This window comes from Lytechinus pictus, chromosome 1, assembly GCF_037042905.1.
Source record: "Lytechinus pictus isolate F3 Inbred chromosome 1, Lp3.0, whole genome shotgun sequence".
Classification (NCBI taxonomy): Eukaryota; Metazoa; Echinodermata; class Echinoidea; order Temnopleuroida; family Toxopneustidae; genus Lytechinus; species Lytechinus pictus.
The window spans coordinates 14,006,589-14,078,677 of record NC_087245.1 but is presented as its reverse complement, the minus strand read 5'-3'; the positions used below and the strand labels follow the sequence as shown (position 1 = coordinate 14,078,677).

General features: G+C 35.4%; 1 protein-coding gene across 1 annotated transcript; it reads right to left on the bottom strand.

Moving 5' to 3' along the window:
• Positions 1-11,798: 11,798 nt before the first annotated feature.
• LOC129263548 (kalirin-like) lies at positions 11,799-50,154 on the bottom strand. The gene is made up of 13 exons (XM_064097625.1): positions 50,136-50,154; positions 48,438-48,515; positions 39,895-40,009; positions 29,841-29,931; positions 29,197-29,298; positions 26,915-27,028; positions 25,446-25,645; positions 22,841-23,078; positions 21,559-21,681; positions 19,960-20,151; positions 18,704-18,838; positions 17,752-17,982; positions 11,799-13,599 (listed from the first exon to the last, which is right to left on the bottom strand). Exons 1-13 carry the CDS (start codon positions 50,152-50,154, stop codon positions 13,450-13,452), a joined length of 1,788 nt encoding a protein of 595 aa, XP_063953695.1. The 3' UTR covers positions 11,799-13,449.
• Positions 50,155-72,089: the final 21,935 nt, after the last annotated feature.

Genomic DNA, 72,089 nt, shown 5'->3' with positions numbered 1-72,089 from the left:
TTTTTTACTGGTCCAAACCTAAAATTTACGGGTCCAAAAAATAAAGGAAAACATGAAAAAAATTTATTGTCAGTACACACACAACATAATAATGAGAGCAATTTCTCCGTTTTGTAGAGCCATTTTTTTAGATGTAGAGCCATTTTTCTAGTTCACAAAAGAGAAGAAATATCATTTGTATCAGTTTGATATATTGTTACCTGGCCATGTGGGACTAGTCTACAAATGTAGACCCACATCTGCAGTGTGTGTATCACAGCTGATTCAACGAGTCTGCATAGCAGACTAGGTCTACTTGACTTGACTTGCACAAAATGACTTGCTAGTCCATGGGATGAAGATAAACATCAGTTCAAGGGAACCCTCATCCAAACAGACACACAAAAATCTTCTTCCATCTCTGAGGATAATCCTTTCCTAGAAATCCTATTTGACCTTGTCACGAGGTAGAAATCTATGCGCTTGGTATAGATTTAAAACCACATCCTTGTTTGTAAATGTTTCCCAGTTATCCAATATTATAACAGGCTTTGTGTAGATTCATCAATGAAAACTTGCTGTCCACTGACAGACAAGTATGCATTTTTTAAGAGGAAGGGTTTAATGAAAAAAAAATCAGTTACAGACCAAATGGAAGTTTCAACTGTCAAAAAAATATTTTAAACAGTAATTGAGATTTGCTGTAGGCTACAACGTTCACAAGAGTGCCCAAATGTGAAGGCATATAGCCAGCACAGTAAACCTGCGACACACAGAAGCTATGCCTAGCAGAAGAGGACACTTAAAATTATGTGTGATGTATGAATATTCACTTGGAATGAAGGAACTAAAGCTCAATGGATTCCTATTTGAATTAAAAATGATAACTATCATTATTTCAGCTTGACAAGTGATTTTAATTGTGAAACCTGGACAAAGTTACTATCAGCTTGAACATTTGGTATACTGAGTGACTATATTTGTACATGTAGTAAAATTCTGATTTGGCAATTAAAGGGGAAGTTCATCTTGACAAAAAGTTTATTATAAAAATAGCAGAAAAAATAATAAAAATATTGCTGAAAGTTTGAAAAAAATCTATGGAAGAATAAAAAAGTTATTAGATTTCTAATTATTTGATTCGTGGCATCATATGTGAGCAGCTTTTCTACATATCTTATGGTAAAAAATCAATTTAATGTAATTTTCTCAGAAAATTGAAAATGGTTTTTACTGTACCTTTTGTAAATCAATAGACAAATCATTTCACACCAGTTTATAAAAAGTAAGCAAAAATAAGTCATCACCATTAAAAAATTGATTTTATATTACGTAACATATGGGACAGATTTTCATTTATGACATCACAGATCCAAAACTTTAAATTCTAAAAACCGTCTTGAACTTTAATGGATTTTCCTCAAACCTTCATTATAATTTTCATTATTTTTTCTGCTATTTCTAAAACAAACTTTTCTTCAAGGTGAACTTCCCCTCTGATAATACATTCTAGTTTTTTCTTGTTGATATTTGCTGTCTAGGCTATATTTACATTATGAACATTCATTTATCAATAGTAATACTGAAATACATGAAAATGCAACAATATTCGCCTTAATACGAAATAGGTTCACTATTGCGGAATGAAATAATCGCTAGAGGGTATTCATTTGTCTCGCAATCTACTATGGTCAACAAGGTAAGAGTTGCAGCGGCACTCGAAAGCTCGTGAACTTGTAAGCTAGTGAACACTTTTTGCGAGAGTAATCACAAATTTCCTAGAAAGCTAGTGAACACTTTTTGCGAGAGTGATCACGAATTTCCTTGTTGACCATAGTAGATTGCGAGACAAATGAATACCCTCTAGCGATTAATATTTGCCTTGTTACCAAGAAAGCCATGACCCACTCTCCATAAATGGGGTCAAACTTTCAGCTTTGATGATCCCCATTTTCTTCAAGGCATAGCTGGTAAGAAAAACAAAGCTATGACTCATATTGTTTTCTGTGAAAGTGCTCATCATACAGTTTCGGACCCTACATAAAAAAATTGTTATTGAAGTCTTTGTGTAGACCATACATCTGGGGCCCTGTAACACAAAGCTTAGCAATGATCGTAAATACTTTTCTACGATTGATTTCATTGACTACAATGTACAATCAATCGTGAAAACCAAGCGTACGATCAATCGCTAACCTTTGTATTACAGGACCCAGATGTCATAGTAATGAAAAAGACAATGGCTGCATCCATTGCAATCAACACTATTTACAGTAGAAACATGGTTTTGAAGACATTTAGCTCAAGCCTCATGACTAAAAATAAATCGTCTTTCAACTATGAAATGCTGAAAAGGCCTACAATACTAGAGCCAAATTCATTTGTTTGTAATGCATAGTGGGTGGGTTTGGAACAAGGGATAAATAGGGAAGGTGAGTGCTGTCCCAATTAAATCGGTGTTTCGTGCCCACGTTTTGATTTATGATGGTATACATGTTCATGATTCTGGCAGAATGCACCCTAGGCCTCATATGTAGAAAGACATTTTGTAATTTTCATTATAAACAAGAAACAAATATATCAAGATGAACTTTAAAGCATTCTTGTTTTGCAAACCTATTCGAATGACAGGGTCAGGCCTATACCCACCTTTCACTGTTGACTCTTTACAAATTAATCATCGCATTCAGATGAACTGTTTGAAAAAACATTTGTGATGGGAGGAAAAACCATTTGTAATGGGAGAAAAAACTGTTTGATCAATTTTCAATGTCAATATTTGAGCATGTGCAATGTATGAATAATTCCCAAGCTAAGTGTAGGACATGTGTGTGATAATCCAATATAACCTTACTGTCAACAAAAGTGGCCTATTTCTCAAGTATCATTCCGTGTAGAATGTAAACATAGCGATGTTACCTTTTCTCTGCTCGGCTCACCCGCCAGCCAGCCCGTCGTCCACACACGGTGTAAAGTAGGGTAGTGTCAAGTGTGAATCTCGCCAACCGGGGTAAATATTCCAATTATATGCAATCCAAGAGAGAGAGAGGTAGGCTGGCACTAGGCCTAGGTAGCACCCAGCAGAAGGTATACACTCACTCCACTTGTCAACTGAACGTCTTCGTCTTAACCACCGAAAATCAGCAACGCCATCTACCACCGACTATTGGCGGGAGATGTCACCACACCAGGGAGACGAGAGCCAATGTATCAGGGGGGAAGCGGAGCGTGCAATAATGCGCGAAGCGGCTTGAGCCTTGAAGAATACTTATGAATAATGGATGTATGGTTTATTTATTTTTGCCCTAAATCGCAGTCTTTTTCCAATTCCTCTCAGCGCCGGCGTGATTAGCGACTCCTCCTTTGTTCTTTTATCTCCACTCAATCAGATATGAGCATTCCACCGATCCGTTACCATCCTTCGGAAGAATATAGCATGAAGGATCCATTCATACAGTTTTTAAAAAAATGAAAAATAGGGGTATGCCTTAAACTTAAAGTGGATTGTGCCAAACAATCTCCTTTTCATCACACTTCAACCCAACACCCCTCTTCAATATTTGATTGGCTGGTGTGATGAATATCAGGAGAATTCCACCGGGAGTGTTATGATTGATGAAATCATCCTACTTCTGCATCCTCTCAAAAAATCAGAATATTCATCGAAATTCAGTGAAAAATCAGGAGTTATTGGTTGCGTGACATGTCTAGACTACAATCAAAAGAATTTAGAAGCTCCCGATATACAGCGAGGTCAAAGCGCAATGGGATTAGCCATTTCAAACAACAATGTGAATCTGTAATGTAAAGAAGATCATCAACAAATTACATATTCAACAAAGTATCACCGCTCACGATTGAACCACAAAATGACATCTTTGCACATTGGTGTTTTTAATTTGATACAGACCCATAGATCACTATGACAAATAAAACTCCAGCTCCATCAGCTTTAAACACAATGCATCTGCGAGTTGTGTTTGATGAATTCTACAATAGTTTACAGCCAGTAATGATTTGTAAAGAATATAATAATAGGTGTTAATTCAACAGAAGGCAGAGTGTGGATATCAATGAGCCATGTCATAGGACCCATTTCCATTCTTTTGAAGATTTCTGTAGGCTATAATGCAGGAAGGTTTCCATTCAAACTTTTCCCCAACCTCCATGAATAAAAGGTAAATGTAATCGGGTGGCACAACACATTGTAAAAAAACAGCACCTCATTCCTTTCATGGAGCCATTCTCCTGTGAAATGTATGTTCCCACGTCTTCTGGCAAAATGTGCAACAGTCCTTGAAATTTGTTCCTAAATCAGTAAATGTGCCTACAAATGTTCCATTTATCAAGCTCTCCGGGTACACCTTTCTTTTCAGATTTTACTCATGCGGTATAACACTTGGGTATAATACATCCAAAAACCTTCAAAATAATTCCACAACACAAGTCACGTAGGAGTATAAGTGCATTTATTTCAGCTCTTTTACAGCGAATTCTACTTATAGAGAAGGAATCCCTTGTGTCAATAGTGGTCAAATAAATCCTAGTACTGACCGAAATTATAAAGAAAATCACAGTGACTAGGGTCAAATATTCTTGAGCCAATGTCAAAGCTGGAATGACCTGGTCGATATGTAGGTTAGGACAGTGTCAAACACGAGCTGAACTAAAAAAGTCCCAGGCATGGTCAGAACAGAGACAGACAAGGGTGGTGAGAGATGGGGTAAATCCCCAATATTTCAATTTGATTGATTGGATGTCACTAGGAACCCAGAGAGCCCAAGGATGCTAGTAATGCCCTGAAACAAGCAGGAGTTAGCAGTTAGTAATCCAGAATATACTGTAAGTTCTGTGTGGAAGAGATGCATCAAAGCAGCTTGGAGACAACTGACCACCCTGTTAAATCATCCATCTGACAAAACAAATCCCATATTGGCATCTAAAGAAGAGATAATAATCACACATCATTCCCTTGTAAAATAAAAATCAAGAATGATGGGGCCCTCCGTTTTGCAAGAGTCTGCCCAAAACACCAACTAATGTCCAACTGACGTCCACTTCAAAAGGCTAGGCTTGATTGCGTATATTGGTGCTTATCCACTGACCAGTACATGTGACCATAGCGGGTGAAGCTTTGCTAGTGCACTTTTGAAGGTAAATGAGAGCACTAAATGATTGTTGACATACAACATGGGACAAGAGTGGGCCAGAGTGTGAGGATAAAATGACATATCATTAGTCTAACCCGCAAACTCTATTCATTATATACTTCCAATTGATATTTCAAACTGATCTTAGTATAGGCTATCTGAAAAATAAATACTTCAGGAAAGTGAGGAAATCCAATATTTTTAAGCTTATGACCTTATAAATATCTAAATTTGAAATTATTGCAAATCCTTTAATTTATATTTCAGTTCTATTTGAATATCATTATACACAATGTTTTTTTTCTTCAATATCTTGCATCAGATGATGCATCATCTGATGCAAGATATTGAAAAAAATGGATATCCCCTCAAAAACAAAACAAAGATACTTTATCTTTTTTTTTACAAGTAGATAAAAAGAATTTTTCATCTCCATGTTTGGAAGTAATAAATAGCAGGTGTGTAAACATTAATAAAAGCCATTTCATCATAAAATTTTGATAAATGTATTGTAAATCATGTTCGAATGAATCCCTTCCAATTATCATAGTTAAAAAAAAACACTAAATAAACAATTAATTTAATGGAGGTTGTAACAATCACAGTCTGATTTATAGACTATAAAGTTACAGCCAAGAGCAGTGGATTAGTACATTGGGGTGGAAGGGGAGCAAGAAGACCAAAAAAAGCAGAGGGACAAGCAAAGGGTGGTAAATAGAGAGACACATTGTTTGCACTGTCTGGTTAGGATATCACTAGTAAAGGACTATAGGTGGTTTCAAACCGCCTCGATCACAAGAATCCCCGTTAAATTACGAGAACTTTTTTAGGCTGAAAAATACCCAGTAATTATTCCTGCATTCACACCGCCCTGAAACATACCCTTCGGGATAAGTTCCTGAAGTTACGAGCATGCGCAGTATGGTCTGATAAGCAGCAAGGCGCGAAATTCAAAATCACTAGCCCAGCAGCAACCCATGCACGGCGCCGCACCCAACGACACGCTGGGCTAAAAGTTCCCGTAATTTGCTTTCAGACCGCCAAAATACCCACGACCTTGGAAAAATCCCCGCGAAAGTTCTCGTAATTTCGCCAAGTACCTACTATTTATCGGGTATTTTCTTTCGGGGATATTACGCGTAGTTTGCTTTCACACCGCCAAAATACCTGGTATTTTCTGATCGGGGTAAATTTCCCGATCAGAGAATACCTGGAACTGGCGAACTTTGAGGCGGTCTGAAACCACCTAATGATGTAGTTAAATCATCATGGCAGAGACAACACGCTAAACTATTGGGGTAGGGGATAGGAGAACCCCCCCCCCTTAACTCACACATACACAAGGTTTAGATGTGGGGTAGGGAAATATTATTCCCCCTTCTTTGCACCTGCAAAATATTTGCACAGACAACAACACACTTCAGTCGATCCAAAATTCCAAATTGTAAGTGCTTCAGGAATTCCTTCTCGAAACTACTTAATACACAAAAGCTACAATAAGTATTATTCTTAATTGAATAATTGCATTTTTAATGCAATGTGTATAGAGGTATTGAAGAGAATCACATTAAAAGGGGTACTCTGGTCTGAAAATATATATATCTAAATAAATAGAGAAAAATTCACAGAGCAAAATGCTGAAAATTTCATCAAAATCGGATAACAAATAACAAAGTTATTGAATATTAAAGTTTAGCAATATTTTGTGAAAATAGTTGTATGCACAAAATGCATGTCATCATGAATATTCATTGGGTGGGTTGATGATGTCACATTCCCACTTTCCCTTTTCTTATGTTATAATATGATATTATAATTGTTTTATTTTTTTCATACATGTGTGAATAATGTGTCTCCTTTATAATGAAATAGGCTGCAGCAATGAATATCTAATGCACTTAATCAGTTGTCAATCCATTTTTTCAGTTCTTGGTAGAAAAAATTTGGATAAACCTAATTTCATATAATAAAATACAAGAGAACAAGCGTGGGATATGACATCATCAATTTGCTCATTGAATATTCATGAAGACATGCCTAGAACTGTTTCACAGGAATAATGCAAATCTTTAAAATACTATAACTTTGTTATTCCTTGTGCGATTCGGATCAAATTTTCAGTGTTTTCTGTTTTGTTTGTCTGATTTTTCTTTATCTGTTTAAATCATATTATTTTCAGCCTGGAGCATCCCTTAAACAAATGGGAAAGCTGATGAATGATAGGTTTCACTATTTGATCTACATTACAACACTGCACATTGTGAAGTTCTGGTACAGCATAAGATCTTGCATTCTATTTGCATTAATCTATTCAATGATTTGTATATTATTTCTTTTTTTTTTCATTCACTTATTCATTCATTTTCCATCTATAGTTCTATCCATCCATTCATTCATTTACTAATCTTTTCATCCACTATTGGGTATACTTCTATGATAGGATTACTTCATCATTTTTAAGACCTTGCAAATGAATAAAGAGGTGAAACATGGTATTAAAATGTGAATGGAAGATGCTGCATAGGTACAATTTACGTAAATCAAGGATATGGTGACATAATTGTCTTCATTTGAATGAATAGACAAAGACCCGTGGGTTGATATTTGCCTTGGCCAATTTTGCATGGCCCATTGAAGGTTTCAAAAGGGGGATTCACTTTTTTTTTACATTTTGATAAACCCAATCAAAAGTTTTCAGATTTAATAACTTTTATAATCCTCGAGTAAAAATGCACTATAAATTACATGAATTTTGAAAGCAATCCAGATTACATGTAGCTGTGGCTAGTGACTAATTCAACAATGGATTTATGTAATTCAAATTATTCATTCCTAATGATGTGAGCTCTAATATCCAAGCTCTGAAGTGAAATCTTTAGGTTTAAAGGTTTGGTTGATTCCTATCCACATAGTCATTTTGATTTAGACTGCGATTGCATACAAGCTCTATTTGGAAAGAAAGAATGGGTAATATTCTTTTACATATTCTTTGTTCTTCTTCAATCCATCAAAAATCGAATTTTAGGCCACATACAGGCTGCACCAGGGGGGGGGTGGGGGTGGGGGCACTTCCATTGACGAGTGGATACCATGCGCGACCCAAAAAACATGTAAAAAGGATGTCTTTTTCAAGATAGGGCATGTTACGTACGTAACGTAATAAGGGTGTCAAAAACACTAAAATAATGAAAAATGGGTATCTATTTCGGTAGGAAAGCTATACGTGTTTAGGGTCAAATTTGCGGGGGTATAAAAATTAAGACTAAAAGTTTCATAAAGGATGTAATTTTTGCCCCAACACTACGTGTTTATAGAGTCCGATTTGTGACATGTGGGGCCGTAATAAACCCAATGTAGATAAAGGTAAAACCGACGTCTGTGATATAACAATTAAAATATCACTGAACTTGTTTAGGGGGTCAATTCAGGGAACACTTGCCAAGGGTACTGCTTTGTTTCCAATACTTGTTAAGGGTAGGGTTTCACACTCCAGTACTTGCTAAGAGGTGCATTTTCAGAATGTAGAAATACTTGTTTAGGGTGCTTTTCGAGACCCCATGGTCGCGCATTGTATCCACTCGTCAATGGAAGTGCCCCCCCCCCCCCCCCCCGGGAGGCTGCATATTGGAATTTATACCACAATCCACAAATCTTAAAAAATTATCATTACCAGAAAAAACTAGCTTTGAAAGCAGAATTCTTTTCCCACACTTAACGTCCCAATGACCATTCCTTCCAGATGGACAATAAGATTAAGAAATAATCCATAGCCACCTATTATACTTTTCCAAAGCACCAGTTAAGACTAATCTTTTCAACAATGGAAGAATCTGGATAGTACAATACTATTGCCCAGTGCTGAATTATGTTCATTCATCCAATAAAAGTAAAGTAGATTGGTTTGAAGGGTTAGCCCTCTTAGTTTAATAATGAGAGGTAAGCTCTATTTACACCTGATTAACTTATAGATTGGGATGACAGCAAAAGGGGCAGATCAGTACACCTTTTTTAACGTGCGTAATCATTGTCAGGGGGATTAGTGGAAGAGAGTTCTGTTTAATGATGCACAGAACATGTATGCTGTCTTTGATACAGAAAGATAGTGAAGTGATGAATTATTTAGTCATTTGCTCATTTCAATATGTGAGTATGAATGTGAATGATAATCTCCTTTATATAAAAGTTCATGCATCCAGGCCCCTAAGGCTTATACACTCTAAAACATGCAACTCTTCAAATGAAAGATCCATTGTGACAATACCTTTGGAGGTAGTACTTTCAACATCTTTCGATAACTTTTTTACTTTCACTCTTCATGCATGACAACACATAAAGTACATGTTGTATGACGTCAGTAAGCCAATCACCATCACATGGTTTTCACATTTCTCCTCCATGTAGAATAGGTCTGCACTCTGCACACTTCACAAAGCTATTCCTTCAACCAGTCTAGCCAACAAAAGCTTATGTCACTCCAAATTTGTAAGGACACTTTTTCAGGAGTAATAAAGACAAGACTTTGAGAAAGTGTGTCATTCATCTTGCAGTCAGCCCCATTATCACATTATGCCTGAGGTCAATATGCTCTTTTCTTATCTAAAATGTAGCACTTAAACAGGAAGGCATATGTACTGCCCTGGTATAAAAACTAGGTCTGGGATATTAAGACATGTTTTCATACCTGCCGATCAGAAACTTGTTCAAGCCTCAAAATATCTGAAAACATTCACGTTCGTCTGAATATAAAGTTATCATAGTTATGCCCCAGCAACAAGATTCTTGTCTTCTATTCCTGTTCTTCCTATTTCACATCTAAAATATTTTGCTTTCACATCTAAAATTCTCACGTTTCACACCGAAAATAATTGTGTGACCTCCATACAAAACATTCTTGTACTTTTGAAAAATTACCAACTATCTTGGAGGTATTTCTTTCAAGGATAATCTGAGTATTTTGCTTTCTTTACACTGGTAAAACACAATGTACAGTGTATTTTCGAATTATTTATTAGAATTACCAATCAGAAAATACCAAGTATTTTCCCCTAACCAGGTAGGTATGAAAGCACCTAAGGAGATTGTATGTTGAACCAAAAGTGATACCTCCTTGGTTTACCTTATTAGGGATGTTGTTATAGCTTGAAACCACTAGCAGTAGCAATATATAATGCACTATTTGAGACAGCTTCCATTTTAATCATACCAGTCAATGATAAACAGAAAAATATCTATGCATTTTGTAAAACATTTCTTTGAAGTTGTGGATCATCATGATGATTATTGATAACTATAACACTAGCAATGAAATATTTCCATGAAGCGCTTATCACCTAAAACTACTCTTATCGCATTACAGGTCGGCCTATAAACGTTGACCGTGGACATTAGATTCTCTCTTGGGTGCAAATACATACAGTGTAGACCTATCAACAATCTCCACTTCTTGGGGAGTATTCACACAATGAGAAGTAAAGATAAAAAGCTAATTCTACTCCCACCACATCTGTACATGTAGTGTAGAACAGTTAGTCCAGGTTACAATGCACAAAGGAAAAGGAATGTAAATGGAAAACTATGAGGCCGTTCTCATGACGCTTTCTTAAACAGTTTACTGGAAACCAGTTTGGAAGATCGCTTTGGTAGCGTTCCCACTTGATCACACGAAAGTAGTTTTCAAAATCACTTCACGTACAGCGATCTTGTTGCTATGGAAACGCTTTTAGTGGGGTGACACGTTTCACGCGAAATTTAAAACCGCAGCGTAGGCATTCTACACCTGTCGTGTGTAGTAGCGCGCTCAAAATGTGCGAAGATTGCTTCCCAAAGGACGGTTGTGTCCTCACTTACGCTTTAACCAGTTTAACGAGGCAAAGCTATCTTGAAAACTACATCGCAAGGTGGTTTTCTGAACCGGTTTGGAAGATTGCTCCCAAGATCACTTCGACCGTTCTCACTACACATTAAACTAGTTTCCTGTAAACTAGTTTTAGGAAGGTAGTGAGAACGGTGTCCTAGTTTACTTTATTGTCCTGTAATAGACCACCAACCTTGATACATTGTCACAAAAATACATTAATCCTTACAGAGAAGAACTGGAAATGCATGAAATGGGGAAATCATCGCCAATCATTACAAAATCATCATGTTTGAAGGGCAAATTAACAGAACTAAATGTTAACTTTTTCAAGCATTTTGGGCATAATATCTAAGCTGGAAGGCTAATTTAGTATAGGTATCTAAGATAACATGTGCAGCCAAGGACTTGCCATTTTAGATTTATCATTGAGGAACATAGCAATTACCCGAGGACACTAACTAATAAGCTCAATACAAGTCATCATCATTCTAGTGTATCCAACAAGATCAATTGAAAGAAAAAAGTTAGGCCTACATTTCCTTTTTGCAAGTTTCATTCATAAACAATCTCTTCCTTGGATATATCCTTCAGGAAGTTTCTTTCAGATGTAAAATTGCTTTTTAATACTTGAGTGATCTCCTTTTCCATACTGGAACCCCCCTCCCCCATTTACATTCAGCATTTAGCACTTGTTTTTGCATCTGTTTCTGTTGTGTATTTTGCATTACACTGTCAACACTGTTCACTCTGCTTTTCTTGATGTGTTTCTGTTAAAATTGTAATTTTCTGTCATTTTGATTCTATTTTTTTTTAAAGGTTGTTTTCATTTTTTCCCTTTCTCTCTCAAATCTTTCATCAACCCCGTAATTCTCTTTCTCCCTCTCTGAAATATTTTTCATCACATATTGACATTAAGAAAGACAGGTGAAGGCAACTATTCACATGGCAGACTTCTTCATGATGGACCTTCTGCAATGCTCATCTTGAAGAATGCAAAGGGTAAACAGCTGACCAACAAATGCATAAGATGGAAATGTTCTTTTCAAATATCAAAGGGTTAACAAAGTAGATTTTGTTAAAAGTCATCAATAAGGTTTATATCAGGTGGTACCAACGATATATAACAACGGGTATAGGTTCATTGGACTAAATAAATATCACAAATCAACACACATAATAATTAATGTCTTTTAACTTTTTAAAAAGAAATACAGGATTATTGGTAATGTTATTTTCTCTCTCATATTTCTTATTGTTTTATAGCCCCTATCTATATGAATCCATGCTCACTGATGCAAATATCATTGATTATTACAAACTCGTTGCATTCATAATCACAGCAACACCATCACATCACAGCTATATTTCTGAACATATCACCTCTATCATATTGTCATCTCAATACGTTTTTATCTTCTAAGTAAGTTCCTTTTGGGTATCATCATTCATCATCATCATTATCATCATAATAATCCTCATACATCTTATAAATATTGCTTCTTCTGCTATCTGGAGGATAGAGAATAGCCCAATATTGAATACTAGATAAGGTCAAGCATAATAAAATGTTCTTCGCAAGGACTTCCTCTTGTATGATATTCTTTAAAAGGGCAGCTATGAAAAATTATTATCAACATAAATCTATTTAGATCATCAATGCATGCAAAACCTAATAAAAATAAGGGTACATCACATCTCATTATCTATATAGATCTATAAATAATTTTTAAAGTGATTTGAGTAATGAATTGAATGTCAATATGTTGATAATAGTTTACAAACAGGTGCCTCAAATAGCATCTCGTTGATATGTTGGTTAGTCCTTGCAAAGATTCTCTAATGACACTGGGCTCAGAATTCAGTTAAAGGGTATATCTTCAACAGCGCCATGGTCCATTGGAGGAATACACACAGGTTCAAAGAAAAACCTCAATGAATTCTCTTTTCATCCGTCCCTTTTTTTAAATGTATACCATCTTTTTTCATGATTTGGGGGATTTTTACTCAATAATATGCTAAATAAGCTGTCACAACCAGTAAAAGCTCGACACGACCCACAATTCCATGCTGGTTGACTCCAAAAGGAGAACCTGCATCAGGTCAGAAAAAGGGGAGGAAGATTCGCGGGGCACTGATACAAAGATAATTTTTTCCATATCCAGGCAGCTTGACCGGTTGCATTGCTATCAGATTTTTAATAACTTTTATTCATGTTTAAATAGTATTTTAGTGTGATGAATGACAATAATAATTTTAAAAATTACAAAAGGCCCACTCAGGAACTTGGAGATGATGGGGTTAGTAAAACAGATCACCCTTATTGTCAAATTATATGGATAGTCTGTAAGTGAGTCTGAGTTTTAAAAAAATATCACTTCTTATCAGACTAAAATGTTTGCAAAAGAAAATGTTACAAATCTGCCTGCTCTTAGTGATAAGATTAGAAAAAATAGCTCTTGAGTTTTAGAAAACTGTTCCATTTAAACTTACCTGGGCAATGGCTTCAAATTCCTCATGTTTCTTCTGCAACGCCCTGGCTTTGTGCAGTGACTTTCCAATACTGGTGTGTTTGTTTAAAAATTCCTCTCCATAGTTCTGCAGCCAAAACAACACCTGAAACAAAAACACAAAACGATACATCATTCATGTGTATCAGATATGACTCTCCGGACACTCCGAAACAATCTCAAAACAAGGCATGATGGCTGGATGGCATAACAGTGATCTTTTCAAAGGAAGAGCCCAGCATTCATACTACATGGAAATGTATTAATCCTCAATATCAGATCCACTGGAGAAGATGGTGAGCCATATGTCCCCTTGTCATTAGCTATTAAACTGTACAACATTATTGTGATACATTCTTCCAATACTGCAACAAAACAACTACAAAATATTCACTTCCTGAGAAACACATTGCATTGCTATTATAAAAAAAGTTGCATTGCTATTATATATCTTCAAGCAAACATCATGCAATATCACGTTTCTAACACGTCCAACATAGATTTCCTTCAATGGATGAGAACCATGGATATAATCCTAACCGACTGTGGATAATGGCAAATGTGTGAAACATATGATGTACACAGTATACAAACCATGAACAACAATCAATCATTTAAATTTTCTTTTAAAAATAAATGAAGTAAATTGGGAAAAATTACAACAAGAATCCTTGATTAAATCGGATAACACTTTACCTTTTCTATGGAATTACAATCCATTGCAAAGCAATCACACACAAGCACAGAATGATGATCCACAGAGTAGGAAGTATATAGGCAGATTGTATAATTGATGCAGTATATTTACAATCTATACAATGGAGGTTTGATTCCTATATAAGACTATTGGTGACACAATGTTATATCTCCACTTGAAACCAGTTTAGAGAGTTTGCATTGAATTCAATTTACACTTCAGGAAATATGGTGAAAACATACACAAACAAATATCACAGGAAGTTCCTTGTCTACTAACATATGCAAGTATTTCCTGTACTTGAAGTAATGTGCATTCGTGCTAGAACTATTCTTGGAAACCTATCTGGAAATAGCTGAAGCCTGTATGATTTCTTCTAGATAATGCATTCTGGTCCTTACTTTAGGGTAAGCCAAGAATATAGACATGGGCCCTTTTATACTGCAGGAGACAGAACAAAATTAAAATCACTCTAATATTTAAGCCCCATTTACAATAAAAGATGAAACAATAAATGATATATGTAATTTTTCTAATTATGGTGTTTGGAAATATATGCACATGAGCCACTAAACATTTTCAGAATGTGTTTAGAGTGGAAAATTTTTAAGGACTGGAAAGGCAAAGAAACTAAGAAGGACTCTTGCTAAAAGAAGTGGCTTTATGTCATTCACACTTTGTTATTACCTTACACTTCAATTTCATGCTCAAGATTAAGACATATTGGATATGGCTTTTATGACCTTATGCTTGTCTAATCTTCACATGGTCTCTAACATACCTTGGCAATAATTAATTCAAATAGATCACTTTTGGTTTCATTCTGCAATAGACGTTCAGTGCACCTATCTGAGGTTTCAGCAATCAACCGATCGCATGCGTTACACAGCCCGTTAACAGGAAGATACACTCTTATCACAAATTAACTCAAAATAATTAGTCCAACATATGTGTTAAAAGGTCATACTGATCTTTAAGTAGTCTGTATTTATGAAGTACAGTTTCTTCTCATTTTGTTTAAGTTGTTATATGCTTGGATTTTAAGTTTTGAAAAAAATTGCTTTCCAGATATCATTGAAGGTAATTTTTAACCTGTTTTGCAATTACAGTAATGAACCTTATTTTCACAATTTTTCAATAAAATACTCAGTAAAAAAAAAGATATATGAAAATTTTGAAAATGATAGTCTAAAATGTAACAAAAAAACACCTTGGAGATAATTCCTTGGTAAAATATTAAGAATATTCATGCAAGTTTTAAACTCGAAAACCTAACAAAAAAATTCATATATTTTTTTCAAAACTGTCTTGTTATATGTATAGCTAAGGGTTATTTGACCATATTGAGTATGTAGCCAGAAAACCTACAGCTACAGAACCCTCTGCCAGAATCTAGTTTTGGACCTGAGAGTTGAATGACGTGGCCATTGTAATACCAAGTGCTAGATCACTGCTTTACAAACTGAGCCATTTTAGTTTACTGCCCCAGGGGGCAGTTTCGTAAAGCTGTGACTTTAAAGGTAAATGCTAGTTTTGGTAACGATATCAAAATGAGTTCGTACAGAATCCAATGAAATGACCACCAAAGTGTCTGTTTGTATAAATAAAACGCATGTGACAAAGGATTCTGGAAGAAATTGTGTAATTGCTGAGAAATCAGCAAATAAGCACAGGATTCGGGTAGAGCGTCGGGTCCGACGCTCAAAGCAATAATTATACACTGTCCCACGTGCGCTTATCTGTGTTGGGGAAGTTCAGTCTGAACATTTTTCAGCGTAGATTTCAAGATTTCACAAAGTTCAGTTTATGTAACTGTACCAGATCTAGATCCTCGATGATATACTGACAATTAAGCCTGGTTTTACAGACTTTCTCATGAAATCAGTGTTTACTGCAACTACTGGAATTTCTCTTTAAGAACGACTGGTTATCCTTTCTTGTTGTAAATGATATTCACCATTTAATGTTCAATGGTGAATATTTAGCGTGTAAGAAAGGATTACCAGTCGTTCTTAAATTTAAAAGAGCTTTATGAAACACCCGCCCGGTGTATGAATATAGAGCATTCACTAATGAAGGCTTTCAATGAATTATGAACATTATTTCCATATATTGTTCAATCAACTGACGAAACTATGTTGAAAGTATTATAATAGTGATTCACAGATAAAGCCTGATGCCCTAAATCTGTTTTAAACAACCCAAATGGGCAACATAAGACAGTCAATGAAAGGGCTACAACAGTATTTGACTGATCATTATCATAACCATGGAAATCATGGAGTACTGATTCACATTCTAACTTTTCATCATCTATAGCATGCTGCATTCTATCCAGGAATCTATCCTTTAAACGGCACAGCTAGTTGCAAGTTGTACAGTCTATGTGCATTCATGAGCATTGATGATTCAGTTTTCATCTTTTTACCATAATCTGGCTCTGGTTTAGCTACAAAACTGATACACGACCATTACATTGAACACACCCGACACAATATCATCCAAGATTATCTGTGTTTGGAAATCACTAGAGGATAGATGACCGGTCAGTTACACAAACATCCAATATACACTGGGTGATTTCAAGTTCAGAGTTATCCTGTTGGTTTTGGTGTTGGGCCCATTCTAACATCAGCACAACATCATATGAAGTTGGTCCTAGGATGAGCTGGCCACACTAATGTGATTTGAATAATTTTTGTACATTCAGGTTAGGTGTTGGGGCGAGGATAGGCGATCTTAATTTAGTCTGCTGTGCAGACCCTTCACTTGAGTTAAGGGTCTGAATGTGCAGCCTATAATGCCTTGTGTACTGAAGGCTCTCTCCCCAGCAAGTTTTATATGCTAGTCTTTGTGTATAGACCCACTTGTTGATCAAAGTTTCAAGCAGGGTCTGTGCCTGCAGACTAATCTCATTTAGGACTCCAATCCTAACACCAACACTAAAACCAAACCTTAAATCATGCACTTTTACCTTCCATCCTAGTGATAGTAATAGATTATAAAAGACCATGCGTGGTTACTAATTCGTAGAGCACCCACCTCATGAACAGGTTCAATCTCCAGTCAAGGCATACAAAAGACTTATAAAGACGTGGGGGCGTCATGGTCTAGTGGTTAAGACTCTCGTCTTTCAATCTGAAGGACATGGGTTCGTTTCCCAGCCACGGCGTGTTTTCCTACAGCAAGAAATTTACCCACATTGTGCTACACTCAACCCAGGTGAGGTAAATGAGTACCAGCAAGAAGTATTTCCTCAAAAAGCTGTGCGCACCGGAATTGGTAGACTAGCTTAGCCGGGGTAATATAGGAGCGCCTTGAGCACCTAGCAAGGTGGATACGTGCGCTATACAAATCCTATATTATTTTTAATTTATTTCATTTTTATAAAAATGGAACTATCTGTCTTCTTTCAAGCTACTCAACATTTAGATCTGAGAAGGGTAAATATTAATCTACTATGTTATGCAGGGCCCGCTGGCAGATCAGTTTCAAAACTGACATGGTTACCCTGGGTAAATGAAACATGAATGTTACTGAGGAAGAGTCCCTCAGACCCACCTGTGCCGTATCGTGCTGGAAGACGCAGAGCTGAACCCTCTGATTAATGACAGTCCTTTTCCTCTGCCACCTCTCATCTAACTCCCTGTGCTGCTGCAGCACCTCATGGATCAGATCCAAGAAGTGACCGGCCGACTGGGAGTAGTTGGTCTGGGCAGTAACAGAGTTCTCGCTCTCCGGACTTAACGGTTGCTGCAACGCCGCCAGAAGGGCTTTGCCATCGGAAAGAACCTGGTTAGGGGCAGGATATGAGAGTAAGTTTACAAGCTAGATACATTTTCAAAAAATCTCCTTTCCTTTTTTTTTCATAATTTATTTTTGAATTTTGTCTTCCAAAGGCATTATATTGTGCCATAAGTACAGGGTAAGTTGTGAATTGTTCATAGCAGTGAATTTTACTGAAAAATGTCAGTTGTAAACATGTTTACATTTTTAAGAATAAATATCTTTATCATTATCATTATAACCACCATCATCACCATCATCATCATCATCGTCATCATCAACATCATCACTATCATCATCGTCATCATCACCATCATCATCATCATCATCATCATCATCATCATCATCATCATCATCATCATCATCATCATCATCATCATCATCATCATCACCATCACCATCATCATCATCATCATCATCACCATCATCATCATCAGCAGCGTCATCATAATCATCATCAACAACGTTATCATCACCTTCATCATCACCATCATCATCATCATCATAACCACCATCATCATCATCATCATCATCATCATCATCACCATCATCATCACCATCATCATAATCATCATAACCATCATCATCATCATCATCATCGTCATCATCGTCATCATCATCACCATCATCATCGTCATCAGCATCATCAGCATCATCATCAGCATCATCATCATCAATACCAACTCCTACAACCCCACCACCTCCAAAGCCACTGATATAATCTTACTTGGGTATATTTCTGGTTGATGTCATCGGACAAGGCATGGTGCTGTTGCAGCATGGACTCCAATTCACCAACATCGTGAGGGAGCTCTCCATCCAAATGGCATCTGGTGCTCCAGTCATGAAAATTGTGTTCGTACTGCAATAACAAGGGTATGCAAACCACAAATATGAATGAGTCAATAATAATTCATAATCAAATACCATTATACAGCACTTGAAACATTAGAATGACATCACCTAGCACTTCACAGACTTATAATAACCCTGATTGTGGCTTGTTAGAACACAATACATTTATTTCTCTAAATACCTGGTAGCTTTTGAACAAGCTTCCAAGAGATGCCGATTCATTTTTAATTGAATAAGTTTCCAATGAAATATGCAGAAGAATGAGATACTCAAATAACATTTTTCAAAAGGACAGTATTACAGGGTGCAAGACCAAACCTTGTTTAAAGAATATCAACATCCAATTTGCCCTCCATATTCAACAAAGTTTAATAATTTATAATAATACTCTATGTTTATATAGCTTAATTGGTATTAATCATTTAAGCCTTCATAGAATTTACAAGTATGTCATTAAAGCCATCATTAAATTCTGGCATGCACACACACATAATGTAAACACTTTCTCCACTCCCTGAGTAGCATTCTAGTAAGAACTACCAAGCTTGTATTGCTATTTTGTTGCACAATGTTGTATGCTCAGCAATTTGAGAAACTGTGTAGCCATGGATAAATTTTTACAAGCAGATTGATGACATACCCCATCAACCAAATACTGATTGTTAATTAGGAAGCCGTAAGTGCTAGACTGCATTTGTTTAATGACCCAATAGCACATCATTTCCTGATAACAGGTTAACAGATAACATCTCATATCAAAACATTAACAGATATCTAAAAACTCAGAGTAGTGTGTTAGGGTGAAATGTTGCAGAGATAGAAAGGTATGATCACAAGATGGCGCTCTTCCACATAAGTTTTCAGGGGCATTTACTATTATCAGAGTTTGGCCAACAAGACTTGTTTTACAAACTTGGTTACAACTTTCCATATCAAGGATTGGCAAATAGATGACCTTGAATGCAAAACAGTGCTTTGAGAAAAGCGTTTAATAATCATTACTATTCAACTTAATTAACAATGGGTGAATTCAAGTATGGTATTGACCTTCCATTGTTGGTATTGGGCAGATTTTTACATCAGCACAGCACAAAATACAATAAAAGTGAAATACTAGCTTATACTGACCTCATAAACTTTCTTATGAAACGTAACTGACATGGCAAGAAGCGTGCTACGTTCATCCAGGGCCACAGCAAATGCCCTCCACTCGCGGTCGATTCGTAGCATGTGTGACCTTATGACCTCCGACGCATAATGACCATTATCAATCAGTTGCGAGGCTGCAGAAAGTACTCTATTGATGTGAACATACATGTTCTGTGTTGACAAAAAAAGAGATTTATTTATTCAAAATTTTCTGGCACTGGAGATAATATAAATAAAGCCATAGTCGTATTCAACACCATCATCCTTAATCATAATCATCACCATCATAAATATCATCATTATTACTATCATCATTATCACTATCATTATTATCACCATCATCGTAATCATTATCATCATGAGCACCAATTACATTCAATATTATCTTAAGGAAAATTGATAAAGTCAAATTTATGGAGAGCCATTTGCCAACTCATTAATCGTTCATAGGCTATTTCAAACCTGCGAAATAAAAAATGTGTTGACATACAGTTGTAAATCATAATTTTGCCATGTAATTAGAAGATTGAATGAGCAGATAATGACTTTCGCTTAATTCTTTGGTAAAAATAATGATGATAAGGTAAAATCCAACATTCTGTAGGAGTATCAATCTTATTATCATTATTTTTTCTTTAATTTCCTTAAAAGGGATTGATGTGTACCATAAATAATACCAATCCATGGTTGTAATTTTTTCTATTATAATAGATGATATTGAGGCAAGGAGATGAGATGCAAACTTGTTGGTTTATGATTGTTTTAAAGATTCTTTAAACTATATTATATAAAAGGGGGGGGGGAATACTTCACCCAAACACCATTTAATGAAAGTTGCCACCACTAACAAGTCACCATTCTCTAACATATGACATGTACCATAGTAAAAACAAGTGACCTGGGCGCCGTAACACTAAGGTTAGCGATTAATCGCTAAATGAAATGACCAATCAAGATCCTCGTTGCATGCGCATTTTCCTAAGTAGACTGACTATGAACCAATCAGAATTGTTCTTTGAAATTAGTGATCAATCACTAACCTTTGTGTTATGGTACCCTGGAGCCTGTTGCATAAAACTTTTGCCAGAAAAAAAACCTCTTTTGCAAACAAAAGTATGCCATTGATATTTTAACAAATTAAAAAACTGGCAAAATGAATTACCAGAGTTCTTCTTTTATGCAACAGGCCCCAGGAGTTCCCAGCCATTCAAAACCAAGGATTTTTACTAAAACATACGATTAAGCAAATGACAACTTGTCAGAGCAAACAACTTACCATTCTGTAACATGATCCAGATTAAAAGTCAATTACCAGTGCTCCTTAGTCAATGGGCAATTCCATTGAGCCCTATATATAAGAACTTCCCAAAATGATTTATCTCCATTTTGTGCTTCATATGAAAAGGTCTAGTGCTCTCAAATTATATGGCTCAAGTAGTTCATGAAGTGACATAATGGAAGGAAAAGATAGGGGTCAGACATTAAAAAAGATTGACTTTTCAAGGAATTGCCCTTAAACCAAATTTTACTGAAAACGTTAAAAAGAAATGTCTCAATATGTAATGGATATGTCCTCACCATAGACTGTGAAGCAAAATGATTGTGTTCATCTGAAAGCTCAGCTGCCATGTCTACAGAATGACCCAGGTCAGTATGATTGATCAGGAATAAATCTATGTGATGCTCTAACCAATCAAAGAGCTGTAACAAGATTAATAATAAAACAAAGATAAAGGGATGAATACTTAAAATCATAATTTTTTCATAAAATACATATCTAAAGAACAACTTGTTATTATTATTGTAGAAGAAACAAGAAACATTTCCCTAAGAATCAAACAGATAACATTAAAGATCATTGGTCATTTTTTCAACTTTTTTTGTATGATTTCAAATGGACCATAGAATAATACAAAAATGTGTTTCTACCTCAAAAATCTGATCTTAGTGGTAACTACCAACAACTGTCTAATTTCTTCTAAAAATGAATTTTGGATACACACAGTAATGCTTTTGTTGGGATCTATCATCTACTCCTCTATACAGGGGATTTAACACAAATACTACGTTTCCGACTGGAACAATGGAATCTCTGGACAAAGCCAGTGAAAAATATTAAATTCTGTGGTCAATGGGTTCATCTTTACATTTCAGGCTATTCACTTTTCCATCTTATTCACTGCAGTGTCAAATACAAAAACCGTTAACAATTTATTAAGCCAAGCATTTACATAATTTATCAGCTATTTTCTATCTTCTGAAACATAAATGCCCGAATTCACAAAGGTGGTTTTGAAAACCCATGGTTGAGTCCATGGTTTATGCAGATTTCCTGTATAAATTATGCTTATTTTACCGCATATATTAAAAATTGTCCAATGCTGATGCACGCTTTTGTCACAATGCGCCAAATTGACGCCTTTTGCCGTGGTTATCCATGCTTATTTTATTCATGAGTCTACTTTTTTGAATTAATGAGTCCACTCTTCAAACAGTGGACTCATGAATAAAATAGCATATCTAACCATGGTAACAGGGGTCAATTTGGCGCACTGTGACAAGAGTGCACATCAGCATTGGACATTTTTTAATACACGCACCCGATACGCACTAAATTAAGCGTAATTTATACAGGAAATCTACATAAACCATGGATTCAACCGTGGGTTTTCAAAACCACCTTTGTGAATTCGGACCAAAGCCTTGCTCCTGGCTTTAATGTATACTATGGGTATTAGATATACAGTAGTCAAGAAGGAAATTAACCCATCTGCCAAAGATAACTCACACTGGGATTTGCAGAAAATATGCATTAACTGAAATAACACTGTTCTCAACAGATCCTTTGAAGGGCACCTACCTTTTTGGCATCTTGTTCAAATAATTTGAGTTGTAGGCACTGTTCAAGTTTGGCTTGTTTGGTGGTCCATTGCTGGTAAAGATGCTGCCTTGTGTTGGCAACGTTATCAAGGAGCTGAAGGATCCGGGGCGCCACTGCCTGGAAGTCAGCGTTGAGTGATACCGTGGAGGAACTGGTAAAGCTACCCCCGTATCCACTGTCCACCGTGACCGAGTCTCCTCCAAATACACCACATATTCTAAAGATATTGGAGAATACAAGATTTGAAAATATCAGGCATTGTATTTCTTATTCTGCCCAAAAAGAATCAACTCATATATGAAAGTGAAATTTCTCTCTACAATACTTTACAATTCATTTGTTAAATAGAACATACTTACACATTATAATGTTTACTTGTAAAGCAATCATATCCATTTCTAAAAGTTGTAAAAAGTTATCACTATACCTATGAGGATTTCAATGGTTTATCCACTGCAAAGGTAATGTCTTTGCAATATAGGGTAGGGATGATTTATCAATTTGTTCCAATACACAAGTTGACTAAAATATCATTTTTCAGCAGTTTTACTCAGAATGATATTTTTCCCTTTATAAGGACATGTGACAATTTGTTATCTACATGTACCTTTCTATTCCTGCTTTGAGGGAAAGTACTTGAAATCTCATTTTTTGAAAGACCTGCTACTTTCTTATTCACTGTCCAATTTCTTCAAACTTTCACATTTTATATCTCCCTTCACAAAAGTCCTGTTATCAACAAGTTTGGATGCCCCTTTATAAGAGGTTCAATGGTGATAGAAGCTCTTCCAAACAAACTACACAATAAAATAAAGAGAGTTATGGTGCACCATGTGATCAGTATAGAACGAAAAATACCACTATCAAGCAACCCAAATCTATCTCTTCATATAAAAAGTGACTTAAAACATTTCCATTTTCCAATCCAGATTTTTAGTATTGAAGGTTTCATTGTTGTATTTGTAACATTTTTCTTTCTTGTTGTAAGCACTTTTGGCCATTCTAGGCAAAATGCAATCGCATGTGATCTTTCTATAAATATTGTAAGGATAGTGGAATATGAAAAATCAAATTATCTAGTCATCTTACAATCCTGTAGATATAATAAGGCACCCTCTACATGTATATGAGAAATCTCTGTAAAAAAGTTGTCAATGCCATTAACCCTAGACTGGGCTATTTCGTTGCCTAAAAAGACGGGGGGGGGGGGGGGGGGGGGGCCGTCGATGAGCATTATGATCTTGGCCGTCAATCGCGCAATCGCAACAAAAATTGGCACGCCAGTTACCCATGGCATAATCTACAAAACTATAGGATCAAATTCTGTGAAAAATCTCACTGCTAATTAATTGTGCTAACTTATGCGCAAATCAAAAGTTTGCCCTAATTAACTTAAATAATGCCCCAAAATGCTATATTTTTGGTATACAGACTCTTTATAGGGATCTGATCAAGTATACTTAAAAACGATTTCAACATCACAGTTATTTTCTGATCTATTTTATTGTTTTCTAAATTTCTTATGTATTTCTTTTATTTTCAATTTTTGTTTTTACTGTTTTTCCAATGGAAATTGTCAGGGATTTTATTATGACCATAAACAAAATGGAATTAATTGATTTTAATCAGTAAAAGGAAAATAATGATACATATATGAATTTTGGCTAAAAACACTATTTGCAATGGATTTGTACACGAATTCACCTTTTTGAGCAATTTCGGGTCTGTACGCCCTTACAAAATGTCGTGTTATTTCAGAACCATGTACCAGGGGGTCGCGATTTTGGTCTCAAAAGTAAAGCAAGACTTGAGAGTAAAAGTTCGTGAGCGAGGCGGTCATAAAATTTTGTGCGGCGGATTTATCATGAAAAATGTTGAGGGGTTGAATCCGCCCCCCAGTCTTCTTCGGGTTAAAAGCCAAACCAATTACTTTCTATCCCTTCAGGGTAACAGCCTCTACATAACAAGCACCTGCTAGATTTTGCAGACAAGATAGAGTGTCCTCTATGTCCATGGCAAAAATTACTGCAAATGGTCATATACCAATACCTTGCTAGTACTCTCTGTCCTACCTGGTTGACAGCCTCTACAGGCATCTGCTGTATGCTCCGTCTTAACATCTCATGATCCTGCAGAGAGGACTGTCTGTCCCTCCTGGATGACAGCCTCTACAGACCTCTGGGGCCTTTTTCATAAAGGACTTGCAACTGTTGTAACTTTCCCATAATGGCAACTACCATGGTAACAGGGCTCAGCAGCCAATCAGAATCAAGGTTTCCATGGTAGTTGCCATAATAGCAAAGTTACAACAGTTGCAAGTCTTTTCTGAAACGGGGCCCCAGCTCTATGCTCCGTCTTAACATCTCATGATCCTGATGAGAGGATTGAGTACCCACTATGTTCATATCAAAATTAGTGCCAATGCATCCAAAACCTACTTTCTTAATACTTTTTGTCCCTCCTGGTTGACAGCCTCTACAGGCATCTGCTGTATGCTGTGTCTCATCATCTCATGATCCTGTAGAGATGATAGAGTGCCTGCTATGTTCATATAGAAATTACAGCCAATGCATTCCAAACCTACCTTCTTAGTACTTTCTGTCCTTCCTGGTTGACAGCCTCTACAGGCATCTGTTGTATGCTCCGCCTCAACATCTCATGATCCTGCAGAGAAGATTGTGCGCCCTCTATGTCCATGGCAAAGTTCATGCAACCGAGTTCCAGTGTGATCTGTTCCTGATGTTGCATCATGTCCACAGCTTTACAGATGAAATCCTCCAGGGCCTGTAAGAGGGTTGAATATAAAAATTGGAAGTCTTGAAGAAGGGTTGTGTAGATGAAGAAAGTTACTTTAGGTGATGACCTACATGTTAAACTCATGACTTGAATTCAGAGTTTGACTTTAGAGTGGTCAAATAAGAGAATTTTGTCTTTGTTTTCTTGACTGTTTCATTCTCACATTGGAATTCTATTTGTGCAATACAGCAGATCATGAAGTTTAGGAAAAATGGACTATGGAGTGCCAAAATGTCAGTCAAACTTTTCCTTGTATCCCAAAACAATGAGCTCTGTGCCTGAGATCACTTAGCCTAATGTTTAAGAAAAATGTGTATTATACTCAAATCAAATTATGTTTAATGGATTAACACAGTTTGATTTTTTTTATTATAATCTCATTTGTGGCAAATAATGTATTTTGCAAAAATATTGTGAGTAAATAGTATTTCGATCAGCATATATTACTTTAAGCTTTATATGATTGAATACATGATTAAGAGACCCACTAGGCATACCATATGTCAGTCTAGGAATGAGATATTACGTTTTTGTAAAACTGGCGGTAATTTAAATTTCCCCCCCATAAAATGGTTGTCAAAATAGAAAAATATTTCTGTTTCTAACGGCTTTTGGAAAGGCGTTTTTGACTTGGTCGTTTGTAAAGTTCAGTAAAATTTGCAATAGCTTAATGAGGCAGTCCTTAGAGTCAGGTTTCTATGGCAAAAACGAATATACTACTATACTTATCATTCGCAGTGGGTTTTTGATAGTTTGAGTACTGTATCTGCTGATATATTGAACATTCGCTATCAAGATTTGTGTGCTGTTTGACTATCAGTGTTATCCGAAGGGCAAAAAATTCAAAGCAAAGGACAAGGCTAAGACCTGACAGCAGAAGACCTAAACCAAGGGCCTTAAGGCCAAGGACTTTATAACTCCCAGGCCAAGGCAAAGAACTAAAGGTCTTAGGCAAAAGAAAAGAACACGGGAGGGCTTGAGGAGCCTAACAATATCTAACCAGTCCATCAAAGAAGATATGAAAGAAGCGGTTTGAGAAGTTTGATTATGAGGGTTCGGTTCAAGGTGTACTGAATTGTGCAAACTTGCAGGATTGCTGCATGCGTGAGGTAAACCTGGCCATCCCAGCCCATAGCAACAAAACCAGATTCTAATTTTGGATTACTTCTACTCCTAATACTACCCAAATATAAGCTTGTCCAAAGATTCAAACCATAATTTGGCTTGAATCATAGACCATTGTCTTGCTTTATTTACCAATCTGAGCTGTAGCCATTCCTCATGATCATAATGCATAGTACCCTCCATGTCCACCGTCAGCTGAGCTGGATCCACCAACTTAACCAAGTTCTCGGATGATATCATTGTCGTCTGAAAATTCATGCAAAAGAAAAATAACAGAATCACCCAAATCATATAAAGGATTTATATGCACCTCTTCTGGTTTTGACTCCCTCTGGTTCAAATCTCTTCCTTGCTTAATATTGTCCCTCGATGTTTTTTTAAGCATGCATGTATGCTGAATCTGATCCAATTATATATTTTCTGTTGATGTAAGGTACATATAAACATTAAAAAAAAAACATAGGGAGGTAACCTCTTTTTATGTTTTACACCTTTTATGAATAAGACACATTGTAAAAGTTGTTTATCACAGCATTTTTTAACAAGTTTTTGAAGAAAAAAAGAAATGCAATGTTTTATAATCTACATGTTTACAATTTTTTATATTATCAGCTAAAATAGGGAACTAATAGAAGGAATCATTGCATTAAAACAAACTGTGATATGGTTTTATTTATGCTAAAATCCATGCACTTTTTATGCATGTAACTCAGTTGCTAGCATAATATCTGTGAAAAACTCTACCAATTTAATGTTTAATAATATTGTCTATCATAAAATAAAAATATTGTCTTGGAAATATTTTTGAAAATATAATTCATGCAAAAGCTTCAATTTTTTATTTCATTTTTTTCATATTAACATATTTTTGAAAATCTAAATTCACAAGCGATTCATGAGCACATGAGGTGACTTGATTTCTGCGTACAATCACAGTCCAGCTCTCTGTCCATGTATGATGGTGGGCCCCAAGTCTGCGCACCTAACAATTTGAGTTAAGATTTAACATGAATTTATTCATATTTCACAAAATCTTTCAGTTAATAATGTTCCTTATATTATCAAGAGTAAGTGTACCAAATTTCTCATTAAAAAATGAAAGAAAATATAGGATTTTCTTGAAAAAACCTCGGGCAGTCATTTTCAGATTGAAAAAAAAATGGTACCCCATGTCTGCGCACTCATTCACTTTGCACACGATTCAGGGAATTTGATGAGAAAGGCTGCATTTTGAGGTCGTAACATGAAATGCCCTAAATTCATTATTTTCCACCATTTTGAGTCAGATTTTTTAGGAATACATGTCTATGCATTGCATGTGTAAAGTTCGTGCTCGTTGCATATCTTCTTTTACTAGTATCGTGCAGATACGCGTGTGCGCAGACAAGGGGGACTGCGCAGACTTGGGGGAACTTGCCATACACACATTCAATTTTCCTTGCTGCTGTTCATTTATGAGCAAACAATGGCTCAAATCAACACTGACTAGAATAGATTATTTACACACTCATGATAATAAAACAAACACCCCTAGTACAATTCAAAACCAAAACACCAAGGTCGCCCAATTATAGACCATCGCAATGTTTGCTTTATGTTGTCATGACTTTATATGCATTCCTGCAGTAATGAGCAAGAGTGGGCGGGATTCACGATTGAAAACACTTTAGTCAAGTCATGAAAACAATTATTGCCGCTTTTATGAGTCAGTTGAGCCACGTGCCTCTTATGCAATTCATCTAAAATTTTGTTCTGTCTCATTCATTTGGAAGCTTTTGAAAATCCAATACAATATTATACATTGCAACTACAAAGAAAGGGGTTACCAGTGAGATTTAACTTTTTAGCATAGGGCTGAATTAACCACTTTTAGTTCAGATGTAGACCGGTTGTTAACAAATTAGGGTGATAACTTAACCAGATAACTTAAACTTGTTTACCGACTACCAACTGCCAAGCTCTATTTAAATATTTTACAAATTAACAATAATAATGACACTATCAAGTGGATATATGCAGCATCTTTCTGAAAGAATGCTAGACACCTAATACTGTGATAACTTGAAAGCTCAGACAATATGAACAAACAATATAGTTATGAATTTAAAGGTTAGTTTGCTTGAAATAAGTTGCACAGGTTTACAACTGGCATTCCATGGATCATATGATTGGCCATTTCATACATGTAGCTCATTGATTAATATGTCACAAAAACTTTCCATAGATACAAGATATTTTCCCAACCTCTAAATTGAATTTGTAGCTTCTTAAACTTATGTATACTTCCTTGCCAGATGAAACTAATTCCTCTATTTGGGTTTTTTTTTTCATTACAAATGGCTACTTAATAACACAGATCATCCAAAATACTTTTCCATAGGTTTGTGAATGAACTGAGTTCTGAATATATATACCTCAAACTTGAGCTTAGAGCTACCCATGCTGGTCCGCTGCTTCTGCCAAAACTTCTCTGGCTTGATGATGTACACCATGTGAATGTTGTCAGGAACACATTCCTATTATAACAAAAGAAGAGGGAAGAAATCATTGAAACAGTCAGAGTCAGAGTGTCTAGCCTCTAGACTAGAAATAACAATATATGAAATGTAAACATACTGAGCAGTATGCAATAATATTTGTTCACAGAAAATATCTTTATTTCAGCTTCCTCACAATACTGAGATTCAAAGTTAAACCTTAAAATTATCAATAAAATTGAACCATGGAAGTTGGATAAGTGTGTCATATTTCTTCATTTTCTTGTCCAACTTCAAGTCTATATGGTGTCTCCTGTAAACTTAAGGAGCCATTCAACACATTAAATGCACGCTATTTCACTGCAGTCGACACAACTGATCTCCATGCATGTGTACAAGTTGATCGCCATCCAACATTGCAAGACTATCCACTGTGGTGGCCATCAAACATAATTTGGTGGCCTCCATTTATGTAGACAACAGAGACGACAGTATTTTGCCATCAGACACTAAAATGAGAAATTTTTGGCATGACTGCTGACTAAACTACATCCTTATGCACTATAAATCTAGTATCTCACCTGTAAAGCTTTAAGGACAGGTTTTATGTTGGTCCATGTCGAGCCTCTCATATCAATGATCACGGTGAATCCAAGATCCCGAGCCTCATCACTGGAAATTTAAAAACAAAACACACAAATTATGAATGAATAGCGAAGTGTTTAATATTAGATAATAATAGTAAATCATTCTGGGCAATAAGCAGATAATTCATTCCCTTCTCTGCATATTTAATTATTTTGTACATGCTGAAATGGGGAAAGGACACAGAATGAGATTTTTAACAATGTTATCTATTAGGGTCATGATATAAATCCATATTTTATATTTCATAGTTCAAAATAGCCATCAGAAATGAAATGCTCCAAAAATTTGTTTTGCCCAATTGATTGTGGGCCCAGCAGCCGCTGTGCAGTGCCAGATCGACGAGGCTCTATCCCTCTAATTGTTGAACGCCAAACAGGGTAGCGGCAACTCTGATCTTTTAACATCTATTGGTCTGGCGTGGCTGGAGTTTGAACCCCTTACCTCTTGGTTGTGAGATGGACGCTCTACCAACTGAGCCAACACACCAGTCTAACTGAACTATAGTGTTCTATATTTACAAACTATAGTGTTTGATATCATCATTGTAGGTTGGCTGCCATATACATGTAGGTTCTGAAATCATCATAGGCAAATGTATACATCAGATTTCACATAATACTTCACTTGATGTTTGTCATTATTGAAGTTATTCTATTACCATTGAATTCAACTGATTAAACTTATATAGGCATAATACTTTAATAGGCCTACAAATGCCGTTCTGACAATCTGAAAGCTTGCTAGGCATGTCAACTAGTCAGCACACAAATAATGAGACATGTATCAAAACGTTAATATTCATAAGTGAATTTTGATGTAGTTGTAATGCATTTTCTGATTAGATAACATGTTACAAAGAACATTTTCATATCAGTCCTGGAAAGACATTAAATTGATAGTCTTTATGTGAAAATTTTAATACAAATTTTGCGATTCACTTTGAAATATGCATACAATGTGAGATCCAACACCATCAGCACGTAGGACTCATATTCGACCCAGTACTCCCTTTTTTCATTGGGGCATTATGGTTGTCAATTTAGCAGAAATATTCAAGCTTGCTGTTACTCTGCAGGTACAAATCAAAGCTGATTTATTTTCCTGTGCTGGCGATACCATGCAAAGTGATGTGTATGTCAGCATGTTATGACTTTGTACATAAGCATGGAAGATTGATGGAACAACATGAAATGTTTTCCAAAAGACCTGGAATAGGGGAATGAATGGCAAGGTTTCATTGGGTGTACGTGCAGAAATCTCCATCACAATACATAATTCATCATTCATTTGTCGACTTCTCTGTTTGCTTTGTTATAAAATATTAAAACATTTGTTAAAGCCTATAAGCCATCACTTTGAATAACACAAGCTCAAGACCTTAACTGCTCTAATATAAGTAGTTCCTGGATCCTTTACCCATGATGCAACAATTTGAACATGCAGTCTGGTATGCCCACCCCCTCCCCCATACCCCATTCATACCATATCCATAAAAAATGGATTACATTTACAATACACAATTTACAAATCCTCGAGTTTTAATGAAGATGGATTTGTCACCAATATTTGTTTCAAACCAAATTCAAAATATATAAATGAGTTCAGGATTACATGTATTAGGCAGTCATAAGGCATTATCCCATGTCATGAATTTCACAGTGACTGCTACACCCAGTTTTATCTTTAACATCCTCTTTCAAATGCAATATACTATTTGAATCATTTTAAATATTCCCATTTGTTATGATTGAAAACTTAATAAACTTTTCATGCAGACTTGACCAAAACACCTCCACATTTGAAATGCATCTCAACAACCCCTCCCCTCTCCCCATCCACCCAGCTTTAGATAATTATTCTTTATCATTTTCTCTTTCACTGTCTAGATATATTTTTTCACTGCTTTCTTTCTTTCCCTCTATCTCTTCTGCTCTTTTCATTTGATCCTCCTCCTCATTTTCCTATTTCAATAAATTTTTCTTTCTGATTATCTCTATTTATTTTTTTTTTCTATTTTTTCTTACTGTAGCTTCTTTCTTTCTCAACATCCCCATCTCTCACCCATCCACCTCTCTCTCTCTCTCTCTTTCTTTCTTCCACTCTTTCTCTCCATCTCAGCAAGCATCCATGTAACAGGATCTATGTACCCTAGCAAGCCAAGCAAGCCAGCATGACATGCCATCTTCAACAGAGAGAACAGCATATGAAATCATATCTCTCTAACAAAACAGATGCACCCTGTCAAATAATGCATTCCCACATGCCATCTTTCAACGTGTAAATGAATCACAAACTTACATCATCTTTATCTCATCTCATATTATTGTCAAATACTTCCTGTGTGAAGAAAGGCAAGTGTGAACAAGGGCCAATTTCATTCATAACGCTTTGAGATCTGTGCTTGAGACAAAGACGTTTCAGATTTCATATAGTGCTCCAGGTGGAAACGTGCTTTGTTTCATGTCAAAGTCACCCTGCTAACTAATGAATGCACTGTAGGCAAACTTGAAGTTAAATGCTTCTAATGGTACTAAGACCACAATTATTATTATAATAATAATTACTATTGTTATTATTATTGTTATTGTTATAGTTGTTGTTGCTATAATAATCATCATTATCCAGATTCCCAGATATCATGTTTCATTGTTAGCTTCACATAGATACATGTACCATGTGCATATTATACAGCAGCACAGGATGGATAGGTGAATTTACAAATTTGTGAAATACAATATTTGAGCAGCAGATGAACATAGTTTCTACTTTTTTCTTCATCAAGATGAATAAATATCAAATGAGAGGCAAAGTTAAATATGACTTCCCCCACCCCCACTGTAATTGAACATTATAAATGTAAGCATCGCTTTGTCAATCTGAATATGCAGATATGACTATGTAGGTGAATATACATAGTCTTTATCAGCAAAGATAAAAAGCAATCTTAGAAGCCACAACTTTGGTATCACATCAAGTGCATATATAACAAATTAAACATCCTTTCTTTAAAAACATAAATATCCTCATCTTAGAAATCAATTTCCTCATACAATATAAACAACTCATTAGGCGGTGCTGCACCATCCCGAGTTTGCTCAATCTCGAGATTTTAGCCCGATCAGCCCTCTTCGCGATTAATCTCGAGATTCAAGAAACCCCGTCTGCACCATCCCACGAAGAGCGATTCCTGCTCGAGCGAGGCAACAAGCCCGATATTACGAGCATGCGCACTTTCGGATCTTGGAGTTTCAACGGCCCGCGCTTTTGAATAACTTCCCGCGATATGCAAGCAATGTACTCCTTTCACTAGCACTTTCGCCGAATTCAACCGGTGTTATGCAACAATCCTCTCAGCTCAGCGAGTGAAGAAGTGATGTATTCTTCGTTAAATATGATGGCGGAGTAGGAGGCAACGACAGAGAGAGAGAGAGGGAGAGAAGGAGGAAAGAAATGCTATTTGCTCACATTTTTCGAAGGAATAAGACAACACTGCTGTCAGTGTTGTTATTGAATATGACCATCGTCGATGAGCGCCTCCCCCTACGGTCTGGTCGCTCCCAAAATCCATTCACTGGTGGGACACCATCGTTGCTTATGAACGCTATTCGCATGTATAAAGTTGACTTTCGCACGTGTTTATGTTTTGACCAAGGCGGAAGTGGAACGCGAATTGCATTATGGACTGACGTCATGAATAAATTACCCCGAGTCCAATCTCGAGTGCGTCTGCACCGACGAATTAGCGGGATAATTCGTAAAATAGCGCGCTATTTTGCAAATAAACCCGAGTTGACTTGGGATTGCAATCTCGAGATTAATCCTACGAACTAGCGCGATAATTGCGTCTGCACCGCCAACTATCTCGAGATTTTTCAGATCGGGATAATTTGCCGGATCAGAAATAGCGCGCTAATTTGAAAACTCGGGATGGTGCAGACGGCCCTATTGATACCCAGATTCCCAGATATCATGTTTCATTGTTAGCTTCACATAGATACATTAGGTTATCAGCTGCGCTCATATGAAATATATCTAGGTATTCTGGTAGAGGATTACTTGGGATGTGAAAATCATAAATTAGCACTAATTCATAGATAAATTTGAAATTTGTGAGTCTTGACAAGATGCAGAAAATTGAAGCTCTTCTGTGTTTTTTTTTTTTTCCAATGCACTCTTACTCTTCCATAAATTATTTGTTGAGTATTAAAATAATTTTGTTTTTCTTGGGATTTGTTATGATGGACAATCACTATACAACAATCATGCCATTTGATGCTCCTGACGTGAAAACTAAACTACATTGTACATGGAGTCACAACAATTTCAGAAATTGGAAATTATTCAGAGCACGTCTGTCTCGTACAACCAATAAACATTTGGAGTTTATGATTAAAATCATAATTTGTTTTGGGTTTTTTTGTCTAGATGGATCCTTCTAATGGGCGAGTGGGTGCCAGCAGCCATACATGTATCATCAACCCTTACAGTATGGAGCCTCAGAATGAAAATTGTATGCCAGAGATCTTGTGATACAAAATAATCTCCAAAATAAAATCTTTAGACATATCTAAAATTGATCTAGAAAATTAATGTAGCTTGTTAAAAGAAGAAAATTTGTGAGAAGAAATGATCATTGTAAAAGATTAGAGATGAGTGAGAAAGAGAAGGGAAAGAGGAAGAAGGCAAACAAGGGGGTGGAGAATAAGCAAAAAAATAATGAAAATTAAAATGGAAAGGAAATACAGAGACGAAAAGACAAAGGAGATAAACTAGAATAACAAAAAGAAAGTAAGAAAAATAGCTAGATCAATAAGAATAAAGGAAATGATGATAAAATTAGTTTCTGAGTTTAATTAGATACAAAAAAAAAATAAGCATAGAATGTTGGGAGCTAAAAAAAAACAAAGAGCAGTGTATCACTTTAAACCAATCCTAGGTACCAAGATAATTATGTCTATATGTACATAACAAATGTAAATAACAATGATCAAACATAAATTGGCTTATTATTACAAATCAGAATTTTGACATTAAATGATATTAGAAATAAGAATTTAGAATCATATTCATAAAAAAGAAATTAGAAATCTGAAAAGAAATTGGAAGGAATTATATGAAATCAATGATGATGATCATTATCATGATGATGATGGTGATGATAATGATGCTGCTGCTGCTGCTGCTGATTGATGATGATTATATGATAATAATCTAATTGAATCAAATGAATTAATAATCTACAAATATAAAATACCTATGGAACTCTATTTGAAATTGTTTGTAAAAAAAGGGGTATGGCCTATATCAATAGGGGGCACAAAATGTACCACTACCTGTGGCTTTATATAAAAGATGGGTCTTTATCAATCTAACAAGCCAAGCATATATATCTATTATATGGTAAGATCTTAAAGGGCATTAATACTGTATTAATGACATGGGTTAATGCCCTTCTATCACTAACACATGAATTATTCCGTATCAATGAATGGATGGGAAAGCTGTAACAATGCAGTCAATGATTCTTCATCCCGACCTCTATAATAGCCCATTGTATCTTATTCTCTCAACAAAGGGCATCTCTTTCATACCAAATCAACAGCATTTTTACCACCCAAAGGGGTTAAAGAAGTTCCTCTCAAGAACGATTGTAAAAATCAACCACAATTCAGTGATATAAAGCTCAGCTTCCAAGGCTTTTTCAATCAAAAGATCCCAGAAAGTACATTCACACCTGCCCAAAATCACAAAAATGCCCTAAATTACATCTAACAAGACTCTATCAGACCTCAAAATTTCATATTCTGATAATTTTCTGCTTTCACATTTGCCTGGACTAGTAAAGCTCATACTCTTATAGTATAAAATGATGAACTTTCTTTCTACCTCAAATCAAAAGTTCTTTCTTTTCCAATGCAAATATCACTGCAACCTTGGTAAATACATGTAAAAATCTGTTTTTAAAAAAAAAAAGTTCTCAAATATATGAAAATCACCTACTGTACAGGTATATTCTTTCATTGATTCCTTGGCACAATGCAAGGTATATTTGTGATTGGGCGAGTGTGAAAGTACAAAGTGATGGTATAAACTTTTGATAAGTTGATGCATCTCAGATCCAGCCTTTGTTGGTCCATTGAATACATTGGAGGGGCTGGATAGAGAGCACTGCCCCTCTTCTGTCACATCAACCTTAACAAATGATAATTTTGATCCCCTTTGAACCATTTCTCAGTTTACTTTGTCCCTTTTGTAGAAATCAGATTGAATTGGAAACCACAATCCATCTTTCATTTATTGCAAATGCCTGAATTCACATTGCATTCATAATAACAAATTTGCAGGAATGATACTGTTAATACAGGCATAGTCTTCATGCACTTGTCATGTTTCAATAGTCCAGCTCCCTTGTTTGATATGAATTTCATATCAAACAAGGGAGCTGGACTATTGAAACATGACAAGTGCATGAAGACTATGCCTGTATTAACAGTATCATTCCTGCAAATTTGTTAGATCTTCCTGTATTTAAATCCGTGCATGTTTCATATTAGGGCATTAGCAATACATGTAAACCTAGAAGGACGACATATTAATCTAAAAATCACTTAGGCAAACCTTGTGCGATATCATTTGATGGTATTAAATTAGCACTCAAAAGTTTCTGCTCCCATAAATGGAAAATAAAAAAATATCATACATTAATCTTTCCTTCATGATGAATGTTCAATTTTCACCATTCATAACAAAAACTCAAAGAGCTTTGACTCCTTGACCTAATGAAACTCTTAATATTCCAATTTCTGCTTTTTTGTCCTTTCAATACCAACAGGACTTGTAAGAATCTGTTGTCCCTGCAAAAATTGGTGAAGTTATCATAATAACAGCGGGTTCAGACTTCTCAGATTGAATCAGTGATGGTCTCAGCCAAACATCATGTTAGAAACAACCAATCAATGCACTCTTAGGATAACACATGCCTGTCCTCTAAATAATTTCATAATAAAAAAAATAATAATAATAATGATTTCATAATTAGTTGGTGTCATTTCTTTGGGCTATTCCTTCGTAAATCTATTATATAGGGTCTTCATTCATCTATAGTTGACCACCCTTTGCAGTACATGTACTCTATGAGGCTGTTCTCACTACGTTCCTAAAACTAGTTTAGTGGAAACTAGTTTAACGCGTAGTGAGAACGGTCAAAGCGGTCTTGGAAGCGATCTTCCGAACCAGTTTGGAAAACCACCTCGCGATGTAGTTTTCAAGATCGCTTTGCCTCGTTAAACTGGTTTTAGCGTAAGTGAGGACACAACCGTTCTTCGGGAAGCGATCTTCGCACATTTTGAGCGCGCTACTCCACACGACAGGTGTAGAATGCCTATGCTGCGGTTTCGAATTTCGCGTGAAAACGTGTCACCCCACTGAGAGTGTTTCCATAGCAACAAGAGCGCTTTACGTGAAGTGATTTTGAAAACCACTTTCGTGTGATCAAGTGGGAACGCTAGCAAAGCGATCTTCCAAAGTGATTTCCTGAATCGGTTTCCAGTAAACTAGTTTTAGAGAGCGTAATGAGAACGGCCTCTACATATCCTTTATCTTACTCTGCCATGTATCTCTCATCACGCCTCGACACATTAGTAAGCTTTCAAATCATAAATTGCCTCATGACTGTCTAAATTGCGTTGCAGTGTCAACTTGGTATAACAACTTAAAACATCATGATCTTAACGGATAGCCAAAGTTTGTATACATTGCCCATGAGTCACCTACGTAAAACATTGGACCACATCTTAGTCATGGCAGGGGAAAGTAAACCATCACATTCTCTCCTTAATGAATTTCTCCATTATTTCTAGCTGCTATAATGCTTGCTCTGTCGCTATGGAAGCTTTCCCCCATGGTGCTTCATATTCTATTCAGGCAGGCAATATACAAGTTCATGACAAAAATGGTTAGTCACAGCAGTTTTTTTATGGATTTATGTTGGTGCTTTACATGTCTGAGTTGTTATGGAAGGAGCGGGGCAGGTTCAAGCTTTTTCAGCAAGCATCATGCCCAATGGCCCATATGCTAGGATGAGTGCATGTGAGAAGAATTCACAAAAAATGTATTAATGCAAATGTAACTGTAAGAGAACAGAGAGGGGTAAAATGAGCAAGAGGAGGCATGTAATTAATGAGAGAGAAGAGAGAGATAGGAAAACAATCAAATCATAAAATAGATACAAATAAAAAAGGAGACAAAAAAAGGTACATTTTTTTCTGAGTATTCATTGGTTACTTGACTAAAGAGACAGTATGTGAGTATGCAGGTATATGTGTCCTTAAAAATAATGTGTTGTACTTGTATATTGAACATCTTCTTCTAATTGAAAATATCAATTGATAACCTAAAATTGTTGAGATATGGAAACAGAAAAACAGCCACCCCCTTCAAAAACAAGGAAGGCAAAACTTATTGCACAACTTCTTGCATAGTGAAAGCAAGGAAGGTGACAAAGTCTCACCTTGGGATACAACAAGGGTTGCACTAAGATAGTACAAATCCTCAGCAATGAGAACAGGGTTAGAGAGAGATACTAGCATGCCTTGATTGATTGGTCTTTATATCAATAAACAGAAAGCCTGGATTACATGTGCATGAACTGTGGGGCCTATCAAATGTAAGGCATCATAATAGTATACAATGAGAGAAAAACAATATTATTTACAATAACCATGTGATTATGACCTTGTAATTCAAATACATGTAGTATTTTGAAAAAAATGATGACAAACATACAATTTTGAAATATTTCCAAAAAAATTATATTAGTGGTTACAGGAATGAATGCAAGACAATCAATGTAAGATGAATACATATCGCATATTAGACTGAGATAAACTTATTTTTTCTTTTTTAAGCTCTTTAAGGACAGACTTCTCACAATTCAAATATATCAAACAACGATTGATAGAGAAACTGTTTTTATTTGGTTTCATATTGTTTCTGTATTTATGTCTTTTCTTATTTTCTAAAGTGGTCATATACCAAGATGGGGTATTTTTTTTTTATTACAAGAGTTCTTTCGAAAAAAAAACACAAGTCACACAGAACACTTTCCAAAAACAACTTTATCCTTTTTTTATTGCAGCAGAGTATTTGTTGATCGGTTGGTAGAATAAATGGTGACTTTTATATTAAAGGGGAATCCAGCCTCGGCCATAAAATGTTGTGTTGGGAAGGAGAAAAATAGATTTAACAGAATGGTGAAAGTTTGAAAGAAATCGGACAAGCTATAAGAAAGTTATAGCTGCTTTAAAATTTAGATCACTAATACTATGTAGATTTCAAATTGGCAACTGGGTAAGTAAATTATGACAAGGGGCAAGGACAAATTTCCCATAGGCCATGTACTTTATTATCAGGGATTTGTGGTTTTCTCCTAAGTACCCATTCCCCTGGGGCAGTAATCTAAATATAACCCAGGTAGTATATTGTTTTATGTCCTCATGAAAGAAAAATATAATTTGAAATAAAACTTTTAGGAAAAATGACATTTTAGCCATAATATGTATTGGAGTACATGGAAGAGTAGTCCTTGCCTTACATCACTATGACATCCCATATGCGGCCAATTTGAAGTCTCCATGGGTATAGTGATTACCAATATTTACAACTTTTAAAAATTCATAACTTTCTTGTTGTTTGTCCAATATTGTTCAAACTTTCACCTATCAACTTGTCTGATTTTTCTTTTCCTTATAAAAACAAGTTTTTATTTGGGTTGGATTCCCCTTTAAAGTGAATGGAGACAAAAATAAATTTTAAAATGCAAAATGGTACAATGAATAACCTGTAATTATTAAAAATTATCAAAAGTTCTATGATAATAAACCCATAACACAGATCATTCATGGACATATGGACTGGAAAAATGGGGGACAAACGAGTGAAAATTACCATCGTTTTGATAAAAAAATGAAAACAAAGAAGTGATCTTACCTTGGGATTCCACTCAGATAAAAGACAAGCCTACGGAGGTCAATCGGACTGACTTTATCCAGGGCAGAGCCTGATGGGAAAGCAAGGATAGGACCCCCTCTCTTGTCTCGACCACCTACATGTACATGAGAGATATAGAAGTGAGTAATTATTGGAAAATGTAATGTACAGTAGCCATAAAAAAGATAGGTAAATACAACAAATTTTATCTAAATGCAAAGCAGATCAAGTAATAATTCATTCACATTCGGATGCTTTCAAAAAAATGTGCTGGAATTAAATTCATATTCTACAAATCCTGTCAACAATTGAAGGATTATTAAAAGAAATTGACAGAATTTCTTTTATGAAATGGAAAATGAGGATTTTAAAATCATACATATACATGTATATGTATACAGAAGGGTGGATGTTGAAAAAGGAAATAAAAATCATTAACGACATAATTGATCAGCAAGGCATAATGATGGGCTATTAGCAAATAAGCCTGTGCAGGCATTTGCATTTGTAGTCTAAACATCTCAATGTTTTAACCTGATTTTTTCACTCATGAAATGATAACCCCCATCTCAAACAATATGAGGTTTGATGCTGTCATTAATAAATGTTGTTGGGTTTTTTGTTAAGATACTTTATGTTGAAATAGGTTATCTAGTTGTCCCCTGGAATACACATTTGATTAACATCAGGGAAAAGTCTTAAAAGAGACTAACTCTGCAGACCCATTTAGTAAATTGCCATTACAGCGACTATTGACTGCCCCTATTTACTGTCCCATATTATTACACAGCCCCTGATCACACTCTTTTGAAGAAATCTACGATACATTAGATTATTACAGATACATGGATTGTCAATTCATGCCTTCCATTTTCCTAATATAGGCTCCATAATTACAGCATTTACATGTATCTTTACTTCATTTAAATTTTAATGAGATATAAAATATTGAGGTTATGGTCTTAATAATATTACTATTTTTTATGTTTGTCTCATTGTTTCCATCATAATTTATTTCATCAATTTCAACCACAGCACCATCACTTCCATCCAGTCATCATCATAATCATAATCATCATCTTCATCCTCATCATCATTATCAGCAACATCATCATCACCATCATCATTATAATTTATAATTTATCATTTATCATCATCATCATCATTATTACACGATCTACACGAAGTAGATCAAAAGATCCTCACGAGTGGTCGAAGACAAAGCCTCGGGTGATAATCGCGAAGTTCGTGTCATATAGAGTGCGACGTGCAGTCCTTTCTAAACGCAGTGAACTAAAAGGAAAGAAGATGGGCATTGATGAGGATTTGACGAGGGTCAATGCGGACCTTTTGAAAAAGACTAAAGCAACTACGAAAGTCATATCTGCCTGGTCATCGGATGGCAGAATCATAGCCTTACTTCCAGCAAGCGGAGGGAAAACTGTCAAACGTTTGATCAAGGCTGAGAGTGATTTGGACACTATATGAATGTATAATCTCTTGATGTATCCCTGATTAAACAGGACTGACATTACTGATGAAGATTCTAATCAATGCAGGGTTGATTACATATAAATCTTAAATTTTCATGGACCTGATGTAATCCTTCGTTATCTTCAACTAGAACTCATAGTATCATCTTTACGGCTGTATTCTTTTTATATTGAATAGTGTTTTTAACTTTTGTTCTACTTTTATGTAGTTTTTAACTAATGGTGAAACAATTTCCTTGCGTCAGTTGCCTTAAAAGTGTAAAAAATACTCAAAGAGCTTTACAATGTACTGTTTGTAAAAAATGGGTTCACACAAAATGTGTTAAAATAAGTAATGATTTATATGATGATCCGACTCAATTGTTTTTAGACTGGCAATGTACCAAATGTCTTTTCAATTACTTACCTTTTTTAACTGGTGAATTTGATAATATTTCATGTACCACTCACACTAAAAGTAATGTGAATGTCAACACTTCTTGCTTATCAGAAATAGAAAACCCGTTGCAATTTGGTTGCTTACAAAGTAAAGGTTTTAGGTTTGTACACTTAAATATTCGTAGCCTCCTTCGAAACATTGATGAAATAAAATTATTATTAGAATGTAATAAAATACATGTACTAGCACTGAATGAAACGTTCTTAGATGAATCAATATTTAATAGTGAATTAAATATTGACAATTATCTCCTTATCCGTAGAGATAGAAATCGACACGGAGGTGGAGTAGCTGTTTATATCCAAAACTCGTTATCTTTTGAAGAAATTGATTATAAAGAAGAGAACTCATTAGAAATAATTTCGTTAATGATACGTCCAAAGTTTTCAAACCCAATTATTTTTTGTACCTGGTATCGACCACCAAACTCTCATCTTGATATATTCCAGCAATATGAAAACTATTTATCATATCTTGACCGTTTTAACAAGTGTATTGTCATAATGGGTGATACCAACTGTGATATCTTAAAGTCTCCATCATCGACTGACACTAAACGTCTACAAGAAATTCATAACTTATATTCTTTAGATCAAATTAATAGAACCGACTACACAAGGGTCACATGCAATTCAATGACTCTCATAGATCATATGATTACTAATTCACTTGAAAATATAAATAAATATGGTGTTATTCACGGTGGTATCAGTGACCAATCAATGAGTTACATGATATGGAAATCAAAACATGAAGACGCTTCTCGAATGATTAACTTCAGAAAACTATCAGGTATTGATCTAGAAGCGTACATGGAAAGATTAAATAACCAGTCTTGGCATGAGATACTTAATTATGATAATATAAATGAAGCATTTTTCAAATGGGAAGAACTTTTAATGTCAGTTGTTGACTATTGTATGCCTATCAGAAGTAGGAGAATTCGGAGTAAAAAATCGCCCTGGATGAACTCGGAAATACTTAAATTGATTCGAGAAAGGGAGAAATTGAAGAAAAAAGCCTGGAAAAGTAAAGATGAAATTAAAATGATAGAATATAGAAAGATCAGGAATAAAATCACTTACCAAATTAGGAAAGAAAAGAAAAATATTATAATGATCAAATAACAAAACTAAAAGTAAATGCTGGAAATATATGGACTGTTATGAAATCACTATTACCTTCTAAGAAATCAAATTCTATGATTAAAACTGACAAAGAACAAATATTTGAGCAAAGTGAGAATTTTAATAATTATTTTGCAAATATCGGGGCTGATTTAGCATCCAAGATTCCTCTTTCTTCTGGAATAGTGCCGGAACAATGTAACCTGGATTCATCTTTTTATTTTACAGCAGTAACAGAAGAGGATGTTTCAAAAGAGATTAAATTATTAAAAAATAAACCTTCATCTGGTATAGATGGTATTACTGCTCAAATATTAAAAATGTCTGCACCAGTCATACTTCCATCACTTACTTATTTGATCAATAAATCACTACTAGATAGTACGTTCCCACATAAATACAAGATAGCAAAAGTTATTCCAATTTACAAATCAGGTGATAAAAATGATCCTTGTAACTATAGACCAATCTCCATTTTATCTTCTATTTCAAAAATTATGGAAAGACTTGTATCCAACCAACTTAAATTGTATATGAAAGAAAATGAAATACTCTGTGTGGAACAGTCCGGATTTAGAAAGAAGCACTCAACAATGACTTCTCTTTTGAAAGTCACAGATGACTGGCTCAAGGCAATGGACGAGGGTCTTTATACGGGGGCAGTATTCATCGACCTGAAAAAGGCCTTCGACACTGTGGATGTTAAAATACTTGTGAAGAAGCTAGCAAAGATCGGTGTTTCAGAAGATGCTTTGCACTGGTTTGAGAGTTATTTATGCAACCGGAATATATGTACGTGTATAGAGAATATTACATCAAACGTCTCGAGTATAGAGTATGGGATTCCACAGGGTTCAACCCTAGGGCCAATTCTCTTTACGTTATACATAAACGATATCAATAAACATGTAAAATATTGTAAACTGCATCTGTATGCAGACGACACAGTTATTTATTTTTCTGGAAAAAATATCAGTGAGATAGAATACAACATAAATATTGATCTACGTAACATATATGATTGGCTGTGTCATAACACAGTATTTTTTACGGGGGGCCCCCAGGGATGTCCCGACGGCCTAGCTAGAATGGCCACGTGTACTGTCTTGTAGAGCTTGGCTCGGTCAAGGAGATAAGAACTGGCTTGACCCGGCGCATGCACATTTAGGGGGCTCAAATTAACAAAATTAAAGGAATAAAGGGCTATTTATCGCATTTTTTCAATTTAAAAAAGTATGTGAAATTCAGGAACATACAATTAGAAAATGTAAAAAAGATTAAATACTTAGGTGTCATGCTCGATCCGGGCTTGACTTGGTGCGAACATATTACTAATATCGTTTGTAAAATATCTCGGGCAATAGGTTGTGTAAGGCGGATTAAGCACTTACTGTCCTTTGATATTATGAAGAAGCTGTACTTTTCTATGGTTTTACCTTACATTGATTACTGTATTACATCTTGGGGAAGCAGTGCAAAAATACATTTAGATAAGATACAAAAACTTCAAAATAAATATGCCAGAATGCTTTTGAAAAAAGATTATAATACATCACAAATTTCTTTGTTGCAGTCACTGAAGTGGCAATCAGTAGATCAGCGTATAAAATATCAGTATTGTGTTCTTGTATATAAAATAATGAATGATTTAGTTCCAAATTATTTAAAACCTTTAGTATGTAAACGGCCCGTGAAATACAGGACACGGTATTCTTTACGATGCCCCCTTCAGCTTCCAAAAGCTAGAATTGAACATAAAAGAAAATCTTTCGCATATGTCGGACCCAAATTATTTAATGCACTTCCTTCAAATTTACAAGTTTGTACCTCCTTGTTAGTTTTTAAAAAATTATGCAAAGCCTTTCATACGAATTGATAAAGAGCGAAATGATATTCCTTTGATTTACAATGCTATGTATGTTTAAATTGTCACTTCCCACTCTATATTTTGGTGTTAATTGTTTCTGATGTTAGATATTTTGTATTTTGTATTTTTGATGTTGTTTGTTGTTGTTGTTCATAGTTATCTTGACATGTATTTTAAACTGCAGGGCGCCTTTGTAAAGCAGTTTTAAGAACTGAACAGGCCTACCCTGCAGTATAAAATAAATAAAACAAAATAAATAAATAAATAAACAAACTAAGCCTTAATGTTGATAAAACGAATTCTATGCTTTTTGGAACTAATATTATGTTGTCAAAATGTGCAAATATAAATGTTAAAATATCTGATAAAACTATTAAGCAATCTAACTCTGTTAAATATTTAGGCATGTATCTCGATCCAAAATTGAAGTGGGATACTCATATTGAAGAACTGTGTAAGAAAACTAATAAGCTTGTCAAATATTTAGCACGTCTAAGACATTTCGTAACTGAAAGTAATCTGAAATTATTGTATAGTTCAGTTATACTTCCCTTATTTGATTATGCTGATATTGTATACGAGTCCACAAATAAGAAATATACTGAACGTCTTCAAAAAATTCAGAACAGAGCTGGTCGTATCATTTTGAATGTTAAACCGCAAAATCGAATATCAAATAGAGAAATACACCAACGACTCGAATGAAGGTCATTGCAATCACGAAGAAATATCCATGTACATACAATGGTGTTCAAATCATTGAACGGCCTGGCTCCATTATACTTAGCAGATTCATTTAAATATTGTAATTACTCATATAATTTAAGAACCGTAGGTAATGTAATTATGCCCAAACCAAATACAGAAAATTGCCGTAGAATGTTTATATATAGAGGTTCACGCCTATATAATGACTTACCTTTAGATATGAAATTTATCAAAAACTTAACTACATTTATTACTTCTTTGAGCTCTAAGGTTTCGAAGTACATTGATATCTGAGCAACGCGTTGTTTTGCCGGGAGGGGGGGGGTTATTTGCTTGTAGCTTGAAATTGTAACTTTATATTTAGTTTTATGTCTACTGACTTGCTTTCATTACTTTATATTTTGTTTAATGTCGTTCTTTTCTATTGTTAATTATGTTTATAATACAATCTGATCTATTTTATTATGTTCTGGACCCCTAGGCAGAACAGAGTGGTAAAAATTACCACTCTGAATGGGCAATCCAGCCATTCATATGTATTTATTTTATTTTGTAATTATATCTGATGTATTTTGTTTGTATTTTGCATGTTTTTATGAATGGAAAATAAATACAATACAACAATTATCATCGTCATCAACATCATCATCATCATCATCATCTTCTTCATCATCATCATTATGGGGTTTGAGTGACAAGAAATGGAAAAATCTGAAATTGCAAAAGCTCCTATACTTTGATAAAGACGGATAAGATGAGATAACACAAAAAGCTGGAAATATAAATAGAGAGTTTTAGGAGCAGTGGACGTGAACGACGTAGCAGTCCTCTGATCGTTCGAGTGAACGTCGTCATCTGCCCTCGTTCACTACAAACAGGATGACTTTAGATTTCACTCGACTTGTACGTGTACGTACGTCCACATGAAACAGCGCGATAACCAGCGGGTCATGTTACGCTGCCCGACCCGGAAGATCTGGCGCACCATCGCCTGGCGACCCGGTCGGGTGATGCGAAGGTGCAACTTGTGCACATGTGCCCTTTCACTTGCTTTGATTCCTTTTTACGCGAGTTAGGATATATATCGATGTATATTTTGGAGATCAGAAAGCAATTTCAAATATGATAAACATAATGCATCGTACAACTTACATTAATTTTGTGAAAAGTCACTGAAAACTGTGTTTTACAAGGGAAAGGTTGATCTTCATGCTGGGCTTGAACGGTTAAAATGACGTCACTCACGTGCACGTCGTCTATGAATTAGGAGAACCGCAAAATGGATGTGGCGAGGTTCTCGATTCTGATAGTGGACGTGTGTGAGGACCTGAGGCATATGGAACGCCAAAAAATGACGTCATCTCGTACCAGTCCACTATGTGGACGTACATTTCTAAAAGTGCTCAATATTAACAATAGCTGAATCAACTTTAAAGCTGAACTCTCCCACGCCTACATCATCACCATCATCATCATGTGAATCCATTCACCATTACCATCATCGTTGTAATTATCATCGTCATAACTACTGACACAACCACCACTACATCTAGATCGACATCATCATCTTCATCATCAGGGCAGTTCCAAGGTAATTGAATGACATTCAGAAACAAATTTTTGCATTCAAACAAAGATATCACCCATATTTGAATAGTTACTTGCAAAGAAATGGTACCTGACAGTAGTTGCTGAAACCCACTTTTCAAAATAATAACATTTGTTATTTTAATCCACTGAATTAATGAGATATGAATATTTATAAACATGGTTTATACGGAGTGACGCAAAATGGACATGCATATTTGAGGAGAAAACATATTGCTCAAACTCTGTGAACTTTCAATTTCTATCACAATTTTGATTTATTGATTGGATTCTATGTTGTTCTAGCTTTAATATGCTGCATTACATTAAAAAATTGGTGTATTATTTCATTAATTACAACTTAAAACTAAAACCCATATCTGGTTACGGAATGACGGTTACAGAGTGACATCAGAAATATCCACAAACAGGCAACGTAAAATGAACTTATATTTTAAAATTTTCATTTGATATGATGTAAAATGATGACCTTCAGATTATCCAAAAGAAAATTTTACAAAACAAGCAATAGTTTTCTGTTAAATTAAGTAAAAAAAATATATATATGTAGTCCCATGTATAGAATTTTTTGTATGGTTTGGATCCTCCTGTAAGGAGATGTGTAAGAAAACAAAATTTGTGGCTAATTATGTTCCCCATTTGTATTTATGAAATTCCATATGAGTTTTGATGGAAAAAATTTTATCCAGATTTGAAATAGAGCCAATATAAATTTTTGGAAAATTTAAATTTTGCTTGGAATTGCCCATCATCACCCTCATCACCCAATCCCCCACCCCCATCACTTTGTGTTAAATCATCCCCATCATCATAACCCCACCACCACCATCATTGTGCATGATATCAACACCATTATTGCCATAACCAACACCACCATGATCATAATTACTGTGTAACTTACACGCCGCCCCGGCTCACGGAGCAGATCTGTGAGCTGGTGCAGACTTGGCTCTCGGGTCATCCTACGTCGCGTTTACACACTGCTCCAGCTCGCGGATCAGACTCAGCCCTTGGGGCAAAAACACAGATCAGTGGATAAAATTTACTTTATGAAACGCGCCCTAATTTCCGGGGCAGACTTGACTTTGTGTTTACACAGAGAAAAATTGCCATGTCTGCACCAACTAGAGGGTCTGATCCTACTATTTTGGCGGAGCAAAATTGCCGTGTCTGCTCCGCAAGCCGGGGCAAGTTAATCGCCTTTACAAGCATAAAAAAAGGCGAGTTTACCCCAGCTCAAGGATCTGCACCAGCGTGTAAACACAGTAATTATGTTACATCATCAAAGCTTTAGGAAATACCTGAGAGGAAAGCTAACTTGTCCCGAAGGAGAGGAAGAATGTCTGCAGCTTTCAGCGCATCACAGTGGAAGGCACCTCCTGTACAAAAAAATAGAATACAAACAATTTTTAGGTACTCCTCTGCAATGTTCATTTGCCAATTGGAGCTGCAGGGTGGTCTATTCAAATGCCAAGTTTATTTTAATAAAAGCTGAAAAATATTATCAAACATATCAAAATATTTTGTTGAATATCTACTGTTGTCAATTTTTTATTCTACATTTTATGACATCTGTAAACAGCTCCCAAATTATGTCACTCCATAACTTGCCATTTTCATTTTCATTATCATTTGAAATATTCTCTTTTTTTCATGGAATATTCAGAGTCAGTGTTAAGAAATAATTTGTGGGATTTTATTTTGCATGCACTGATAGGATCATTTTGTATTTCTGACAAATTTGTACTGGCATGGAATTTATGTTTTTCTGCATTTTGGAGAGTTTCAGCATGTGTCCCCAAATAATAAAAAAAAGGAAAAAAGGAAAGTGAAATTAAAAATCTAATACCACAGAATAATGAATACAGGATAATCAAGATGGATTCAGTAATACCCAAATCTTATTTCCCAGTATGGAGTACCACCTCTTCAAAGTTGGGATTCTTCAGATTCAAAGTCTCTTGATGGAGGTCGCCATTAATGTGGGTTTAGTTCAAAATTGTGACATCAGCAACGACCTACATCTCTAAAGTAGATACATGTATCTACGTTTGCCTAATATAGATTCTATCTTATCAATAATAAATCTCATACAAATATTATTAAAAATTTGTTTAATAACATATCATAGTTTTAAAACCTATTTGATGAGTTTCAATTATAATATTACACCCTTATCTAAGATTTTTAAATTGACGGATTAGCTAGTGAGAATTTATTGCCGCTTTTGCGATTAATTATCTCTAGCTTATTTGCCAATTTGCTAATTTGCCCATCAAATTCTCAAAGTACTAGTATGGTTTAAAACTGGAGAACAGTCTTCTTTCTTTTGCATGAAGATATCAAAATGAACCAGAATTTATCTCATCACTCCCCAATGATAGCATCCAGAACCCCTAACTGTGCCAAGACTCTAATATTTACAGGTGTTGAGAGGTGCATTCAAACAATTTTCTTAAGCTGAATCACAATGATGAATCCCAAATCAATGCAAACACAATGCATGGTTAGCACAGGCTAATTTTCTAGCAATTTTTTCATCAACATTGATTCTCTCCCACTTCAAAGCCACCCACTGTGAATAGTAAGATACAATTTGAACTAGGAAGTATTGGTCAACTTGGAGGATACAAGTTGCAAAATGGAAACAGAAGTAGCAGACTGAATAGATGTCCTCAATCAGGATCTTTGTTCCATTCAAGTGATTTTTAACAACCCAGGTTCTGCAGAATGAACTTTTCCAAGGGGGTGTTTCACAAAGACTTCAGTATGACTTAGAGCCGCACTTAAATGTCTAGTAACATGTGGTATAAAAGGCACAGCAGCATTGGTCAGATCATGACAAGAGGACGTGCACTACTGCGTACTGCGTATTGCATGTATTGCGTCGGCATTTAAGTCATACTTCAATCTTTGTGAAACACCCCCCTGGACGTTTAATAAAATCATTTCTACAACTAAATGTAATCACTAGACTGTAACTGTGGTCTGAACTATACTTCTAGGGCCAAAGATCATTAGGCGGTGCTGCACCAGCCTGAGTTTGCTCAATCTCGAGATTTTTGCCTGATCTGCCTTCTTCGCGATTAATCTTGAGATTCAAGAAACCCAGTCTCCACCATCGCAAGAACAGCGATTCCTGCTTGAGCGAGGCATCGATGCATTATGGTCTGACACCGTGAATAAATAATCCAGAGTGCGTCTGCACTTGCGAATTAGCGGGATAATTCATAAAATAACGCGCTATTTTGCAAATAATCCAAGTTGAGATTGTTCAGATCGGGATAATTTGCCGCATCTCGAAAATAACGTGCTAATTTGAAAACTCGGGCTGGTGCAGATGGCCCTCTTTATTGAACGTAGCCCACAGAGACCAGCTTTTATTTTCCATAAGACTTCAAGATAAGGGTATAAACACTTCATAACTGGCCAACAGAGAGGAAGTATATACTCCAAAAGGAATGACAATTCACTCTCTCTTGTTCATTGTCAAAATTTATGACCATCGTAAAGTTTAATTGGCTCCCCTTCAGTGCAGATATGATGAGAGCGTTAATGACAGCAGTCTATACCATTTACATGAAATTCTACAGTGACAGTCAATCCAAGATGTTTCTTAGGTACTTACATGTACAAGTTCATTTCATTATATAGTGCTTTCATACTATCCAATTAAAAAAATACCTTGTATATGATGATGGGGATTTCTAATGAGAAAATCTTGGTCTCGTACTTTGCCAGTGTGAAATTGGCATGCTTGTAATATCACCAAAAGAAAACACATGCCCACAAATAGTGACCATTCCAAACTTGTCATACATTGATTCTAGCAGAATAAAAATAATTTGCAAATCAATTTGAAACAATTTGTATCAATTCTTATTCACAACCAGAAATTATCTTTACCATTTAAAGTCAAAAGTTTGCACATTTTAAACAGATGTCTCAGTCATTTTCTTTTCCACAAATATTCCCAATGTCAGATGAGTGACAGCTTAGGTAAAGTACAAGTGCATTAACCATAGAGCCTAAGGTATCTTCACTGTGAAAACAAAAAAGTTTGGTTTCTTTTTCCTCTTAGGTTTAAAGGTTATTACATCCCTGAACTACTTCAAAATGTTGATGGGTAGTGATGACACATGGATACCAGTATTTGCTGTGAAAAGATATAACTCCATTCCATTTACGACAAAGTCAGTTATTTTATTATCCTACTAGACAGATAAAACTACTGTACACTCTCAGACATCTTCAGATATATTGATTACACTCCCAAGATTCCCAGATTACCTGTACACTCTCTATTAAAAGCCCCTTTCACAATTGGTGGTGCGAGTGTTTACAACCATGGCGATTCTGTGCAACATATTGTGACCAAATGATTGCAAACGATCGTACAAGCAATTGTGAAAGCCCCTTAAGACACCGTTCTCACTATACTTTCTAAAACTAGTTAACTGGAAATCGGTTCAGGAAACCAGATTGGAAGATCGCTTTGCTAGCGTTAAAGGGGAATCCAACCCAAATAAAAACTTACTTTTAGAGGAAAAAGGAAAATTAGACAAGATGATAGGTGAAAGTTTGAACAATATCCGACAAACAATAAGAAAGTTATGAATTTTTAAAACTTTTGAATATTGGTAATCACTATACCTATGGAGATCTCAAATTGACCACAAATGTGATGTCTAGTGATGTAGGGCAAGGACTACTCTTCCATGTACTCCAATACATAAAAGTTCTAGAATGACATTTTATTCACAAATTTTACTTCAAAATATATTTTTCTTTCATGAGGACATAAAACAATATACTACCTAGGCTATATTTAGATTACAGCCCTAGGGGAATGGGTACTTAGAAGAAAACCACAAATCACTGATAATAAAGTACATGGCCTATGGAAAAGTTGTCCTTGCCCATGTCATAATTTACTTACTCAGTTGCCAATTTGAAATCTACATATAGTCTTAAGGATTTCAATTTTAAAACAGCCATACTGTACCTTTCTTATCGCTTGTTCGATTTCTTTCAAACCTTCACCATTCTGTTTTATTCATTTTTCTCCTTTCAAACACAACATAATATGACCAAGGCTGGATTCCCCTTTAACATTTGATCACCCGAAAGTGGTTTTCAAAACTACTTTGCCTATGGTCTTGTTGCTATGGGACCACTAGCAGTGGGGTAACATATTTCGTATGAAATTTGAAATCGCAACGTAGGCATTCCACATACAGTGTGTGGAGAAGCGCACTTGAAATGTGCAAAGATCACTTCCCGTATTCTCACTTTAATACACTAAAAACAAGGCAAAGCGATCTTCAAAACTACATCGCGAGGTGGTTTTCTGAACCGGTTTGGAAGGTCGCTTCTGAGACTGCTTCTTAATCTACCGTTCTCATTACACTTTTAACTAGACACCATTCTCATTATACTTTCTAAAACTAGTTTACTGGAAATCGGTTCAGGAAACTAGTTTGGAAGATCACTTTGCTAGCGTTCCCTTTGATCAGCCGAAAGTGGTTTTCAAAACCACCTCGGATAAATATTGATTTGAATCAATATAGCAAAATCAGACAAGCATAATACTAAAAATTTCATCAAAATGGGATGTAAAATAAAAAAGTTATGACATTTTGAAATTTTGCTTATTTTTTACAAAATAGTTATATGCACAATTTAGTCACGTGCAAATGAGAGAATCGATGATGTCTCTCACTCACTATTTCTTTTGTTTTTTATTGTTTGAATTATACAATATTTCGATTATTACAGATTTGACAATAAGGACAATCTTGACTGAACCATAAAATGTTAAACAATGGTAATTCCACATGTTCAGGGAGAAATAAAACTTTGTTTCACAATAAGGACAAACTTGAATGAACAATAAAATGTTAAACAATGGTAATTCCACATGTTCAGGGAGAAATAAAACTTTGTTTCACAGAACAATGGGGAGGAAATTTGAATATTTCATATTTCATGTAATAAAATACAAAAGAAAAAGTGAGTGAGTGATGTCATCAGTTCCCTCATTTGCATACTAACTGGTATGTGCATACAACTGTTTTGTGATATTAAGCGAAACTTAAAAATGTCATAACTTTCTTATTTTACATCCGATTTTGATGAAATTTTCAGTGTTAGGCCTATGCTTGTTGGATTTTTCTCTTTTTATTCAAATCAACTTTTTGTTAGGGTGGACTTGTCCTTTAAGTGGCCTTGTTGCTATGGGAATGCTCCCAGTGGGGGTGACATTTTTCGCGCGAAATTTGAAACCGCAGCATAGACATTCTACACACAGTGTGTGGAGTAGTGCTCTCAAAATGTGCGAAGATTGCTTCGCGAAGAACGGTTGTGTCCTCACTTACGCTAAAACCAGTTTAACGAGGCAAAGCGATTTTGAAAACTACATCGCAATGTGGTTTTCCGTACTAGTTTGGAAGATCGCTTCCAAGACCGCTTCAACTGTTCTCATTACACGTTAACTTGTTTCCACTAAAGTAGTTTCCAGGAAACTAGTTTTAGGATGGTATTACATTGTAAGTGAAAATGGTGTCCTAGAGGCTGTTCTCACTACGTTCCTAAAACTAGTTTACTGGGAACCGGTTCAGAAAGCCAGTTTGGAAGATCGCTTTGCTAGCGTTCTCACTTGATCACACGAAAGTGGTTTTCAAAATCACTTCACGTAAAGCGCTCTTGTTGCTATGGAAACGCTCTCAGTGGGGTGACACGTTTCGCGCGAAATTCGAAACCGCAGCATAGGCATTCTACACCTGTCGTGTGGAGTAGCGCGATCAAAATGTGCGAAGATCGCTTCCCGAAGAACAGCTGTGTCCTCACTTACGCTAAAACCAGTTTAACGAGGCAAAGCGATCTTGAAAACTACATCGCAAGGTGGTTTTCCAAACTGGTTTGGAAGATCGCTTCCAAGACCGCTTTGACCGTTCTCACTACGCGTTAAACTTGTTTCCACTAAACTAGTTTCCAGTAAACTAGTTTTAGGAAAGTAGTGAGAACAGCCTCCTAGTTTCCACTAAACTAGTTTCGGGTAAACAAAATTTAGGATGGTAGTGAGAACGATGTCTAAGTTTCAAGGATTTAAAATACATCCAGATTGGCAGTGAGTAACAACTAGTAAAATATTAGCTTTAAATTAAACCTTGCAGTTTGAATTCAAAGCTAACAGATTTGAATCTACATGTAGATCTTTTAAGATTTAAAAGTTAAACCTTAGGATTGAAAATAAATCAAATGTTTTGCTGGTCATTATTCGTAGCCAAACTGGATTTATTCTAAATCCTAAAACTGAAGAGTGTACAGGTACAGTATGCACTAATAAAAGATATAAGTGAGAACCTCTTTAATAGGCTCTAGTTCTCATAAAAGCAAATACACTAGACACTGCATATTCATGTGAATAATCAGTTCCGCTGATTTAGACCCTCGTGTCAGAGTTTGGACCTTGATATTCATTGATGAGGTCGTTATGAAGTGATTGGGTTTGAGAGTTCAGTGATGCCCATCTGGATACTATACCTCAATCAGCTAATTAATTAACTGACATCATCACTAGACTATAAACCTGCATTGTGTCAACGCCCGCAAATATGGGCTGAGTAGGTGAAGAGACGATTGTAGAAGTGGTAGCAATCTTCACTCATTTAACAGTAATAAGAAGTGAAAGTTGCGGATGTAGAAAACAAAAATGAAATGTGGTAGTAGTAGTAGCAGTAGTAGTACTACTACTAGTAGTAGTAGTAGTAGTAGTAGTAGTAGTAGTAGTAGTAGTAGTAGTAACAGCAGCAGCAATAGCAGTATTATGAAATTGTTCTATGTAGTGGGGTAATAACAAAGGAATTGGTTTTCATCAAATTTACAAACAGCAATTTAGTACCATACTGAAAATTTTGAAATGAACAAAATATATAAAATGAACTTGAAATAAATTCATTACTATACACCATTTATGTAGGCATATGTCATAAACTGTACAGTTTGTTAAAAGTTCATGTATAATTATACATGTTATGACGTACATGTAATTTCATTTTTAAATGATCTTTAATTCATCTCAATCTTGCTTGGGACAGAAAATTCCCCAACCTGTCCAGCTGGATTAGGAGATTAATTGAACGATGCATTGCGCAGGTTCGTGATTAAGGGTTTGTACCCCCTTCCATTTACTCTAATCGTCCATCATACCACTGGCACCCAACAGATGCCCTTCATAGACTGGTGAATGGTCACATCTCAGCATTAATACGACTGGAGGTGGGTCTCCATTAGCCAAGGTAACCTCATATTGATATCCCAACTACCTTTTCGATTAGCCAATTTCAATATTATTTTCAAGAAACGTTCCTAGGGCATTGTGGCCCAGTGGATTGGTCTCTGGAATTTGAAACAGAGGTGGGTTCCAACCCCAGCCATGGGGTATCTTCCTTCAGCAAGAAATTTATCCACACTGTGCTGCACTCAACCCAGGTGAGGTTAATGGGAAGGAATTATTCCATGAATGCTTTAGCACCTATAATGACGGGTCAGCTACAGCCGGGGTAAAAATATGATGTCAAGAATCAAGTGTAGTAGAGTGCAGCTGTGCAGATATACATGTAAATAGACGTAATATTTCTATTATATCTAATATCCTTTTATATCTAATTTCATACGTTATATCTATCATCCAGAATTCGCTCAATAAAAAAACTAAAAACATTGAGAATCAAGAAATCCCATTCTATCAGCTCAGGTGGGGAATTCTAGCTCGAGCATGTAATGTGAATTTGGACAACGGAGAATGCTCATTTTTGGGCTACATTTGAGTTGCCTGTGGTAATAGATACTAGATAGAATATCCTGAATGAAATTCTGAGTGTCACTTCACATCACTGAATAATTCCCAAATAGCTTGCTATTTTGCCTCCCAAAATCTAAGTTTATTTCGGTTTGTAATCTGAAGAAGAATCCTACAGAATAGCCTGGCAATTGCAAATACATTACAAATGATGTAAAGACTGTTCTGAAGATTTTCCACATCAGAAATAGTACTCCAGCAGGATAATTGGAACCCTTGTGTTGGTGGAGATGAGCCTAGGAAGAATGCCTATAGTGTATGATCTCACAGTGATTTCAGCAGGCCAGTAATGTTTACCATTCTTCTGTCATCTGACAGAAAGCTTTTCTTTCAGTCATTTCAGGTTTACAGTGCCATGCAATATAAGAGCAGCAGGATGCGAACGCTTCATCCCTCAACTAAGATGAAGTCCCACACCATAGTATTCTATTATGCTTTTCACACTGCATTTCCTTAACCCCATACTATCCTTAACCCCGGACTATCCTTAACCCCATACTAATACTATCTTTTTTTCGATTCACACTGTCTTTCTTAACCCTGTACTATTTGCTTAGCCAGGGTTAACGCCTTAACCCCGGGCAATCACACAGCTCATAAATATTGATGATTTTACCATACAGAGCGCGATTAACGTGCAATTTTGACTTCTGTGATTGGCTAATTGCTTTGCCCCACTATTGCTTAGCCCTGTTTCATTTCACACTGCATCTCTTAGCACCGCAAATTGTGGTGCTAGCACCACAATAAGCCGGCTAACCCTGCTTTTTTGCAGGGCCAGATAGTACCGTACTATTTACCGTGCTAGCCCACTTTGCTAAAACGTAGTGTGAAAACAAAGTGGGCTAAGCTTAACCCCGGGAAATTGGTGGGGCTAAGACCCCCCCCCCCCCCTTAGCCCCACCAATTTCCTGGGTTAAGGGAAAGAAGTGCAGTGTGAAAAGCATACAAGTAGGCTATCTAAATTATGTATGCCTTGTAGCCAAGGGTATATAGAGGTTTATATTAGGAACACGGGCTATTTTTAATTTGGGGGATTTATAGGGAATCATTTTTCAATAGACATTTGGGCTATTATTCCTATTTTGCAATTTGTATTTATTTATAAATGACTATTTCCGCAAAAAATGAAATGTTAGCCAAAGAATTTGAAAAAGAAAAGCTTTGTTTTGAGAATAATATTAATATTGAAAATTCCCCCGACTCAATCACAACAGAATTAATTGGGATCAGTGAATTGCAGATTTTAATGTTAACTTATCAAGGTCTGTCAGATGCAGATGATGCTGTTGAAAACACACATTTCTTGAAGTGGAAAAAGTTATTCCAATTTGAATTCAATATTAGGCCTTTGATTTTATAATAAATCAACAGTAGGCTACAGGACCAATACAGTGCTACATACAGGGCCAATGGCGACATGTATACCATTTTGCTGTATCATGTATGTAATTGAGCTGGTGATGGTGATACATTTACCAAGCAACATCATATAAAAGAGCTTTTCAATACGTCAGAACACAACTTTGTGAAGTCTGTGTGGCCCTACACATTCCTTTACATGTAGACTGTGTCTACTACCACTGAACTGCTAACCTCATTAATAACATCATCATGATCAATAACAAGATCAATTTGCAAAGGATAAAACCATGCAAGTAAATTTAGCCGCCTTTAATGCATAGTTGCCTGGGCTGATGTACTGTACTGTACAGTACACACGTGTACCCTTCATGAAACAACAACTGACAATAGTCAGTGGGCCAACACAAATTGGCGTATAAAATCAGCACCCACAATGACATTATAAATGTGAGTGACCCTTCCAACACCTGTGGGGTAAGCACTGCAACAACCCCATCCAATTGTACTCATACATGTACGTATGTACTTAACTTCTTTGATAGATTAAAGTTTCCATTTGGCTTTTCTTTCTTTCTTTCCCTCCCTCCCTCCCTTTTTTCCTTCCTCCCTTTTTTCCTTCCTTCCTTCCTTTCTTTTCTCTCCTTCTGTGTGTATCCAAGAGGCACCAGGAGCAGGTGCCCCTTCCCTTACAAATGTTTTTGTATAGGCCTACATTTATAGATGTACAAGTGAACTTGTAAAACACTGTAATACATTTAGTGTGCGTGTACCTTAAGTTGAATCTATTTCCCCCCCTTTTTTAAATTCAAATAATAAAGCATATTTTGGGATTATATCATCTCGGAAGAAACTGCATACATGCAGATATAGGATACGTGTACATGAAGTACATACATACACCTCTTGAGACCCATTCTCAAGGATACAAACCTTTCTCAAGTCCTGATAATTTCATTTTTGGCATGAAATTCCTCAAAATATTTGCCTACAGCAAACATGGAAAACAGAATGTTTTGAAACTGTGTCAACTTGGAATAGCACAAAAGTTCAGTGACACTGACCTGAATAATAAAGTAAACCCCTACATGTATATTTGATGAATGGATAAAATCTGAGATCATTTATATTTCAATTCCAACTCCAACTCCCTGATTCTATCCTAATTTATGATGCAACTTTCTTTCTTTTTTTTTGCTTTTTACATGTATGTATTCCTACTCCCTCGAGTCCTCGAAAAAATACATATTCATTTTAAATTTTGATCCCCATCCCTGCCCCTCCTACATGTGTATACACAAAATTGTAAAAAAATAAATATCCCCATCCCCCAAAAAAATCAAAGTGATTTTGATTATAAACAAAAAAGAATTTAGCTAAATTTCAAAGTAATTATGCTGGTCATTACAGCAAACACAGAAAGACAGTTACACTTTAATATTAGACATGTTTGTAACTCCAATCCAAAACAAATGCACCTATACCCAACTTTATCAATGGTACTTCAGACCACTGGCGTGCAGATGGGGGGGGGGGGCACTTGGGGGCCATGCCCCCCCCCCCCCAAAAAAAAAAAAGGACAGGAAATGGCAAGGGTGAAACATATCATTTATTGGAATATTATGTCAAAATCTAACACAAGCCTTCATACAAAATGGTAAAAATTTTCACTCACTCGCTTTGGTTGTTCATATACATGTAGCATTTAAGAGAATTTTGCCCCATTCGCCATGTCTAGCACCCTAAAAAAATTTGGCTCATTATACCACTGCTTCAGATAGTCATAAAAATCAGCAGAGATAAAATAAGATCAAGGATATCCCTGAAATCACAGTGTTTGTTTATTACTAATAATCCTTTGTTTTTAACTAAAAACTACATGCTCACCACAAAGAAACATGCATAATAATACTTTAGTCTCAGATACTCAGAAAAATTGTAAAATGTTATCTTTTTTGTTTTAGTTTTTTTATCAATATCTGATAAAGCTTGATAAATTGATTTTATTCATGCATTACATATATGTTCATCCACACTCCACACACATTTTAATTAGAAATATATGCATATGATGTACTCAAATGAGCAAATTGTACTTTATAAACAATACTTTAGATCTATGTGAGTAAACACATATATTTGAAGGATCAACAGTGCAATCTAGATGTGTAAATAAGCCTACGTGTGAGGATTCATGTACAGTGTAATATGTAGGTCTTTATGTATTGTTTTTTTTTAATAAAAGATGATGCAAACGCAAAAAAAATTATTAGTAGACTTTAATAATTTCACTATAAAGCTATTTTTTTTTTCTGTTTGTAAAAAGAGAAGAGACAGAAGTCCTAAAATCATGTCAAATTTATATTTTTATTAATGCATGTGATTATCATCATCATCATGAAATCATGAAGAAACTGGAAAGAAAAAAAATCTGAGCATTTTTCAGCATAACCTTCACACAGCTACAGCTTTGCAAAAGTTTGTAATTTATATCGCACTTCGAGATTTGCGAACAAGATGTTGGTTTATACTTTTTCAATAAATTTCTTAGCCCTTCTGTAGAACTTCCATTATCAACGATTATCTTTCTCATTTTTCTACTTTTACCAGTACTAAAATCATAATACCAAGGTTGAATTGCCCTATAGAACTCTTCACCAGCCATTGTACTGTACACTCGAAAAATGTCAAGATGGCATGCTCAGCATACAAGACAGATATTTCACCAAAAAAAGGCCAGGTTCATGCCCAGTGTATGACCTTAGAGATTTATGTTTTTGATCTCTCAATACCTCTGCCTTCCAATACCAAAAAATGATCAAGAAGGGGGCAATTTCATTCTCTTGCCCCCCTGAGGGAAATCTGAGGCACACATTTGTAGCCCATCGAATCCCCAATTAACACCATGGAAAGCAAATTAAAAGTCTGCAGAGCCCTTGGGTGTGAAATTAACACTGTATGTACGACTCCCCATTCCACTGGAAGCAGTGCAGTTCCTCAGACAGACATTAATAATAAAAAAAAACTAAGATCCTTTCTCGATGCTTTTATACACCAATTCAATCACAAAAAAATACATGCACTTGTTGGGAATAGTATTCTGATCACAAAATACCAGGTGGGTGTTTCATAAAACTGTTCATAAGTTAAATTTTCACCATTAAATGTTCATTGGTGATTATTTAGAGCGAAAGAAAGGTTCACCAACAGCTTTCTGAAACGGCCCCCAGGTATTTTGCAAACTTGTGTAAATTCGAAGTGCTCTTTAATAATATCCCCACAAAAAAGTATGCCTGCAAATTACTTTCAAAATCATGATTACTTCATTGTCAAAGTGGTATTTGCAGAGTTAGATCAAGAAACTTTTTTTTTGTGCAGCAAGAAAATTGGACATCATATGCTGGTGGAGTGCCACTCTGCAGGTTCATTACTATGTACAAGAATTTCTGAATCAGGTAGGTGTGAATGCTCAAAAATAATGATCAGGTATTCTGCACAGGTTCTCCTTTTTTACAGGTATTTATGATTAGGCGCGGGTGTGAAAATACCTAATATTTCCATCATCGAGTGCAACAATACAAAAATTATTGTGCAACTTCTGACAAGAGATTCTGCTGCTTTTACAGCTGCATTTGCATGATGAGCCACCAATTCAATTGCTAAGATCAAGGAGCTTCCTTGCTAAGATTTTGTCTGATGCTGTGCTTTGATTGAATTACAAGCTAGTAAAGGTGTGATCGGGACAGACTACTGTGTCTTCACCAGGGGACAATTTCACAAAATCAACTTAAGCCTAAGTTCATGAACAGTTCATAAAACATACAAAATTTTTATAGAATATTTTTTCTATTAAAAGGATGCCAACAATTTTAACATTTACACTGTATGATGGTCTTGTGAAACCAACCTCTTTTCCCTTGTATATGAAGGAAAGTAGAATCTACGATCATAGTGCACGGGATTTGAATGGAAGTCCACCGCGCATGGTCAGAAAAAACTTGGTTTTCAAGGAAAGTTTGGAAAAGTATTTATTTTGTTATTAAAATATGTAAATAAGGTAGGCCCACCTGTTTCTAAATAAATACTTCAGTTATGTATTTCTGAAAGTTTGATCAATATCACAAATTTGCAACTCTACACGTATACACATCAGCTTACAATTGCAAAAGCTGAACTTTAAATTTCTCTAAAAAGTTTAAGAAAATACCCTATACACTGATTTAATGGTGAAGTATAATTTATTAAATGACATTGTGAGCTACAAGACAGTTTTATTATCATTATTACAGACAAAGTGATAGGATTGATAGAACCACAGAATTTAAAGTTCTAATAATCCAATGCTAAAAAATAATTTTAAAAAATATGACCACAGAATAAGGAAAGGATCATTTATTTTCAACATATTACTGTATAGTACTTACACTTTGAATTATTGTGTTATTAGAAAAATGAAATTGATACATCGGTAGGTTTTTTTTTTTAAACAAGCCATTTAATAGCCATTTTTTTTTTATTTATCTGATGAAAACCAATACATCTGTTCACTGCATGGTAAATCTAAATAAAATAAAAAAATTTGTTCAAGTTATTTTACAAACTACAATAGTCTACTGAATACCAAACTTTAGTACAGCCATCTACTACAAATGTACATCGTACTGTACAATCACTCACAAAACATAATCTGGACGGTCCTGTAAACACAAAGCTTAGCAATCATCCTGGAACATTTTTTACGACTGATTGCATTGACTACAATGTACAATCAATCATGAAAATCAAGTGTAAGATTAATCGCTAACCTTAGTGTTACAAGACTGATTGTATTTTCATAACAAACCATTGTCCACTTTCATCTCCACTGATTTAGCTTTATCATTGAAGCTTTATAGACTTTCAGTAAAAGTAATCAACAGACAAGTGATGCATGAAGATCCAATATTTAATAAATGTTGGGAGTGAAAATTTAAGTACTTTCATTCAGACACTCCCCCTTTTTCCCCTCCAGAGATAATATGACACTTAATATGATATTTTTATCTAATAATGCCATACAAAATATAAACTTGGTAGGATTATTTTCTGTATTTTCCCCCTTTTCCACCGAAGATCGATGGCCTGAACTCTAAATGCTTTCAGTCATGCATCTTTGACTATGATTATGATGTCTGCTATTTTTCACGTTTTGACAGAAGTTAGTTTCTAAAGTAGCAACCACATTTTTGGAATATTCTTTATACTCTGGTTCATTCCCTGCCTCTAATCCCTTAAAAAAAGGAAAACTGAATACATTTTACTTGTCTATCATCAAGATATCAAACCTTTCAGTTCTGTCATCAATACCAGTGAGAAGTCTCCTACCCAATATTTTCTTTTCTAAGTATGTACTGTATTTTATAGGGTTTTTCAGAAGATCATTGCCACATGGCCTATGAAGATTCAAAGGTCTTGCTCATAAAACTTGTTTTATTTTTTTTTCTTTTCCATGTTTTTTTTAAAATACATATTTTATCGACTGTACTTTATTTTCTTTCTTCTGATGGAAGATACATTTACCAATCAATAATATGAAGGGGTAGAGGAAATGGCAGAGGGAAACACTAGCAACAATTTTGGGCAGAAAAGTATTCGAACTTGAGATGGTGGTATTTGACTTAGAAATTTGGAGTGAATGCCTTGAATTCCTTGGAGTAACTCTCATTGAAAGTAGGAAAGTACTCTAGACCTGCAGCAGCTTACCTCTTTGTCAGATTCACCTACACAAAGGTCATACTGAAACTCTAGCAATTATTTTTAAAGGACCATCATAACAAAAGTTCTTACCGCCCTTTCACACGTAAATCTTGAATCATCATTGTAATGATGATTGCAGTTGTCTTTAGAATCATCGGACCTTTCACACAGAAAATTTGTAGCGTAATTTGAGTGAAACTTACATTAACTGGAATTCACGTCCAGTGCAGAATTTGAAATCATGATTGTGTATTGTGATTAGCGTTCATGATTCTAGTTTGGTTTCACACGTGCTAAAAATTCATCATTAGCCTTATTTTTCACTGTGCACAATCATCATTCAAATTACGATTTTTTTCCGTGTGAAAAGGAGGTTAGTTAAACTAAAGTTAATTACAGACAATGCAAGCAATAATTCTTACGGAAATCCTAAATAAAATCAAGGTGAATGGAGATATACATGAAGATCTTCTATGGTCTGACGTACAGGTACACACTGTACGTTTATGAAGCACCCAAAATGTTCAGTAATAATGAAAACTAAAGGCTCTGAAAATTAAATGAGCTGAAAATTGCAAAAACAAAAATACATGTACCCCCGGTACACATGTATACAGATGAGACAAAGATCTGTATAATGGGAGAAAGTCATGCTTACTTTCCTACATGTATGAGCACTTTCTCATGTTCTACCACAATAATTTCAAATTAAAGTACCTCTTTTTTTTAATCTATTAAAGTTTTAAAAAGAGAACAGCTAATCTTAAAAAAGGTCAAGAAAAATCTTTTAAAAACTTTTAAAGATAAATGAAAGTAGTTGCAGTAAACACTGATTTCACGAGAATGTCTGTAAAACCAGGCTTAATTGTCATATCATCGAGGATCTAGATCTGGTACAGTTACATAAACTGAACTTTGTGAAATCTTTAAATCTACGCTGAAAAATGTTCACACTGAAGATCACCAACATAGATAAGCGCACGTCGGACAGTGTATTGTTATTGCTTTGAATGTCGGCCCGACGCTTGACCCGAATCCCGTGCTTATTTGCTAATTTCTCAGCAATTACACAATTTCTTCCAGAATCCTTAAATGGCATAAATATTTTTTATTTATACAAACAGACACTTTGGTGGTCATTTAATTGGATTCTGTATGAACTCATTTTGAAATCGTTACCACAACTGGCATTTATCTTTAAATGTAATGGTACCTTAAAATGGTTCAGACTTCAGAAAATAAAAATTAAACACATACATGTAGTATGGCATGACATCAAGTTGAAAAAAAATTATTACTTATACACGTAGCTATTTCTCCCTCTCTATGTACATCATGTATCTTTATCTCCACTCTGCAAATGTAATCAGAATGCAATGATTTTTAAATAATGTGTATAACTGTATACCAAACTCAGAGAGCCTTGTCTGTGTAAAATCAAAATACTGTATACATGTACATGTAGGCCTCCACGTACTCACTGACAAACAAGGTGGTTTTTTTCATTTATTAAAATGAATTTATCTTCATGTGTATGAGCATATGCATGAAAGGGGATAGATACCAAACTACATGTATTTGCTGGAATACATTTTACCCTTAAAATACAATAAGTACTGTACATTGTATATTGTAAAAATAGCACAAAAAACAAAAATATATGTGAAGGTGTAAAGAAATCCATCTTTGTTTAAGAATTTCAATTTGTTGATATCATATGTGAGCAATTTTCCAACATATTATATTTTTATGGCAAAAAGATTAACTAAATGTCATTTTCTCAGATGATTTAAATTGGATGTTATTGTATTTTTCAGTATATCAATAGACATATAATTTCACACTCGCTCCTGAACGAAAACAAAAATAAAGTCATCAAGTACCATTCAAAATTTCTGCAGTTATTACATGTACATATAATCAGGGGCAGCTGCTTGTTTATGACGTCACAAATCAAGATTCAAAATTTTAATAACTTTCTTAATCTTTGATGGATTGTCCTCAAACCTTCACCAAGTTTTTTACTTATTTTTTATGTTTTTTTTTTCTTAACAAACGTTTCGTCAGGGTGAACTTTCCCTTTAATAGCATTCCTGGATTCGTCTTGTGAAGAGACTAATGGATACCAATGAGGCAGGCCGTGAAAAGTTTTCAATGAAAATAGTGTCTAGTCCTGGAGATCCAGAGCCTTTGTAATTGGCCTGTCATCGCACTTCTGAATTGATTTCAATTGAATATCTGGCTCTTATCTGGGTCTACAGCATATATATTCACAGTACATTAGAAAGGGGACACATGCAGTCGTATTGGTAGAAGGATTACAGTTGAAACGAGGGAAGGTGACGATAGAATGGTGTTCGTTTAGGAATTTAACAAGCATCTACAAGAGAGGACTTCCAATCAGAAACGTGATTTAGAAAGCAATCATACTACTACAGTAGAATCCACTAAAGGCTATTAAATGTATCTGTATATAAATAAATGCACTTGATGACTGGAAAAAATACATGTATATTGTCAATATTCAATTACTGGTACAAGAACATGATCGATGTGCAAACATGTATACTAACAATTGTGTTTCTGCAGCCTACTTGTACTATGTATGTACACGAAGCCCACAGATTTGGCCTACTACAGATTACATGCAACAAGGAACAGAGAAATCTATTCATTTGCATTCAAATCTAGTTAGATAATGGAAAAGTCTTTGTTATTAATTATTATTTCTTCTCTTTTGTGTGTGTATGTGGAGCTTGAGCATCTCTACCATCTGTACATGTAGGTAGTGGTATCATTGCAAATGCATCATCGAGGATTAGAGTATTAGATATTACATGTAGCTATTAAAACCTTACCACAATTATGATAAAAAGGTTGGGCATCTGTCACATATGGAGAAATCTTTCAATGAGCCTTGATTGTGACAGACCAATGGAGAATAGACAAGCTTTACTAATTAGCATGACAACCTCTTTCATGGTTGCCAAGTTGAGAGCTATTGATGAAGGGTGAGTTAAAATGATTTCCTCATATGGGCCTAGATGTATTAAAAGCTAAAGTATGAAACATAAATTTTAAAAAAAAATTAAAATGTAGAAAGTACATACACACAAAGGATAGTCAATGGCCATGTTTCATCAACATAGATTCTCCAACGGCAACTCAACCCAGGTTAGAATAATATGCATTTTCGAATTGCTAGCACAAAAATCCATCAGAGAGATATGATTGAGATTTGGGATTTATGTTTTGTAGTTAACTATTAAAGGAGCACCATCTTTGGGGCTGTTGGACGGTTTTGTACTCGACGCCATCTTCATTACGAAAAATTATCAACGTGATTTCCATGCAGATGTCGATAATCAGCCAGTCATGCGGCACATGTACACATTCATGGTACACATACATGTACAGGTATGCTTCGCTGCTTTTGGCTACATCAGCATTGGTCCAAAGATCTGCTGATGTCACTTCACACAGCAGGAGGAGGCGGAGCCAACCTGCAAAGATCTTTGAACAGTAGCCGAAGCATGCGCGAACTGAGGATCGTCAGGGCTTGGGCATTCTGAACATGGCATCTGCGTACATGACGTTGACCATGATAGGGCAGCTGGCACCATCCACAGTGCGTACATATGTCAAACAGCCCCCTCTGAATCCGGGGACCATGCACGTCCACCTTAGTTTAAAGTGATCAACAGTGGCTCCACCTTTCAAAATGCTATACTAGGGCATTTCATGTACATGTATGTATTCAAGTTCTAGAATTTATATCAATACTTTAAAAATTGTTTGAGCCCAACCATAGTTTGAACCAAGGAGTTAACTCCTAGGTTTGAACTAAAATGTCTTTGAAAACCATGCTCCTTTGGTGTATGTATGTATGTCGATTGAACACAGCCAAAGCGAGAATAGAGTGAGCACAGATCACCAGCAAAAGACAGAGTAAGAGGGGGTTGTGGGTGAGGGTGTGTGGGGACTGTGGGTGTGTGTGTGTGAGTGTGTGTGTATGAATATAGAGAAGAGTGTAGACAGACAATGACAGATTAAACAGCTGCGCTGTCACACATGTTACAATAATGATGCTACAGGGGATGACCAGCTGGTTATCTTTTGTTCCAGGAGTCAAGCTGGTCTATTACTCAATGATCTGTATAAAGTGCGTGGTGTAATTGATCCTATTCGATAATCTACTGAAGTTCATCATCTGACCATTCAGCCCTTTTCACCCTACGGCTTCCATTAAAATCATATTCTATTTAACTTCAAAATTGTTTGAAAATAATAAATGACATTTTTTGTAGTAATTTGTCAATTTAATAGTGAAAATGAATTATTATCATAGTACATGTAGGCCTATACTGTAGCCTATATTATTTCTTAAAACTTGATATGGAATTTAATTAGAACAGCTAGAATAATATGAATTTACATTTAAATCAGCATACTTTTTCCTACAGTACAAGCATACTCTTATTTCCAATGAACTTTAAGACAGTTTTACATACGTAGGCCTATATAAAAATTCTTTAAAGTTAAAGTATTTGATTATAAATACATTATACTACAGGCCAATGTGCATTTTTTAACCCTTATTTCAAAAAGAGGAAATATTCAAAGCATGAAAACAGTCAATTACTTCCTTTGAGGATGCGCCTTGTCATAGATGATTGAAAATTTCGTCCAAGCAAAAACTAGTCTCAGTCTCAGACTCTCCATATTTCACTAGTCAGCAATTCCATATCCTCTTGTCAAGGCTTTGTAGGCCTGTTACATGTATAATGAAAAGCCAAATTCTATTCTGCACATTTTCACAGAAAAAAATAGCAAAACGGATAAAATGGGCAAAAAAAAGTGTTATGATTGTTGGATTTTCTCTTTTTGTTAAAATCACCTTTTTTGGGGGGTGGACTTGTCATTTAATACTGATGATTCTTTAAAAGCTAAGAATTTGTGATTAGCTGAGATCACATTCATCAAGGGAAAAGTCAACCCCATTCCCTGAAGGCTTCATGGCTACATCAGGCTGATCTTTGATTCATCCAGAGGTCTTTGCATTTTTCACCATTTCCAGTAAAAGATTTAAAAAGAAAACTAATATAACATTTCATACATTGTACATAAAATATCATACTGATAATCTCCAAACATGGTAGACTCTATCTGAGCCTTCTCAACTTTTTGACAAATATTTTACAATACCTACCCTGTAGTATGTACAATGTAATGGACAATAAACCCATGTTTCATGTTTAATGGACATCATTTGATTTGTTTTTCTTCTCCCAGTTGCTAGTTGTGTGCCAGAATTAATGGAAAAAAGTAACCAAGACATCCAAGACATGGTATGAGAATAAACGTAAAAACGAATAGAGAAAGGAAATTTATTTCTGGCTTTCATAGGGACCTGTGTGAATGGTTCATGTTCTAATCCTTTGTGGGTCGCACCTTAAAAAATCACAACAATAGCCGAGAGAAAGAAGTACAAAAAATATTCCACATTCTTCAACAATTTGTATTCACCTGCTATATAAATGTATGAGGTGAGGAATAGTATAATGCTCAATCTGAAAAAAAAATGGTTTGCATATAAAAGGTACCGGTAAGCAGCTCTAGAATACCTGTACATTCTCTTATTGATATTTTCTACTATTCTGCAATAAATTAGCATTAATTTGAAATCACAATTAAATGACATTTAAAATGAACAAACATGCATGTACATGTACATTGTAGTACATTATGAGGGAAAACAGATTTTACAAAAAATAAGATACAGTATTTCGAAATTTAAAACAATTCATGTTGATGTTTTGATACTCCTGCCAAACTGTACTACTAACAATGTAAACAATAATCACAGATCTAGATCTATTTATCTTTATTAAAGCTGCCATACATGTACGTGTGATTTACACACAAAACCTATAAGAAATTTAATATGGATGTACACTGTACACGTACATGTACATACACAGTATCCATTTATCAGAGTTTAAGTGAATGTATGGTTCGTATTAAACTCCTTGCTCTCTAAGAGCACTGGCGTCATCGTCCTGACAGTAGGGTCACTCTGATCACATGGTTAATTATGTTTACCCTTTCTGGCTACAGTGGACATGGTGAATGGTTTGGAGGCCATCAATAAATGACCATGTCCAACCTCTTTTTGTTTGCAATGACTCATCCCTAAATGTATGTACCTTCACTAACCCAGTGACTACTGAAATCAGTGATTCCATAGACCTAGTACAAGGACCATCCGCTCCCAAAGGGTAATGGGTTAAAGAGCATACTGAAGAGGAAGAATGATACATTATGGGTGAATGGCCATTTTGGGCAATACCAAAACTATTGCTTGTTTTATTTGATCTGACATGGTCTAATGGCATTCTGACCATCCCATCACATGGGGAAAATGACTACACAGTGATGGGTCATGGCAGAATGCCTTTCTGTTAATAATTACTGAGTAATTACCCTTTTCACCAGACTAATTCTACATGTATACTGTACATACATGAAAATGAATAAGTTTTGATCTGTAATGTACAGATGAGCACTTTGTAATAATTTTACTACATTTCTGAAATTGATTTCACATTGTGTGAATGAATGCTGCCACAAAGTTCAAGTAAAGCATGGCAAGGTCCATTGGGATCAAACAATTTCATTCTTACACAAGATTTTAAGGTTAAAGTTAAACATACATGTAGATGTAAATAGTTGATAGTTTGCAACAAGACCTACATGTACAAAGACAGGAGTACCACCATTCCAGCTAGCACTAGTAGCAATTAAACAGCATGTTTTGTCAGGGGTTGCTAAAGCTACTTGGTCCTGTATACTATTCCTTGGACATCAAATTTCCATGGCAAGATATTATGTGTTTCACCCTGTTTAGCCTGAGCTATACTGACATTGTATAACCAGGGCAGATCTCAGTCATTAATCTGTATTGTGACAAATATCAGCAAGCGCATCAAGCACAATGAACAATTCATCCACAAAATTGTAAAATTCTTTTAAAGTTATTCAATTTTTTTTAAATTCTTCTACTGTTCCAATTTTTTCCATCAATTTGATATACCATAATATGAAATGATTTTGAAGCAGTACTTTATGGATTACAACTAGAAAAAGAATTTTCATCGAATTCGTATGAAATCATAATTTTGAGCAATTTTGAGATTATACATGAACTCAAGAAATGTTGCGTAACGATATATGATTTCGACCTGAAAAGTTGCAGGCCTTATACTGGAAAATGGCACAAGCTTTTCATTTTATAATGTAGATCCAATGCAAAAAATGTAGAAAGAAGTCATATTGTTGTGATCAAACATGTACATGTACATGTATCACTTTAAACCCAGATCTAAACTTTAATACCTTTGTCAACCTAAATATTTTTAAGATGTTTTTAATTGTATTTTGATAAAAATATTTTTTTTCAATGAATTATATTATTATTATATATTACTCGTTCGATTAGCCCAAAGTAAAACTGCCAAATATTAGAAGTGTCTGATATTTGGCAATTTTACTCTGGGCCAATTGAACAAGTTCTATGTTACTTGTTTTATCACAAATAAAAGTTAGATGATATATTCTGAGGTTTCATGAATTGATACACCTTAACACTCTCAATCAGGGTGATATATGTTGTTCAGAAAGCCCTTATTTTGAATTATAGGCCTATCTTATTTTGGATAGCCCCTACTCACAAGCCTAACTTCTCTCAAAAAGCAACAACCATTCATATTTTTTATTTTAACTCCTGTCAGTGATCCATGTACATTTTATTTGGCTACCATATACATGTAGTGCCTCATGATGGTATTGAATTATGACATTTTCATCACAATGCTAAAAAAACATCTTGGTTTGAGCAGTATTGTTGTTTTGTATGAGTGTAGAAGACAACCAACAACATAGTTCAATCCAAGGGCTTATATACATTTTTAGCAGAATTTCCTAATTTTTCAATAATTCAATACCATTTGGTGAATTGAAGATTTGTTTAGTGTCCTCTCATGTAGGCCTACTGTAAACTCATAATTGCATATCTCTGTGCATCAGTGTTTGGGGGTTTGTGGAAATTAAACTTTGAGAATGGAAAGTGTCTTACTAGTATTAAAGCAGGTCCTCTGCTAGACTAAAAAATACGTAGATACACATTTCATTTTTCAGGATGTACCAGGTATTTCACAATCACTTTTCCATACAACTGAAAGTGAATTGTAATTATGAATAATGGAAAAGTGAATTGTAATCAGTAATCAATAGTGTACAAATCTGGAAAAATAAAATAAATTCAATTAAGTACATGGTATACATGAATTATCACTATCAGGATTATAATGGGGGAAAATGGTCAGACTCTGTAGCATCAATTACTCTGCTGAGCTGAAGGACTGATGCCATAGCGTTCAGCCAATCATTAGTATATATTCTTTGCACCCAATACCACATGAAAAATGAACTTGTTTAAAAAAAATTAATATGCCTATCTCCCTGCAAGGGAATGCATGGTAGGCATTGGTGAGCACACAATACCAGGCATTGATTTTCTAGCATGCCCACATCTCACGCAGACCCTTGTGCCACTGGCAAGTAAAATTAGGGGACCCCAGAACAGCTCGTCATAAAAGTAGGGGTTAGTAATTTATTGTACATTTATATTGCGCATTTTACTCAACTAGTTAAAAGTGAAATACTGTAGTTTAATAGACGAGTAAACAAGAGTATGATTAAAGTTATAATTAAGGGAAAAGGGAAGCGTACTGTCTCTACAAACTATATAACAAATAGAGACTTATCTATTTAAACTCTCTTTAAAAGGGTAGGTTTTATTTAGTTTTCAACAAGGTACCAGGTAATGTGTTTCTTATTGAGGAAGGGAGACTATTCCAGAGTTTGGATGCAGCACTAACAAGGCACGATCACCTAGTGTAATCTTTGTAAGGTGGGTGACTGAGAACATGGT

Bases quoted from the DNA above. Each gene is read 5' to 3' on its own strand.
- LOC129263548 (XM_064097625.1), bottom strand. The intron at 40,010-48,437 runs GTATTTCCTAAA...ATGTACATGTAG, and splicing joins CAAGTTAGCTTTCCTCTCAG to GTGGTCGAGACAAGAGAGGG. The intron at 29,932-39,894 runs GTAAGATCACTT...TTAAATTTCCAG, and splicing joins TATCTGAGTGGAATCCCAAG to TGATGAGGCTCGGGATCTTG.